At 39.4% G+C, this 72,089-nt stretch overlaps 2 protein-coding genes across 2 annotated transcripts in view; both read right to left on the reverse strand.

The window, feature by feature from the left end:
- Positions 1 to 433: 433 nt before the first annotated feature.
- On the reverse strand, positions 434 to 17,408 carry S100A10 (S100 calcium binding protein A10). The gene is made up of 3 exons (XM_001366870.4): positions 17,028 to 17,408; positions 6,987 to 7,139; positions 434 to 874 (listed from the first exon to the last, which is right to left on the reverse strand). The coding sequence occupies exons 2-3, from the start codon at positions 7,116 to 7,118 to the stop codon at positions 713 to 715; spliced, it is 294 nt and encodes a 97-aa protein (XP_001366907.1). The 5' UTR covers positions 7,119 to 7,139; positions 17,028 to 17,408; the 3' UTR covers positions 434 to 712.
- A 47,307-nt stretch (positions 17,409 to 64,715) lies between these two features.
- Positions 64,716 to 72,089, reverse strand: part of S100A11 (S100 calcium binding protein A11) — an 8,312-nt gene continuing 938 nt past the window's right edge. Inside the window, exons 2-3 of the mRNA XM_001366915.4 lie at positions 67,428 to 67,586; positions 64,716 to 65,044 (exon numbers count right to left, since the gene is read on the reverse strand). Of these exons, the coding sequence (XP_001366952.1) occupies positions 64,886 to 65,044; positions 67,428 to 67,586 (318 nt within the window). The 3' untranslated portion in view covers positions 64,716 to 64,885. The remainder of the gene's footprint in view (positions 65,045 to 67,427; positions 67,587 to 72,089) is intronic.

Raw genomic sequence — 72,089 nt, forward strand, 5'->3', positions numbered from 1 at the left:
ACTTTTTAAACCTAAAAGAGCTACATAGATGTTAGCTACTTATAATATGTGTCAACTTTGAAAGCTAGAAGTACAAGCATCTCTCAGGCATGATTGCAAAAGTGGACTTGACGGGCTTGCTTGTTTTCCCATCTAACTAGGGAAGGCTACATTCATGAACGTAACATTTGGGATCCCCTTGTGTAGGCATGTTCCCATTCCCTGGGTGACTGGTGGGAACAGAGCTGCAGGCCCTGCTCTGGGGCTGAGCATTATTCAGGCAGAATTTGGAATAACAATCCACTCTTCTGTGGAATATGGTGACAGAGCACTGCTCCAGCCAGCTGGTCAGAGGTAGCTGGGAAGTACGCCAAGGGCAAGATGCCTCTCTGAGCTCTGTGCGACCAGGGAGGAAAACAATATTTCTGAAGAAGGAACAAGCTGACTCAGATCAGACATTTAAAAGGATGTTTTCTCTTTTTATTGTGGGGTAGAGGGTGCATATAATATGAAAAAAAAATATCAAAAGCTTCTCTCGCATATATTTATATTTTCTTTCCCTAGCTGTCAAATTGTAAGCCTGGAGTTCATTTGAACATTCTAAGGGCTTCTAAGGGCCTGGGTCTGCTCATGCAACTCCCTCATCCTTGGGGCAGCCATACGGGATATCTTGAACATGACCATTTGGGATACTGCAATGGGTCAGGATTGGGAGGAGTTTCTTAGCTTGGGTTCATTTTTTGCCTTTCTGCTTCATGTGTACGACAAAATAGTCATTACACGCAATGGTCAGCCCAGCGATTAGTGAGAAGAAACTCTGGAAGTTCACTTTTCCGTCTCGGCACTGGTCCAAGTCTTTCATAATCTTGTCCACAGCTAAAGGGTCTTTCTGGTTCTGGAAAAAAGAATCATAAGAAGCACAAACATATGAATCAATTACTGGACTCAAGGACTTAGATGTTAGTTTCATATAACTAACTGGCCACTGAAGAGAAAGTATCTAAATTTTGGATTCTGAATCACCCCACCCCCTGCCCCAGTAATAGTTTATTTTCCCCAAATACATGTAGAATAGTTTATTTTCCCCAAATACATGTAGAAACAGTTTTTGACATTTATTTTTCCCAATCCAAATTATTTTTCTCTCCTATCCTTAATCTGAAAAGGCAAATATGGATTCTGATTTTTTAAAGAACCTTTCAAAGTCAACTAGTTTAGAGGGAAAGAGAAGAAAGGATGGAATGGAAAGAGGGATGGAAAAACAAACTTTGAAAGTTTTAAGAATCCTTAATTAATACAATGACCATTCATGATGCCAGAGGATTAATGATGAAACATGCTATCCAGTATAGAGGGGATGGATTTAGGGGGCAGAATGAGATGTATATTTTCCTATGTGCAGTCAGGAAGACATTTGTTTCGTGTGACTGCAATTTTTTTAACAATAAATTTATTTTTCTTTTCTTTCTCCCCTTATGACTACAATATTCTTTTCTTAAAATAAATTTTTATTTATATCTTTTGTTTTTTATACAGAAAAAGAGAAAAGAGTGCTCAAATTAAACTTGGATTTAATTCGAACTCTGCTATTTTCTGGGTGATCTCAGGCAAATTGTTTCATTTCTCTGGACCTTAGCTTCCTATCTGTAAAAGGAGGAGGTGGGACTATATGATCTCTCTCTCTCTCTCTCTCTCTCTCTCTCTCTCTCTCTCTCTCTCTCTCTCTCTCTCTCTCTCTCTCTCTCTCTCTCTCTCCATATATGTATACCTCTTCCAGAAGAACAATTCTTTTGTCTACTGCAGAGCTATATCCAATGAATCTTGTAAGACTGACTATCTCCGAGAGAAGGTGAAATGATTTTTGTTTCTAGTCTTGTTCTTTGCTCTAGTCTCCATTTTTAGGTAGTTATTCCCGAGAAAAAAATCCAATATTCCTTCTGTCAAAATTCTAGCTCATCCTTTGTTCTGACAAGTTGTCTGGTTCTATTAAGATGACTATAGACTCAATAAGGTGGTCACATCTGGGAAAAGGAGAAGTTCTAGTCACAAAGTTTGCTGGATACTTCTAGGAAGCATTGGGTGTAAGGAGATAGGATTCTAAAAGAGTTTTATGTAGTTTTTTTGTTTTTTTTTTGGGGGGTGGGGAAGTGCACTTCATTATCTTTTGCCATGATATATTATCTTCCCTAGATTCTATGCTCAGGACAAACCTAGAATGTCTTGATTTTTTTTTTTATTTAAAAACTTTTTGAATTTTGAATTCTCCCCTGCCCTTCCTCCACCCATTAAGAGGGCAAGATGTGATCTCAATGATAGATGTGAAATCATGCAAAACATATTTCCATATCAGCCATGTTGGAAAAGGCCAAGAAAAATAAAGTGAAAAAATTATGCTTTGATCTGCACTTAAGAGTCCAACAGTTTTATGTCTTTGGAGATGGATAACATTTTTCATCCCAAGTCCTTTGGAGGTGTCTTGGATCATTGTATTTATCAAAATAGTTCAAGTCATTCACAGTTGATCATCATACAGTCTTGCTGTTATTGTATACAATGTTCTCTGATTCTGCTCACTTCACTTTGCATCAATTCATATGTATCTTCCCAGGTTTTTCTGAAACCATTCTACTTATCATCTCTTACAGCACGCATCCATCAACCACAATTTGCCACCCCCCAATTGATGAGTATCCCTTTAATTTCTAATTCTTTGCCACCACAAAAAGAGCTGCAATAACTATTTTTGTAGGTCTCTTTTCCTTATATCTTTAGGATACAGACCTAGTAAGTGGTGTTACAGGGTCAAAGTTTTGTAGTTCTTTGGGCATAGATCCAAATTGTTCTCCAGAATAGTTGGAGCAGTTCACAACTCCATCAACAAGTGCATTGGTGTCTCAATTTTCCTACATTCCCTTTGAAGTATCTTTTCTGTCATATTAGCCAATCTGATAGGTATGAGATGGTACCTCAGAGTTGTTTTAATTTGCATTTCTCTAATCAATAACAACTTAAAACATTTTTCATATGACTATAGATAGCTTACATTTTTTTATTCTGAAAACTGCCTGTCTATATCCTTTGCCATCAGCTGGGGGATGGAGGGTCTTGATTTGTTGGTGGAGAGGCAGCCAGACCATCTCCTTGGTTTCTGTGCCTTTGTACCCACATTTAACTTTTGGTTAGAGAGGGGGCTCTTTTTGCTTCTTGGTTTCATGGTGGTTTGACTTTTTCTCTGTAGCTGAATATCAGTTAAAAGTTTTAAATGTGTGCATTTTCATGGGGATGAAGAAAGAAGGTTAGTTATGGATCCAGAGGATCTGAGTGTGAATCCTAGTTCAGACACTGACTACTTCTATGATCATGGGTAAATCATTTCAACCTTTTTAGATCTGTTTCCCTATCTGTAAAATAAAGGGATTAGATAGGGATAATGTGGACTGGACTTAAAAGTTAGGACGTTTGAATCTTGCCTTAGATATTTAATAGCTAGGTGGGCAAGCCATTTAAATTGCCGAGTCTCCATTTCCTCACTTATGAAATGAAGGCATTGGATTCGAATGACTTCTAAGGTCTCTTCTAGCTCAAAATCTATGAACCTATGACTCCATAGGAGTTTCATTATTAACAATGGAAGGACCACAGAAGCCTCTGGATCTCAGGCTCTTAATCTGGGGCTCAAGAACTTAAAAAAAAAATTCTGATAATTGTATTTCAATAATGATTTTCTTTGGAATCCAAGCATTTTGTGTTATGAATTTAAAAACACGACTTTGAAAAGGGGTCCACAGGCTTCACGAAAGAAATATGAAAATCCCCTTCTTTAAACCTTCTACAAGAACATAGATGAAATTGTATTGATTTCCACTTCCGTATTTATGGGAACAAATGGTTCCCAACTTTTACTAAAATCCTTAGTTGGTTTGCTGAGCATTTTTGACTTCTACTAAGAAACCCAGAAAGTCAAAGTTGAGATCTTTTTCCCCCTCAAGAGCTTGAATATCAACATTTGAGCAATTAAATGAGACCTTATATCTGCCTCCATCACTCTGAGAAACTGACTGCTTTTGGGGAGAGATTTCTGCAAATTCTGGCCACACTCCCAGCGTTTTGGCTGTGAGCAGACTGGTGGGTGAACTTTGGATGAGGTAAGGAACCCACTTGAAAAAACAAAAGGCTGTGCAGTGCAGTAAGGGGTAAGGGAGATTTAGAACTGGAATCATGACCTCATACCTGGAATAAATCACTCATACATCCTTTTGTGGTACCCATTGCCCCTTCTGGACCTGTCAGCCTTTAGTAGAAAGTGTCTGTGCCTTAGATATCTCTCTTTCTATGTTATGCAGCTTCTATGTTAGCAATGAGTTTATTTTTCAGAATCTAGGAGATGGGACAGCCAGAGGGCCCTTGGCTAGCTGTCTATCATGGGCTGGCTTAGGAAGAGTCAGGAAGCACTGATTGGAAAGCCTCTAGGCTCAAGGAAAACAACAATTTAATAATACAAGATCCAGAAGGAGGTGAAAGACCCTGGGGGAAACTCCTCCCTTTCTCTTTCCTCATTCCCCAAACTACACACAAAGGGCAATCCAGATCTAGCCCATCTCTGGAAATCTGAGTCTGGACTTGAACTGGCCTGGAAGAGATTTGCTTTGGTATTTAGCAGTAGGACAATGCTAGGTCACATTTATAGTGTATTTTAAGGCTTGCAAAACTTGAAGCCAACATTATCGTTTTTGATCCTCATGACTGGCCTATGAGATCAGTGTTATATGACTGTTCCTATTTTATAGATTATGAAATCCAGGTTCAGAGAGGTTATTTGCCTAGCACCTCTTAGCTAGGAAGTAGCTGAGGCAGGATTTGAACCCAAGTTCTCCTAACTCCAAGTCTAGCATCTATCTACTATTCAGGTTTGGTTGCCTATGTTCAGAGAACAGAGTCAAATTTGAAAACTCCCTGAGGATAGGAACAATTTCATTTTTTAATTCTTTCTTATCCCCAGAGCCTGAAAGGCAGCCATGGTATAAGACAGAAGAGTCCTAGGTTCAGGTTGTGTCAGACACATCCTATCTGTTTGATTCTGGACAATTCACTTAACCTCTCTGTGCTATGGGCAACTTTTTATGGAGAAAGGTGGAGGAAGTTCCTTATCTAAGAGTTCCCTATATCAATCAAATCATAAGCCCTGTTCCTTATACTTATTTTATTCCTAGAGTCAGGAATAGTGCCTGAGATTTTTTGTTGTTTATTTTCAGTCATGTCTGATTCTTCAAGACCCCACTGGGGGTTTAGGAGCAAAGATCCTGGAGTTTGTCTTTTCCTTATCTATCTAATTTTACAGATGAGGAAATTGAAGCAAACAGAGTAAAGTGACTTGCCCAGGCTCACACAGCTTAGATACTGGAATGGTTTGTCATTTCCTTCTCCAGTTTATTTTACAGATGAGGAAATGGAGGCAGAATGAAGGGACTTGCCCAGTGTCACATAGCTAGTAAGTGTCTGAGGCCAGATTTGAACCCGGGAAAATGAGTCTTCCTTACTTCAGGCTTGGTTCAGTATACACTATAATGCCATCTAGATGCCTGGCACATAGTAGGTGCTAAATGCTTATCAGCTGATTGATTTAATTGTTTTCTTCATTCCACTGCTAATTTTCACCCGCCTGTCATAATAATCAATAACAGACATAACAATACAATCAATAATACAACCACATTGGTAGTTGTCTCTCAGATCAGAGTATTGTTTCAAACAAAATGGCAGCCATAATTCACTATTTTATTGATGTACCATTTACTGGGGACAAATGGTAAGAGGCAACCACAAGCCTTTTAACTTTATGTCTTTTCATCCTTTAGAAGCTATTAAATGATTCAACATCAAGCATTGTCATTATCTTTTCCAGTGATGATGCAGAGAAGGAAGGGGCCACTTTGGGGTCTAATGTTTCCCAGTGTCTATTTCCATTTGTAGAATAGCCTTATCTCCTGAGATAGGTTGATCCAATCAGTATCTGGAGGACAGAGGCATTCCCCACTCTCACAGTCTCCCCAAGTCAGGTCTAATTGTGCTAAGAGAAGCATTACTGTAGAAATGTAAGGACATGATCTCTAAGGTCCCTTCCAGCTCTAAGTCTTTATGAATCTAAATTATGGCTCTCTGTTCTCATTGCATTTTCAGCTAAAAGAGTCTTCCTTTTTCCATGGAAAAGCCATTCCTTAATTGAATGATGCTTGGATTCCACTAAAGAGACATTCAGCATTTTTACTCTATGGATTAAAGCCTGGGAAAGAAGAAAGATCCTTTCTCCTTAGAGGAACTTAAGAAGGACAATTTAAATTATGGAATGTGGCCAGTGTGTGGGGACTGCAACCCTGATTTTGAGAAGCTGAGTGAATCAGTTCACTCATTTATTATCTTTCAATATAGCAACTCTTCTGTGACTCCATTCCCCTGAATGCTATTTGTTTTGACTATTCTTATGCTATTGGTTGAAGTCTATGTTGCCTTATGGTTATTGGTGGAAAGACTGTTGGATCCCTATCAGAAAAGACCTAGGTTCCTTAGACACTTGCTAGTTGTGTGAACTTGGGCAAGCCAATTTAACCTCTCTCAGCCTCAGTTTCTTCATCTGTAAAATGGGTATCAAAATAATTGCACTTATCTCACAGGCTAGTTTGGAGGATCAAAGCAGAGCATGTGTGTAGAGTATTTTGCAAATCTCAAAACACCGGAATATACTTAGCAATTATTGTTACCTTTATCAGAGTATAAGACCTTTGAAGATAGCAATCGTATCTTGATCTTTGCACAGCCAACCCTCCCTGCCCCACCCCAGTCTCCCCCTGTACACAGCAGATACTCATTGAGGAGTTGTTGAATGAATGGAAATGCCCTTGCCATAGTTCATATTAGAGGGAAGTAATGGAAAAGGAAAAGAAGAAGAAAATGAAGAGTCTAGAGGCTAAGCTATTCTCGTCTGTCCTTTAAAATTTTTTTTTAATACTTACTTCCAAGAATCCAGGGAACTCTTTTTCCATGAGAACTCTTAGATCTTCTTTTTCTAAGTAGCCTTTGTCTCCAGCAAACTTATGAAATGTAAACATCATGGTTTCCATGGCGTGTTCCATTTGAGATGGCATCTTGGTGGTGTCTTCTGAAACCTGTTCAAAGATGCCCCAAACACACAGAGTTCATTTGCAAGTTTAAGCTCAGGAATTATGAGACTATAGCCTGTTTGCTTTCTTAGGATAGGTGTCTCTAGAGCACCAACCTCTGGTTCTAAGGAAATCAGACCTAAATATTTTGTTTTGACAGCTTCAAATTGGGCCATTCTCCCTCCCATCTCAGAAAGAATTCAGCTAGATCTAACTATAATTATTAGGAAAAGCAGGATTTGTGTTTTCTCCATGTCTCCCCAACCTCTCCTTCCCATCCTCTGCTCTCTAAGCTATTTAGTTAACAAAATGATTTATTGAAAGGAAAGATTTCATCGTTCTCCTTGGTGCCTGTTAATTAAGCTTTTATCTGAGACTGAAGACTCCAAACACATACTACATTCTGTTATTGGATATGAAAATTCAACTCTTTAAGCCTGTCTTGGCAATCTGCTTATATCTTACTGTAGATGGGTGGGTGGGGGTGCAGTACTTGGCTGCAAATGACTATAGTTCCATGAAATCCTTGCAATTCCACTGGGTTTTACATGTATCATTGATCACTGCTTGATCATTATTGATCAGAGTCCTTAAGAGAGAACACTACCAATTTTTGGTACCACTAGAAAAATAGCTTCTCTGAGATTTTCATCTGTGTGCATTTTGTAAGTGGGTGTGAGGAGGCTTCTACCTATCAAAAATTATGAGCTATGAAGAATAGGAATAAAGGATGGTACAAAAGGAATGAATGATGAAAAAAATGAGTGGGACATATGCCATGAGTGGGGGATTGGATGCGCCATGTGTTCCAATGGAACCCTAGTGATGCCAAGAGAAGGAAGGAAGGCCCCCAGGTTTTTGGGTGGATATTCTTTCTTGAACTTAGATGGGAGGCATGTACAAAAGTTATAAGGTTGAGCGGGAATAGATGGATTGCAATTTGCATCAGTGAAGGGGATATCTTCATTTATTAAAATTATCAATCTATTGAAATATTTTATTCTTTGAGTACATATTGTTTGCCCTGGAAGAATATAAGCTCCTTGAGGGCAAGGACTACTTTGTTTTTAGACCCCTAGTACTTGCATAATGCTCGACACACAATAGTGAGTCAATAAATGCTTGCTGGGTGAGCTGAATCTGTATGACATGAACATATTTTTAGGAATGTTAACAGTTAAAATACTTGGTTGAAATGATTTTTTAACTAGTTGAGCATAATGAATGGGGAGGAGGAGTCTCAGCAAGACTCAGAAAGAATGTTTTGGCAGAAACAAAGGGGGACCTTGACCAAGGCATTCTTGCCAAGTTAATCTCTAGATATGAAACAGATGGAGAGTTTCACAGAATGACATCAAAAGACCACTTAAAAACCACCAAAAACTTGTGGGTTTTGCTTGACATTAACTAGCTAATAGACACTCAACAATGATAGATTCCTTCTAGTATCTCCTTTACTGAGTTCAAGGTGAAGTTCATGAACAGGAATATTAATTCACTTAAGAAGAATCAGCCCTCTCCTCCCTTTTTATGCTCCAAGATGCAGAAGCTCCTGTGCCATATTGAGTCTTTTGAGCCAGAATAATAAATATAAACCTGAACCAGGAAGATCTAATTAAGAAGGTACTTCACTTGAAAACAACAAGAACTAAAGGGAGATGAAATACTCTGGAGATCCTTCACTCCTCACCATCCCATAGACAAATACAGTTCAGAGCCAGCCCATCTCTGATGACCTGGGTATGGACTTGAGGGGCCAGGAAGGGGTCTGCTTTTGGTGACAGTGGTTCTAACTCCTTAAAAGTCTTGAAAGAGACTTCTCTAGGAAGAATTAAAATGAGGATGAGTCACTGATAAAAGGAGATTCTATTATCCCACCCTAAATCTAAAATCACTAGAATCCCAGCAATGAAATAAGAATAACCGAGATTACAAAAAATTATTCCAAAATCCTAGGATCCCCTGAAACCAGACCCATTGTCTCCTCTCTATTAATTTCTAAAGACCCTATAAAATTTATTGACTGTATAATTCCTCTAATTCTACTTTGTCATAGATAAAGGCAGAATATTCCCAAATAGTTGTTTTTTTTTTAAACAATATTTAGGGAGGTGGTTAAGCAAGAAAGTCTGGTCCTCTTGGAGTTGTATTCAGTTCTGGGCTCCAAAAACACTGATAAACTGGAGACCTTCCAAGGGAGGGTGATGGGAATGGCCAAAGGCCTTGAGATCATGCCACATATGAGTTGGCTAAAATAAATGGAATAAGAGAAAGACCATTGACTCTGGAGTCAGAGGGTTAACATTCCACCTCTGTTGCTTAAACAAAATTAAGAATCCTATATTCAAAAGATGAATTCAAGGGTCACCACCCATTGATTTATGTGAAGTATAACAAAACATGCAGTGTCATTTTCTTTGGAAAATTTCATTGTGTATAAATCAACTCTTTTTTTTTTTTTTGGAAACCCTTACCTTTTATCTTGGAATCAATACCGTGTAAGGCAGAGTAATGAAGTATGCTCTCCACTAGTCAGAATGGCCAAGAGGAACACTGACTTCAGTGGCAAATACTAGATCTTTTTTTTTTTTTAACCCTTACCTTCTGCCTTGGAATCAGTACTGTGTAATACTGTGTATTGGATCCAAGGCAGAAGAGTGGTAAGGGCTAGGCAATGGGGATCAAGTGACTTGCCCAGGGTCACACAGCTGGGAAGTATCTGAGGCCAGATTTGAACCCAGGACCTCCCATCTCTAGGCCTGGCTCTCCATCTACTGAGCTGCCCCCTAAATCAACTTTTTTGCTGGTGTGGGTTTCTGAATCACTATTAATTTATTATATTAATAGTATATGGTATATTATTTAATTATGATATATGGTAGTTATGGATAACTTTAGAAAAAACCACTTAACCTCATTTTCCACATCTATAGAGGGAAGGTTGGAGAAAATGATCTCTGAGATCCCTGTGAGTGCTAGACCTGTGATCCTAAAAACTGGGGATTTTTAGTCTGGAGAGCAGAAGGGGAATAAGTGTTCCAAGAACTATTAGACAAAAGAGGGATTAGACTTGTTCCCTTTGGTCCCAACGGATAGAATCAGGAACAAGGGGCAGGACTTGCATGCAAATTTAAGTCTGATACTGGGAAGGAAAAATCACTTTCTACCAGTCAGAGCTGTTCTAAATTGCCTGAAGAGGTGGTGAGCTCTTTTATTGGAGATCTTCAGGCAGAAACGATGACTACTTGTCATGTGGTAGAAGGGATTTTGGAGGAGTAGAGATTGTATTAATGGTTGTGGTTTTTGATATGATGGGACCCCACCAATGTCTTCTCTAAGGCAGGAGAGATCAGATATTTCCAGAGTCTTTCCAGAGTCAAGCCTGTCGTGACATGAGTGCTCTTGTCTCTTTGATATACTCTCACCATGCTTCACTCAAGATTAGTTTCCTTATATTTATTTATTTTTAAACCTTTACTTTCTTCTGTCCTAGAATTGATATTAAGTCCTGGTTCCAAGGCAGAAGAACAGTAAGAGTTAGGTCATTGGGGTTAAGTAACTTGCCCTAGGATGAGTCAGAGTTCAAATTTGAACTCAGGTCCACCTGACTGTCCAGAGAGCCACAGACTTGCCCCTAGTTTTCTTATTTTTAGAATGAAACAGAAGTGACTTATCCAAGGTAACATGGGCAGTAAGTAGCTGATCCATGATGTGAATCTGATTCTCTGAGGGGTTCTTTCTTTAGACTCTGGGCTCCTTGAGGGGTGGGACTATTTAACTTTTATGGAATCTGAAGTATTTATTAGCACAGGGCCTGACACATAATAGGACTTTAGTTAATGCTAATTTATTGACTGACCCTGACGCCAGACCATTGCATCAGGCTTACAAGAGCATAGATTTATGAGCTAGAAGGGATTTTAAAGGAATCTGAGGAAATAGAGATTAAAATGACTTGTCACCCTTCTATGTAAATATCTAAAGTGGCATTGGACCATTTCCCCTTTTTAATTCACCAAATGGATGGAAAGCCTAGCAATCTGCAGATTGCCTTCCCTCTGCCCTCTTTCACAAGAAAAAGCAGAAAAATGAGACTTATGGTGATAATGAAATAAATAAAGAACTCTTGAAACAAAAGCCTACATTTTGAGTATCATTCACCCTGGCTCTTGTGGGCGTTGGCTAAAGACTACAGTTAGGGAATTGTGTCAAGCAGATGGGGGTTGGCCTGCCCCAAAACCAATAAAGAAGGAGAGGAAAATGTGTGGCTTAAGCTGCCCTTCTGACTAGTGGATGAGTCACCAAAATGTGGCAGTTCTTGCTGGGGACCCCCTGGCTTTCCTCTCTGGCAGCTGCAAAGCCTGAATCAGCTTAGCTGCAACCTCTCTATTTGGGTGGGGCTCAGGCAAAGGGACCCTTTTCCAATTCTGCTTGGAATTTGGTGGCAGCACTTTAGAGGAAATGAGCCTAATATTTCCATTCCTCCAGCTACTCTCCCAGGCTGAGCTATTCCAGATCGAAGATAGGGTGGGGCTCCTCCATCTTCTACTGACAGCCCAATTCCCCCCTAGAAGCTGACTTTAAAGGTATCCTGCAGAAAAAGGGCACAGGGATTGAAGAAGGGACCTTGGCTGGCTGAAAATGTGGAGTCTGAAGCAACTGCAGAGGTCATCCTCTCTCCCTGTCCTTCCCCTTCCCTCCTCCATTTTGCAAATTAGGACACCCAGGCGCCAGAAATGTCCAGTGACTTGTCCAACATCACATGCATAGTAAAGAGCTGAGTCAAGATTCACAATGAGGCTGATTCTTAATTCAGCCTGCTTTTAGTGGTATCAGCCTGGGCTCGTTTCCTTCCGGCGGCTCCTTGTTTTACAGAGGAGGAGATTGAGCCCCAGAAAAATTCAGTGACAAAACAGAAGGGCTAGGATTTGAACCCAGAGCTTTTGGCTTCAAATAGAGAATTCTATTGACCAGGATCTCTTAAGCTGTTACAAGGGGACCCAAGGTTAAGGGGGAGTGTGTTAGCCCCTTGGTCAAGACTGAGAACTGAAGAACACTAGATGGAGCTTAAGAGATCATACCTCAGGTTTGAACCACATGTAACAGAAGGGAGGGGCTGAGAAAGGAAGGGCCCCAGGATGTTGGGCAGAGAAAGCACATTCTAGAAATGAAGGGAAATATGAACCCTGCAAAACAGGTCTGATTAGACCCTCTTTCCTCCTTTTAATCTTGTTTCTCTACTCCCTCAATTTCCCTCCATGTTTCTTTCTCCTTTAGGATTTAAAAAGCCATTACAGGAATCAATATATGATTGACCCTATGGTAGAAAAGTCAAGTCCCTGCTAGTATGAATAATGATGCTCCCACCCCTATGAAATGGTTACATTCAAATTCACAAGGTATTTGCTTTGGGCTGGAACCAATGACCGCAGTTTGTGTGACTATAACTTCAAATATGAAGACCTGAGAATGCCTCAGAGGATTCATTATTTGCACAGATAGGGACCTCTATGGAGCTTTACTGTATTTTAACTACCTCCTGAAACTAACCTGAGGACTATTTCCCAGCTCAAGAAAACAAAAACAAACCCCAAAACATACCCAACACCTCTGGGCTTACACCCTTGTTCAGGATCTAATTTTATTGCCATTTTTCAGCTCACACATTTCATTAACGTTTCTCAGCAAACCCTGTATGTCTGACATCCATTTTGGAGCTGAAGGAGACCTCCTTGGAGGTGATCCAGTGCACCCTCCTCTTCTAACTGGTGAGGAAAGTGAGGCCATGGAAGAAGGGGAGTGACTTGACCAAGGCCACACAGTTAAAAAAAGTAGCCAAGTCAGGATGCCAACTCAGATCCTCTGACACTATACCCCAGCCTTTCCCCTCTCTACATTCAGCTAGCACTTGGACTGGGAACTCCAGGAGGGGGACAATCTGAATTTTTTTTTTAGGTTATCAGTACTCAATTTAACAAATCCTTTCTATGCCACTGAAATGGATGAGTACCTACTTCTTAGAAACTGGGAATAAAAAGGCTTCTTTGGGAAGGTACTTCTGAAGAGCCTCCTGAAACTAACCCGAGGACTATGTCCCAGCTCAAGAAAACCAAAACAAAGCCCAAAACATACACAACACCTCTGGGCTTATGGCCTTGTTCAGGATCTAATTTTATTGCCATTTTTCAGCTCACACCTTTCATTTGTCCCTCTTTTCCTGTAGCCCACCCAGTTCAGCCTGAGGTTGGCAGCATTTCAGCAAAAACTTTCAACAAAAACAAACAGCTATTTAACATGTTTGAGGTTTTCTTGTTTTTGCCATTGTGAAGTCTTAAAGTAATGATTCCAAAGCTGATTCTAGCAGGAATTCTTGAATTTGGTCTCTAACAGGGAGGCCTGTTAGGGGTTCTGAAGAATGGGCCTGCTTCTGATTATAATCTTCCCTGCCCCAATTCACAAATGAGGCTATCAAAGTCTTAAGAAACAGAGGAAAGCATCCTAGATGAAATATAGATGCAGAAATTATAATAAGAGGAACACAAAGGATTTGTTCTATCTAGGAATTCGGATTTGTTCCATTCTCTGATGTTCAATCCTTGTGGACTAGCATGTGGGAGCTACTTCAGAGAGGGATGTTTAGTAGTGGGAAACCTTTATCAAAGGAGAGGCAATAGGATGGAGCCTGGCACACGTCAATAAATGGCCTGGCATTTCACAGAGCTTAAAATGCTAACATATGCTGAATAGCATGGAAACAATGGACTTGTTCACTCTGGATCCAAGTTCACTCTAAGTGGCCAAACTCTAATAGAGCTGCAGTTTTTTTTTTTTTTGAGCCCATCAAGGGCACACCCAATCAGCCCCACCCAACTGAGGTCCCAAGAGAGGAGAGACCATGCAGGAGAGTTGGCTAGAGGTTGCCTCATTCCTTGAAGAATCCTGCAAAGAGTATTTCCCAATAGGACTTCTCTTAATTCAAATATATGAGCTCATTGCAGCTGGCTATCAGGATTAATTTCAGGCTTTCCCCAAAGACTTCTATATACTTCAGACTTATGCAGTAAAAAACCAGCCTCTTGTAAATGGGAGGTATCTATTACATACAAGAGGATGAAAACTGGACAGCAGGCAGCAGGGGTGGGGCTGAGGGAGAAATCTGAAATGAATTTTGAACTCATTCTTCTGCCCTACCCACAGTAGTATATTTCGCAATTTGCTGAAACACGTTAGAGGGAGGCAAAGATCAGATTATTACTGACAGTGTTTCCAGGGACCTAGCCTCACCCCCAAGCCTAGGATAGAAATCCTAGCACTTAATTCAAGCTGGAGGGGGAAAAAATCGGCAGCAACCACCCACCTCTTTTCTAACAAGAAAAAATACCTGCCAGTGTATCTCTCCCATGAGCAGTTATAAATCCAGGATCCTCTGGTTCCCTGAACTTGTATTGTGTTTTCACACACTTCTGCCCTTTGCTCCTGGAATGCTCTCTCCTCAGCATGGGCTGGTTAAGACCTCAGCTTTGCTTTGAGGTAGAACTGCAATCCTTTCTCCTTCACAAAGTCTTCCTTCCCAGGTTCCTCTCAACAGAAAGTTCTCCCTTCTTCTTCTGGACTTCCATAGGTCTTTATTTCTCTCTTACATATTTATTGCATGAGGATCCTAGATTATAGTGTTGAAAAAGACCTTATGGGGAAGTTGAGTGACTTGTCTAAGGGACATTGCACAGGGCTTGATTAATTTCATTTTGGTATGTGCATCTTCCAATAGACCTTGGCTCTTGAGCATGTCTAAAAAAACACTGATAATGGTACTAGGGTAGCCTTTGTTTCTTTCATAAATCTATGTATTTAAAAGCATTGTTCTGAAAAGGAAGTCCAAAGGCTTCACCTCCAAAGGCGACAGGTTTTATAATAGGTTAAATAACCCTAGACTAGATGGAAGTTCCTTGAGGGCAGAAACTGAGTTCTCCTTGGCCTTTAGCACAGTCCCTTATACAGTAGTAACTCACTAATAGAGGCCAAATGAATGAATGAATGGAGTGATAACTTAGCAGCCCTGCCATTATCTCTCTATCAATTTTATAACTGTCCTACAGAGCCCTCACTCAAGCAAACTAGTCTTCTTTTAAATCACAGTTCAAACTTGGCATTGACTGACTTCCTCTTAGGGAATGCCCTCCAAAATGCACAGCTTCCCTTTTCATTTAGGGGTAGTTCTGCCTAAAGTATCAGAGAAACCAGTGGGGATCTGGGACCACACCCACAGTCTTGGCTGCTGAATCATCCAGTCTTCCATCCACCACTAGGTGAATCCAGGAACAGAGTGTGCTTGAAATATGGCCCTGGAAGCCATTAGGTCCAGAATGAAGGATGAGGTAGGTGGTGGGTGCCACCCATTCAAAAACACCCCAAATCTAGCCCTTCCCCTTCTCTTTTTCCCAGTTTTCCCCCAAAGTTTTCCAAACAGATCCATTATTCCTTCTACTTCCTTACCCTAAACCATGGACTAACTCCCCCAGCTGCAGAATTAAAGTTCAGATAGTGCAGTAATAGGGTCTAGCATTATCAGCTCCCTATTTCTTAAGTTATTATAATTAATGATAACCAGATGACTCAGTAAAGTTGAGTATCAGAGTCGAATTGCCTCCTTCCCACTGGGCAAAATTAACCAGAGACTTAGGGACTTAAGCGATTTCTCCTTGCCTTCCTCTCCACATTTAGTTTTCTAAATTGAAAGGGGTGAAATTAGTTGAAGCTTCTTCTTCCCCTACTACCAAACTAAATAGCTGTGAGGGTAGTTTTAAGATGGTTTTTGATTCCCTCCCCCAGATCCCTCTCCTGTCCTCCAGTCTTTCTGCTTTTTCTAGTGCCCCCTCCTCCCCTCTGGGTAAGGACTAGGCAGCCACCTTCTAGTCTAGAGGACAAACAACAGGAAACCCAGCCCAAAGCATCTGGGAGACAGAAAACGCCTCGGGAGTGTAAATGAGAGCGGGAAGCCAGGCAGCAACCCAAATAGCAGTAGTCTAGTGCCCCAGGGAGTGCCCTCCATTAAACTCAGCCAAATATCCAACCATCTCTGCCCGAATGGGTAGTCAAAGGTCATGGCTGTCTATTCCCGAAAGAATTCCCAAGGCAGCCCCACTTGGCGCTTTGTGGGGAATAAATGTTGCAGGAACATCTGGCCAGAGTTTGGCCAGCTCTGACTGAAGGCTGCCTGCCAGAAAGATGGCTCCCAGTGTCAAGAGGATCAGCAGAGTAAGGGGGTGAGCGACTGGAGAATGGAAGTAGAGAGGAAGACAATAAACGCAGAGAAGGAGAGGAGAGGAAAAAGAAGGCAGTTCAAGCTGTCGCCTTTGTTTCTCCAATGTTCTTGGAGGAACTACAACTAGGATACTTGCGGGCATGGTCTCAGCATTCTAGCTCCCGGGCGTCCCAGGTGCCCTGGCACCTTCCCTTCCCGCGCCCCACCTCCTGGTCTGCCTAGGCTCGCTTCTGGGTGTGGTCCCAGTCATTCTGGAACAGCGGATTCTCCAGCGAACAGCTCCCTCCAGCAAGGGGCTTAGGGCGCCTCCTGTTCAAGACACCCCTCAGACCCTAACTTTTTTTTTTTTTTGTTTAGCAGCCCGATTCGGGGAGCTGGGATCTCGGGGCCAGTCTGGAGCAACCAAGTCCCAGATGGGCGGGAGTTCCAGGCCGTTGGAGCAGCAAGCGGGTGCTCTCTTGGCCGGGGGGTGGGGTGGGGAAGGGGTCCTAGAGTCGCGCAGCCGGTTCTGCTGCTCCTCCCAGAAGTGCCTGGATTTGGCTTCTGCCTTCCTGCATCAGCGCTTCAGTGGGAGGAAGCGACAAAGCAGCCAAAATAATCACAGAGATAAGAGACCCAAGAGAGGAACTCACCTTGCCTCAGCGAGAAACAGCAGCTGAGCGGAGATGCACACACACAGTGAGAAGCCTGTAGCGAGCACTTTTAGCCTAAGAGTTTCCTGGGGGTGGGTGGGAGAGAGGGAGGAACGTGGGGCTGGGCAGGGGAGAGTGGGGTAGCCTTTGATTGCACAGTGCCTCCTCTTGTCCCTCCCTCCCTTTTCTGCCCGCCCTCCCACCTCTAGTATGCCCAGGTTCTAACTCTTTCCAGTCCCCTCCCTCCTCCGGTTGTGTACGCGCGCGCCTGTGTTCTCTTCTGGCCAGACTGGTGCTTCCCCGTGGAAGGCTTCTGGGCATCCCGGAACAAAGACCGACTACTTCCCACTTGATTTACTTTTAGAATGTAGGCTGTGTGTGGAAGTGGCGGGGAGGCAGGGCGTGTGTGCTCCCTCTCTCCTGTGTGTTGTCCATGGTGGAAACAATAGCACCCAGCAATCCTTGGGCAGGGCCATTTGGCGCAGAACCAATTTTAACAGGCAGTCTGGTATTATCCTGGTCTAGGAATTGCTTTCTCCAAGACTTATCTTCCTAGCTGCTTCTGCTGGGGGCACGCGGAACCGCCGGAGAGCTAGGAGATTGTAAAGATTTGGGCTGTGCCAAGAATATACACTAAAAGAACCCTGAAGCAAGTCAAGGCTCTTCCCGGTCTGGGGTCTCATTACGCTTAGGGAGAGGAAGAAGGAATGTACCCCGCCTTCTTTTACTTCCTTAACCTCCCGAAATAACCCAAGGGGCGAGGAAGGAGATTCTGAGCTAGACAAAAGTGACTCGAGGCTGTAGCGGGAGAATGTAAGCTTCTGGAAGTCCAGAACTGCTTTTATTTTGTCTTTACTGTATATCCCCAGGCTCAGCACATTGTAATTGTAGTTGTTTTTGTTTCGTCCAGTGCGATTCTTCGGGACCCTGTGGACCCTAGCTATCCAAGGTGTTCAACACTTTACATCCCCTAGTAGAGAGTCTTCCTGAAGGAGTTCTCTTTTTCTTGGTCTCTCCAGTGTCTAAACAAAGAAGGATAATAATAGCTAGCATTAAAAAAACAAACCACACCTGACCTTTTGTCTTAATATCAGTTTTAAAACAGAAGAATGGCAAGGGGTAGGCAATTGGGGTTAAGTGACTTACCCAGGGTCACACAGCTAGGCTGGTCAGATATGAACCCAGATCCTCTTGACTCCAGGCTTGGCTTTCTATCTATTGCGTCACCTCTAATTAGCATTTTTATAGAACTTTAAGGTCTATGAAGTAGATCTTTTCCTTACAACAATCCTTTTAGTAAGACTTGATTTCATTACTGTGGGGAGTTCCTATTAATGAACTTCTGCTACCAATGCACACTTGCAATTTCTCTTCAACTTGGACAACGAAGTAATCCAGTGGACAGAGGAATAGTGGCCACTTAAACCAGAAGACCCTCACCAAGATTTGGCATCAACAAATTGGACACGAGACAGTAGAGGAGAATGTGTCATATTTATCCTATGATTATTTATACAAAGACTACATTTATTAAACACCTACTGTATAGATTATTAGAGCATGCTGTGTTGGGTGCAATACAAAGTTTAGAAAACATACAGACCCTGCTCTCTCAGGCAGTAATGAAGAGTTTACCATCTAGAAACCAAATGAAGCTATTTATAGCGGCTAGGTGGCATAATGGATAATGCCAGGCCTGGAGTCAGGAAGACCTGAGTTCAAATCCAGCCTTAGACACTTTCGAGCTGTGTGACCCAGGGCAAGTCATTTAACCTTGTTTGATGCAGTTTCCCCATTTGTATAATGAACTGGAGAAGGAAATGGCAAACTACTGCAGTATCTTTGCCAAGAAAATCCCAAACGGGGTCATGAAGAATCAAATATGACTGAAACAACTGAACAACAAGTGGTCTGGGGACACTGAGAGGTTGTGACTATTAGTTGTCATCAGTAAGCCTGGAACCCCCAGGTCTTCCTGACTCTGAGGCCAGCTCTCCATGCTCTCAATGCAAATGTTTTTATCTTCATTTTCCAGATCTTTTGATTCCCAGTCTAGGACATGTTCCACTCTGCCAGATAGCCTCTACCACTGCCTTGTATATAGTGAGTACTTCACATTTTTAAACAATTAAAATGTATTTATTTGTTACATTAAAATACCCAGGTAACTTCTTCCCTCCCTTCTTCCTCCCTCCATTAGGGAAGGCATCATTTGACAAAAAGGTCCATTTGGTTGATTCTAATTCCTTTTTATTTGTAGTCAGGAGCTCATAAGTTCATAGTTTTAAGTTTAAAGATCATGAAGACCAATTTTGTTTGTTTTACAAATGGGGAAACTGTGGCCTGGTGATTTTAAGTGACTCACCTTAACAGCAATTCTTATTCTTTCTTTTATCTCAAATACTTTCAGTAGTAAATTCCAGAGTCTCATTGCCTTGACATGCAGGAAATTTTGGTGTCAGTACTCATGAGTAACAGCATTGCTGGTGATTGTGGCAACAAAAGTTCTCTGTCATGGTTGCGCCATATTAGATCAAAGTGCACTGATTTTGTTGTCAGTAATTGGTAGCATGGGGCCTTTTTAAGGACTTGACAGGTGGCACCGAGGCTTTTTAAAGTCTGCTGCCTCCATTTACTCCTGGGGTACATCTGTGGCTCATATGGAATTGCCACCATCATACCTCCTAGTGCCAATGGTTTCAGATAAAGGCACTACAGACTTTAAGTAAGCCATTAGATGGTTTGAAATTTTTTAAAAAATTTGTTTAGGACTGTTTGAAGGGGGATTGACAAGAGACTTTTGGGAATGTTAATTTCTCCTTAACATTGCCTCTTCTGAGATAGATCTAGTCAATTGGAATAATGAAAAGGATAAACCAGGCACAGAGGAATATTTTCTGATGTGTTCCTCTGTTTCAGGAAGACTTTATTCCCAGGCTACATTCTCCAAGCTCATTTTCCCTGGGACCATGAGTTCATGCACCCTAGATTAGACATTTTTTGAGAACAGAAGCTGTGTCTTTTTTGGGTGATCACTTATCTGAGACATCACAGACATTTCTTTTTCAGATAGAGGTTGAATGAGAGGACCTCTGAGATTCCCTTCCGACCCTGACATTTGGGAGATCAGTACACAGTGCAATGCCTTACATTTAGCAGTGGCTAAATAGTTCTTGATGGAAGATAAGTTGCATAAATATAGACTATTACTTGATTTCCTCTGCAATCTTCCCCAGTTCATTACCATTCCCTGCTGAACCTAATTCAATATCACAGGCATTCATTAAGTGAAGGTTGTAGGCAGAACACTGTACTGCCAGTTTAACTAAGACCTATGCTCCTAACTTGATGGAGTTTTCAGTCTCATAGAGAGATCTGACACCCAAATGACTCCAATGACCTGACAGTTTCCTCAAACATAATGCTGTATCTTTGGTCTCTGGATATTTTCCCTGGCTGTGCCCCACTCCTGGAAGGCCATGCCCTCTCACCTGTCTCCCTTAGTTTCCCTGGATTTCTTCAACATTTAGTATCAAGTCCAACTTCTTCAGGAAGTCTCTCCCCATCCCTGTATTAGCCAATGACTTCTTACAGATTACATCTATTCTACATGGTATATATCTTGTATGTACCTATTTATGCTGTCCCACCTATTAGAATATATGCTCTTGATGGATAGGGACTGTAATTTTGCTTTTTTTTTTTTTAATACCACATCTTAGCACAGTGCCTAGAACACGGTGAGTACCCAACAAATGCTTGTTGAATAATTGACTAATTAACACAGTAAGACATGAAAGTGGAAGCAAAGTGAGCTTTTGGGGGGAGTAAATCAGGGAAAAATTTATAAAGATAGCATGATATAATTGAAACAACCCTAGACCGGATGGCATAAGAACTGAATCAAATTCTGATCCTGCTTTTTATTTTTAAGTTTATCTGATTTTTGTTTATTTTCCAAACTCTTACTTTTTGTCCTAGTAACATTCTAAGAAGGGTAAGGGCTAGCTAGGCAAATAGGGTTAAGCGACTTGCCCAGGATCACACAGCTAGAAAGTATGCTGAGGCTAGTTGAACCCAGGTCCTCATGGTTCCAGTCCTAGCTTTCTATCTACTGTGCCACCTCGTTGCTCCTATCTGACTTTATTGCCATCTTTTGCTTTTACATAATGTTTATTTCTGAATATATTCCCCTGCACACTGATCTAGCAGCTACCCTTTGGAATAAATATTAGCAAGGAAAGGAAAAAAAACAATTCAGCAAAATTAGCCAACATATTAATTGGGTCTGGCTGTACATGCAATATCACACCCCTATTATGTGGCAAAATTGGGACATTAATGAATTGCTGGTGGAGTCCTGATCTAACTGTTCTGGAAGGTAATTTGGAATTATGTCCAAAGTGCTTTAAAAGACTGTCTGCCCTTTGATCCAGCCATAGCACTGCTGGGTTTATAACCCAAAGAGATAATAAGGAACAATATGTGTACAAAATATTCATAACCACACTCTTTGTGGTAGCAAAAAAAAAAAAGAAAATGAGGGGATGCTCTTTGATTGGGGAATGGCTGAACAAATTGTGATATCTGATGGTTATGGAATACTATTGTGCTGAAAGGAATAATGAACTGGAGGAATTCCATGTGAACTGGAATGACCTCCAGGAATTGATGCAGAGTGAAAGGAGCAGAACCAGGAGAATCTTATACACAGAGACCGATACATTGTGGCACTATCAAATGTAATAGACTTTTCTGCCAGCAGCAATGCAATGATACAGGAAAATCCAGAGGGATTTATGAAAAAGAATGCTATTCACATCCAGAGAAAGAACTGTGGGAACAGAAACATAGAAGAAAAACATATGATCAATCACATGATTCAAAGGGGATGTGATTGGGGATGTTGACTTTGAATGATCACTCTATTGCAAATATTGATAATATGGAAATAGGTCTTGATCAATGATACATGTAAAACCCAGTGGAATTGCTCATTGGTTACGGGAGGGGGGAGGAAGGGGGTGAGGGAAAGAACATGAATCATGTAACCATGGAAAAATATTCTAAATCAATTAATTAAATAAATTTTAAAAAAAGAAAGGAAAAAAAGATTAAGAAACAAAAAAAAATATTGCATTCATATTGCTTACATCCCTGCAATGCAGAGAGGGACACACATTTTCTCAGTTTTTCCCTGGGACTAAATTTGGTTGTTACAATTTCTAGTTACTCAATTTCTTTTTGTTTGTGTTCTTTATATATACCTATATTGTTATGTTCATTGGGTGCTCTTTTCCTCTTCATCAGTTCATATACACCTTCCTGTGAATCTCTGAAGTCATCCCTTTCATTGTTTCTTAAAGTTTCTTATATTACATCCCCATGCCACAATATTTTCAGTCATTCCTCAACTGATGTTTATTTTTAGTATTTTTCTAACATAAAAAGTGTTGGAGTGAATGTGAGACTTTCTTTCTTCAAAGCTGCTACTTATTACCCAAATGCTTTGCCTCAGTCTCTTCATCTGTACATCATAAAGTTGGATTAATAGATCTTGAAGGCCCTTCTAGCTCTAAATCCCATGATCCTATTAATTAAAGGGGAATTTCAAATAAGCTTTAAACAGGGGCAGACTGGAGCCAGTTTGAACACCCTGGAAAGAGCTGGTTGTTAATTTTTTTTAGTGTGAGCATTTTTTACCTTAGAAATGAGAAAATCCTACATATTAGGGCTTGATTTATTGCTTTGCTGATTATCTAGACTTAAGAAAGTGTTGAAGAAAACATTTAAACTTAAAAGTGTGCCCTTCATACAAACATTTTTTGATGGAGAGCTAGATGTTAAACATTTACCATCATACCACTGGTTTTCAAGCATGAGTTGCAACATGGGTCTGATGGAAGGAGGTAATAAGGAGAGAAGATATATGGAACAATACAAGTAAAGCAGAAACAGGAGAATATCGGCATATGGAAGGAGTAGCAAGTAGCTGAGTTTGGCTACAGAATAGTCTGTGGAGGGGAGTCTTATGGCACAAGACTGGGGAGGTAGATTGGAAGTTGCATTTAAAGAACTCATGATGTGGGGGGAAAAGAATTGGATTTGGAGTCTGAAAACCTGGGTTTAAATCCACTTATTATCTCTGTGACCTTGATCCAGGCATTTTTAGCTTACCAGGGCCTCAATTTCTTCCACTGTAAAATCTTGTTCAGTCGTTTTGAGTAGTGTCTGACTTTTTGTGACCCCATTTGTTGTTTTCTTTCCAAAGATACTGGAGTGGTTTGCCATTTCCTTCTCCAGCACATTTTACAAATGAGGAACTGAGTCAAACAGGGCTAAGTGACTTGCCCAGGGTCACACAGCTAGAAAGTATATGAGGTTGGATTTGAACTCATGAAAAGGCCTTCCTGATTCCAGGTCCAGTTCTCTATCTATTGCACCTACTACATGGTACTCTTGTTTTTGTTCAGACTTTTTGTAAACCTTTTTAAAGTTTTCTTGGCAAAGATCCTAGAATGATTTTCCATTTCCTTCTCTATCTTATTTGATAGATGAGGAAACTGAGACAAACAGGGTTAAGTGATTTGCCCATGTTCACACAGCTATTAAGTATCTGAGACTAGATCTGAACTTAGATCTTCCTGAATCCAGGCCCAGTGCTCTGTCTACTGTTCCACCCAGTTGCCCCATCCCTGAAAAATCAAATGAGATATTTGTTAAAAAGCACTTAGCAGAGTGCCTTGCACATAGTAGGTGCTTTATACATGCCTATCCCCTAAAATGAGGGAATTTTTTTTGGGAGGGTGTACATGTGTCATTGATCAAGACCCATTTCCATCTTATTAATATTTGCACTAGGGTGATTGGTTAGTCTACATGCCCAATCATATCCCCATCGAAGCATGTGATCAAGCAAATATTGTTCTTCTATGTTTCTATTCCCACAGTTCTTTTTCTGGATGTGGATAGCATTTTCTCATAAGTCTCTCAGAATTGTCCTGGATCATTGTATTGCTGCTAGTAGAGAAGTCTGCTACATTTGATTGTACCACAATGTATCAGTCTCTGTGTACAATGTTCTCCTGGTTCTGCTCCTCTCACTCTGCATCAGTTCCTGTAGGTTGTTCCAGTTCATATGGAATTCCTCCAGTTCATTATTCCTTTGAGCACAATAGTATTCCATCACCAACATATACCACAATTTGTTCAGTCATTCCCCAATCAAAGGGTATCCCCTTAAAATGAGGGGATTGATTGGACTAGATGGCCTCTAAGGTCTCCTCTAGCTCTACATATAAACTCTTTGATCTAGTTCCAATCTCTGATTTTACAGGGGAAGAAACTTTAGCTTAGAGCAGTAAAATGATTTGTCTTTAGATCACAAGGTAGTAATAAGCAGCAGGAATGAGATTGTGGAGTATTTGAATGCCAGACTAAGTTTGGACGTGATCCTATAGGCAATAGCCACCTTTAAAGGACTCTGAGCAGTGACTGGAATGACATGACATGATAATCCAAGAACTGAGAACTCTGGCCCTTTTGCTCCTTAGTACAAAGGAGCTCAGGCAGACATCATTTAAGTTGTGCTTCAGGAATCTTTGGAAATTGCAGGCAAATATGGGTGGAAAATGGACCAGCACTAATTCCTGGGGCTTTCTTTCCAACATATTTCTCTCCTCAGGGGACATCCCAAAGAAATGAATAACCAGAAAGGAATGAACAGACTCAGGGAATATCCTAGAAGGATCATCATGTGATTAATCTTGACAGTTGCCAGAAGAATTTCACTTGGATTTTTGCACTCCCTTTACTTCGCTCTATGCAGCAATGATGCTGATTTCACTCCTAAGGACTCCTCTTTGAAAACTGACTGCTTATGATTCTTTTCTTTGCTTCAAATATTTCTTTAAGATTAGTTCTATGTTATATTAGAAAGGAAAGGAGACTGAGGAGACAGTTCTCATTGACATCCTGCTTAGCTCTTGGAAGAGACTACGACAGGGCAAGAGTCTTAGGTTAACCTAGATGTTTCTGTCTTTACTAGCAATGTCCTATGCCAGGAGGATGTTAATTATCCTGTGACATCATGTTTTATAGTTATTTATGGTTGTGGCTTAGCCCCCTGGGCAACTAGGTGGTACAATGGATAGAATGCCAGGACTAGAGTTAGAAAGTCTCATTTATTTTCCTGAATTCAAATTTGGTCCCAGAGACTTAGTAGTTGTTTGACTCTGGTCAGGTCACTTAAACCAGTTTACCTCAGTTTCTTCATCTGTAAAAATGACCTAGAGAAGGAAATGGCAAACCATTCCAGTAACTTTTTCAAGAAAACCCCAAATGGAATCATGAAGAGTCACACATGGAAGAGAAATGACTCAACAACAACAACAACAACAACAACAACATATCTCCTTACTAGACCATATACTCCATCAAGGCAGGGGTTAGGGCTTATCTAAACTTTCCATATTTTAATACGTCGTATAAAAGCTCTGCATCTGGTAGGTGATTAGTAAATGTTGAATTGAAATAAATTGAATTGTGCCAGCCATACACAATCAACCTTATGGATTGGGTATGAACTATAAAGACACTTAACCTTAAAGGAGAGGTTGTACATTGGAATTAATAACAACCACCACAACAACTAAATATAACACCCACCATAAAAAATTTCAGAATGATACTTCTCTTTTGGAATCAACACTGTATATTGGTTCCAAGGCAGAAGAGTGGTAAGGGTTAGGCAATGGGGGTTAAATGACTTACCCATGGTCACATAGCTAGGAAGTATCTGAGGCCAAATTTGAACCCAGGACTTCTAGTCTCTAGGCCTGGTTCTCAGTTCACTGAGCTACCTAGCTGTACCACCCCACAACAATATTTTGAATAGATGTGGTGCTACTAGATACTAATAATGTCCAAGCTATATGGAATGAAAAGCTTTTCAAACTGTAGAGACCTAGTAGAAGAAATCAATCCCTTGTGGGAACAGGATTAAGTACATCACCCTTTGTGCTACAGGAATTGTACGAAGATCGGGGGCAATGCTTTTAAGTTAGCCTAGAAAAGGTGAGCTTACATCCCATTACTTTTCATAAAAAGCAGTTATCTTGACTACTCCCTCAATAGCCTATAAAACATTAAAAACAGATAAACACTGGTGATGCAAATACTGACAAGTAAGACAGACGCTGCCCTTAAAGAGATTCTATTCTAATGGAGGAAGACAAAATATTAAAGGGAGCTGGAAAGACATAGGGGAGGGGAGTATCAGTAGGCTGGGGAGGCCCAGCATGGTGATGGCCAGAAAGAAAGTGCTGTGAAAGGCTTGATGCAGCTGTGTAATGAATTTCTGTACCCTAGAACTACAATTCCCAGCATTCCACTCTCCTCACATTATGTGCTGAGGTAGACAGGATATAAACTTGGTGTAGCCCCGCCTCTAACTCTCTCTGTGTTAGCAAGCTGTAGAGGTGAAGAGAGACTAGAGGCAGGAGAACTTCCTCACATGGTTTTAATTTTGTTAGATAATTAGGTTTTTTACTTCTATTTCCTTTTTATTCCATCTACTTCAAGTGATTATTAATAAACTCTATAAAATATAATTCTTGGAGTGTTGGACATTAATGTAAATCCTACACAGCCAAGAGAAGGCCGGAGGTGGTCAATGCTACCAACAATAGAGGGCAGCTCTTCTAAGGAATCTGGATGCATAGATCAATGAAAATTACGTAAGGCAACAGTAGAAATTATGCAATGTATCAGTAGAGGCTACAAAATTTAGCCCCTACTGAATAACTAGAAAGAAATTATCAAATAGTCAGAATTATATACCAGCAGCTTCATGTTCTTTATAAACTTAAAGACAACAAATTCAGACTTCCAAACTCTCCCTAAGAATTCAACTGTCCTGGAACTATGATATTAACAAAGATAAAATTGTCACCCATAATTGCCCAAACAGAAATTAATCTATAAGAATTTGAGAATGTTTTTGTTAGATGTTACCATATCGAAGAACCCTAATCTTCCAGCCATATGGAATTAAAAGGTTCCAATAAGTTAGTCAATAAGCACTTATTAATCTTCTTTTATATGTCAGGCATTGGACTAAATGCTGGGGATACAAAGAAATGCAAAAGACAGTCTCTACCCTCAAGGACTTCACCATCTAATGCAGGAAACAACACAAACAATGACATAAAGACTATGGACAGGATAAATTAGAAATAATCAATAAAAGATTTCACTAGAATTAAGAGGGATTTGAAAAGGTTTCCTATAGCAAGTGAGATTTGAAGGAAGTCAGGAAGTAGAAATGAGAGAATTCCAGGCATAGGGCACAGTTAGAGAAAGGGCTTGGAGTAGCAAGATGGAATGTCTTGTTTGAGGAACGGGAAAGAAGGCTGGTGCCCCAGGATAGTAAAGTACCTGGGAGAACTGGTGGTGTAATGTATAAGAAGACTGGAAAAGTGGAAGTTGGGGCTTTGAGTGCCAAACAGAAGATTTTATATTTTATTCTGCAGGTGATAGGGTACCACTGGAATTTATTGATTAAAGGTAATATAGTTAGACCTCTCCTTTAGGAAGATCACTTTGATAGTTGATTGGAGGATAGATTTAAGTAGGGAGAGACTTGTGGCAGTGAGATCAACCAGCAGGCAATTGCCAGGAATAAGATGAGGACCTGCATCAGGGTGTTGGCAGTATCAGAGGTAAAATAGATCTTTGAAACATATTGGATACGATCAATGAATTGGGCTTTCAACTTAAAAAATTAGAGAAAGAACAAATTAAAAATCCCCAGATAAAAATGAAATTGGAAATCCTAAAAACTAAAGGAAACACACTGGATATGGTGAGGGAGGGGTGAGAGAGAATGAGGAGACAAGGATGACACCTAGGTTGGGAGCTTGGGTGCCTGGGAGTATGGTGGTACCTTATGAGTAATAAGGAAGTTAAAGAGGGGAGGGTTTTGATGAAAAGATAGTGAGTTCTGTTTTGGACATTTTGAGTTTAATAATCAAGTTCAAGACTTGCTATAGACAATTATGCATGTACCTAGAGGTCAGCAGAGAGATTAGGGATAGATAAGTAGACTTGAGTATCATCAATATTTTGATGATCATTGGATCCATGGGAGCTGACAAGATCACCAAAATATATGGGATAGAAAAAGAAGAGGGGCCAAGACAAAACTCTGTGGGGCATTCATAGGTTAGCAGGGATGACCTGGGTGAGGAAGATTCAGCAAATGAAACTAAGGAGGGACTATTTAGGTAGGAGGGGAACCATAAAAAAGAGAAGTGTCACTAAAACAGGGAGAGAAGAAAGAATCAAGGAGAAGAGGATGATCAAAGGTGTCAAAGGCTTTGGTAGGATCAAGAAAGATGAGGACTGAGGAAAGATCTTTCGATTTTACAATTAAGAAGTCGTTATTAACTTTGGAGAGAGCAGTTTTAGTTAAATGATGAGGTCAGTAGTAAGATTGTATAGGGTTAAGAAGTGAGATTAAAGGAAATGGAGGCATCTATTGTAGGTGGCCTTCTCAAGTTTAGCCACAAAAAGGGAGGACAGATATAGGACAATAGCTAATGGGGATAGATGGATAGTGAGGGTGTTTTGAGGAGGAGAGAGTTATGGGCATATTTATAGGCAGTTAGGGAATCAGGGAAAAATTGAAGATAAATGACAGAGTGTAGATGATAGCAGGGACAATCTGCTGGAGAGAACAGGTTGGAATGAGATCACTTGTGATAGAGAGGTTTGCCTTGGCAAGGAGAAGGGCTATGTCATTTTATTAGATAGTGATAATGAAGAAGAGGGTAATAGAAGGCATCTGGGTGACAAGAGATGAGAAGGGGAGAAGAGGTAGCTCTTAACAAATGACCTCAATTTTTTCAGTAAAATATGAGGCAAGGGTCTTAGTTGGAAGGGCGGAAGGAGAAGGATTCTTTGGAAATTTGAGGAGGAATGAAAAGGTTTAAAAGAGTTTCTGTAATAAGTGGGACAGTAAGCTAGTTAGGGAGATTTAAAAGATTTAAAAGGATTATCTCACAGCATGAGAGACCACTTGTGGTTATCTAAAATAAATTTGTGGTGGACCCAGACAATACAGTTTCATGATTTTCTCCAGCTTTGTCAGAAGTATGTGATGGGAATGATGGCAATGGATGAGTGGAATAATCCGAATTGGCTCAGGTTTAGCAAAACAAGATTAAATTGTATGATAAGGGGACTAGAGGCTTAAGAAAAGAGGACAATGTTGTTGTTTGTCATTTGTTTATTTATTTATTTTTAGTTAAAAAAAACCCCATACCTTCCATCTTGGAATCAATACTATATATTGGTTCTAAGGCGGAAGACTGGTAAAGAATAGGCAAGGGGGGGGGGGGGTCAAGTGACTTGCCCAGGGTTGCACAGCTAGGAATTATCTGAGGCCAGATTTGAATCTAGGACTTCCCATCTCTAGGTCTGGCTCTCAATCCACTGAACCACCTGGCTGCCCCCTTGAAGAGAACCAAATGATATTTATGGGAGTGATGTCTTGACTTGCCAGTGATTTGGACTTAAGTGAGACTGAGTTGTGAAAAGTCATCAGCCTCACTCTCTCTTCCAGAGTCATTTAATTCCAGTAACTGTACAAAAGTCAAGATGCCTGGTGATGGTCCAGGATGCAGTCAATAACCTTGATATGTTTAATGTCTGACCAAGATCTAAACATTCCATAGCATATATGATAGTGATGGAATACTATAGTGCTATAAGGAATGATGAAATGCTTGGTTTTATATGAACTGTAAAGGCCTACATGAACTGATGCAGAGTGAAATAAGCAGAACCAGGAGAAGAACATCATGCACAGCAACTGAAATATTGTGGAACTATCAAAGGTAATTGACTTTGTTACTAATAGCAGTGCAATGATCCAGGTCATCCTTGAGGGACTTATGAGAAAGAATGCTATCCATATCGAGAAAAAGAACCATGGGAGTAGAAATGCAGAAGAAAAGCATATGATTTATCACTTGTTTATATGGGTATATGGTTTTAAAAGATTACTCTATTACAAAAATAAATAATATGGAAATAAGTATCAAGTGATAGCATATGTATAACCCAGTACAATTGCTTGTTAGCTTTGGAAGAGGGGAAGGAAGAGGAGAGGAAGAAAAAAATGAATCGTGTAACCATGGAAAAATATTTAAAAATAAAATAAGCAAACAAAAAGAAACAGAACCTGAAAAAAAGTGATAAAAATGAAGTCAGTGAGCTAGATGACATCTCATGTCCCTTGAAATTCTGAATATGAAATGCTAATGAATATTTATTGAATTAAATCATACAAAATAAAAATGCCTTTATAAACTGGCTACCATCACACACACACACACACACACACACACACACACACACACACACACATTTCTCAGCTACTGCTTCTGCTATCTTCATGGATGTTGAAATGAATTGTTCTTATCCATTCTCACCCATCCATCCATTCCACTGGGAGAAGTCTTCACATGCTTGGGGTAGATGTCCCCTCTATCTCAATAACAAGATTGAGGCCTGGAAGTGACCCTCAATTTGGTTTAACCTGGTTTTATCAGAGAGAGGTTGCTGTACATGCTACAGCTTCTTGGAGCTACAGGTGAGAATTGAAAGCTAGACACCAAAGGAGGATGACTAGTCCGGAAAAGGACTTGGCAAGCCAGTATACCAGAAGTGCTGGTCGAGGAGAATGTAAAATTGAACCAGTTCACCAAAGGTCAAGATGGAGAAAAGAAAAGAGTGCTAGTACAGGGGTGATTGCCTGGGAGAGAACTGAGGGATTAGAAATCATGATGTGGATGAATAACAGATTTTAGAGTTGTAAAACAGAGGGTAAGGTGGAGTGACAATAGATTGTGAACAGATAAGGGAATTTCAGAGTTCATGAACATGTAAATAGTACATTTGAGAATGTCAATAAAATCAAGGACACATTCCATTATCTTTGTATGTGGCTGAGGTGGAGGAGGAGGAAGTTATGGAAAGTGAGTAGGTTGAGGAAGTGGGAGATTAGGAGTGCTAAGGGAATATCAATAAATAAGCTGAAATCCTCTAGTATAAGAGCAAGAATTGAAGAGGAGAGAAAAACTCAACGGAGGGAAGAAGGGGAATGTTTTGGAATTCTCAATGATCAGATTTAATTTTCATGGTAGATATGGATTGAATCAACCTTAAAGGAAGAGAGGTTTACTGACTAATGATGGTAGAGGGAGAATCTGGGAGTGGCAATGGGGAGCAGTGAGGATTCCAACTTTTCTAATCTTTACTAATGAATCAGAGGAATGAGTAAAAGTATGACCACTGTTGGAAATGGAGACTAGGGAGATTGTGTAATGAGGATGGAGCCAGATCTCAGTGAGAGCCAAATGTTGAATGGAGTGGGAAAGGAAAAGATTTATGATAAAGGCACACTTGTTTTTTTCTGGAGCAGGTATTCTAGAGTGCAGAGTGGAAGGAGAGGGTAGTTTTAGAGTGGGACATTGATGGGATTGGGTTGTTGGATTGGGAATAAGGGATTAGGGAGTGAGGAACAGGCAATGAGGGTTAAATGATAAAAGCTGAGTGCTCAAAATTCCTGGAATGGGGACTATATAATGGGAGACTTGGTCAATTTTTGAAGAATGAGTACAGGTAGGTTTTAAAATGCCCATAGATATTTGGCTTTAGATTGATGTTTTCCCTGGGTTGTAGCCAAACAAGTTCTGTGAGTTGAAGGAATGATGTTATTCCCCTTCTCCCAAGAAAGGAGAAGAAGAAAGGCCTTTTTCTTCTTCCTTGAAAGAGAAGAATCTATCATCTGTTATAATATAAATAGAATTATTTTCATGTAACTGGGAAATCAATCTTAATCTTATAAATTTGAATCAATTTATTATATCTCTTAGAAATAAAAATTTTATCAGAGAAACTTGCTTCAAGTTGGTTGAAGTATTCTGGAAAGCAATTTGTAATTATATTCTCTAAGTTACTAAAAAGTACTCGCCCTTCAACCTAGTATACTACTGTTAGCCCTGAACCTTAAGGAAATCAAAGAAAGAGCAAAAGGTCCTAAGAAGTATGAAAATATTTTAACATCTCTTTTCTATAGTGGCATAAATAACTGGAAGGGAATACCCATCAATTGGAAAATTCCTAAACAAATTGTAGTAAATGGATATGATAGAATACAGTACTATTGTACTGAAAGAAATGAAGAAAAAAGTTTCAAGAGACCTGGGAAGACTTATTTGAAATTATGTAAAGGGCAATGACCAGAAGCAGAACAATTTATACTATGGCAAGTTTATAAAAACGAACAATTCTCAGATCTAAAAACTTTAATCAACTAAGTGACAAAGGTTGCCTTGTGACAGACAGATTTTGAACTAATATATAAAATAAGAAACACATTTTTGGATTTAGCTGTCATGTTGCTTGACTATGTTTATATAATACCTAGATTTTACTCATTCTCTTTTTTTCTCCCTCTTTCCCTCCCTTCTTTTCTCTCTCCATCTTTTTGTTTCTTTGTTTCTTTGTTTCTTTGTTTCTTTGTTTCTTTGTTTCTTTGTTTCTTTGTTTCTTTGTTTCTTTGTTTCTTTGTTTCTTTGTTTCTTTGTTTCTTTGTTTCTTTGTTTCTTTCTTTCTTTCTTTCTCTCTCTCTCTCTCTCTCTCTCTCTCTCTCTCTCTCTCTCTCTCTCTCTCTCTCTCTCTCTCTCTCTCTCTCCTCCCCTCCCCTCCCCTCCCCTCCCCTCCCCTCCCCTTCCCTTCCCTTCCCTCCCCTCCCCTTCCCTTCCCTTCTCTTCCCTCCCCTTCCCTTCTCTCCCCTCCCCTTCCCTTCCCTCCCCTCCCTTTCCCTCCCCTCCCCTTCCCTTTCCGTGGAGGGAGGTGACAGGAGAAAAACAAATTAACCAAAAGTGAAAAAAGAAAAAGATCAGAAAGGTCAAAAAGAATCACAGACAGAACAATTTTGACAGTTGCATGTTGAATTTATTGTACATGTAAAAGAAAAGCAAACTATATAACGGAGAACCACAATTTTATATATGAGTATCTTCTTCTATTATATTCTGTTTATAGAAATGCCCCCCCCCCTTTTTTGGTTGTTAAGTTTGGAATTTTAAAAAGGAAAAAAAAAAGTCACATCTTGGCATACCTTCCCAAAAGAACTGGAGTCTGTATTGTATCTTAAAGTTGATGAAACTATACATAGATTATATTCTCATGACAACCCTGTAGAGTAGATTCTCTTGGTATCCCCTTTTAATAGATGAGGAAACCAAGGTTCAGGAAGTTTGAATGACCAAAAGCTCTGGATCAGCATCCAGAGGTTCAAATTCTAACTCAAGCTACTGACTGCTTATTCAGCCTTGGATCAGTCCTCTCACCTTTGTGTGTGTGTGTGTGTGTGTGTGTGTGTGTGTGTGTGTGTGTGAGTTTCCTTTTCTATAGTACCTAACACAAAGCAGGTGCTTAATAAATGCTTGTGGATGACTCGATGATCTCTGAGGTTCCTTATTGCTTTAAATATATAAAGCCATGAACTGATTTCTTTTGGTCATTAAAGGTCATGGTTTTGTGCAATTTGTGTATTTACCAATAAAGAAAAGGCCCACATACTGTATTTATGCAAGCTTGTCTTTGAGATGGGTTGCTAGGACATGTTGGAGTTGAGGTAGTTAGGTTGCATAGTGGGTAGAGAGCTAGGCCTGGAGTCACAAAAACCTGAGTTCAAAAGTGGCCTTAGGGATGCAACTAGGTGGTTCAGTGGGCAGAGAACCAGGCATGGAGAAGGGATGCCCTGGGTTCAAATCTAGATTCAGAAACTTCCTAGCTGGGTGACTCTGGGCAAGCCACTTACCCCCCATTGCCTAGCCCTTACCACTCTTCTGCCTTGGAACCAATACACAGTATTATTTTCAAGATGGAAGATAAGGGTTAAAAAAAAAAAGCTCAAACAGACCTATAACATGACATAACCCCCTTCTTTCCTTTCTTGACTATATATCACTTTCCCTATTGAATAAACTCCAGTGACTACCTATTACCTTCTTTTTTCCAGTCTTCTTATACCTTATATTCCCTTCCCTCCCCATGTATCCTTTGATCCAGTTATAGTGTATTCCTTGCTGTTATTTAAACAAGACACTCCATGTCCTGACTATGGCTTTCCATCCCTCATGCCTAGAATTCTCTTCCTCACCATTTCCTGGCTTCTGTCAAGTGCTAGCTAAATCCTTTCTCTAATGAAAAGCCTTTCCTCTTCCATTTAATTTTTCTCTTTCTTCCATTGATGATCTCCAGTTTAATCCATATTTAGTTTGATTGTACATAATTGTTTATGTGTTTTTACCTCCCCATTAGATTATGAATTCTTTGAGGGAAAGGCCTTTCTTTAACTTCTTAATTTTAATTTTTAATTTTAGTTTTTAGTTTTGAATTCTCTTCCTTTTCCAACCCCTTCCCCTACTCATCAAGAAAACAAGAAATACAATACTTATGAAGTCATGCAAAACACATTTCCACATTAGCCATGTTGTGAAGGAAAAAAAAGAAGCAAGAAAAATAGAGAAAGTAAAAGAAAATATGTTTTAATCTGCACTCAGAGTCCATCAGTTCTCTATCTGGAGGTAGGTAGAATTTTCCATCATGAGTCCTTTGGGTTCTGCAACTGTCTTTTTCCTTTCTTTGTATACCCAAGTCGTAGCATAGATTTTTAAAAAAAACTTTGACGCTGTTTATTTTTAATGGAGTTTATTCATTGGAGGAGGTAACAGTCAGAGAGGAAGGGGTTGGGCTAGGTTATCTTAAAGGTCCATTTCTGCTCTAAAATCTAATGATCTTGACTCCAACTCAAGTATTCTTTCTAATAATAGCTGAGAATTTGTAAGTTATTATCTGTAAAGTTTGTTAGTTATCTGAGCCTTTCAATGATCCTAAAAGGCAGATACTTGGGGTATCAGTTACCCCATTTTAAAGAGAAATATTTATTGATTGCTTAAGATGGAATTGACATTTTTGGGACACACACCACCTTTCACAAAATATTTGAAAAACAAATTCATGGACCCCAGGTGAAGAACCCCTTAACTAGACAGTCTCAAAAGCCCTGAATCCCAATCTTAGATGCCTGGGAGAGCACAGTTGTGAGGTAAGACAATGGTCTTTATAGAACCCTGGAGGAGGATTACTGTAGGATTCTTTTCTATGACTTGACTCAAAAAGTAAACATCGAGGGGAGAGAGATATAAGGAAGACTGACTGCTACTGGGTGTTTGTGTGACCAACAAGGAATAACCTGTGTATTTCCTCACTCCTCTTGTCTTTCTAGCCAACATGTAAACATGGTGGTATAATAGGAAGACTGCTGAATTTGGAGTCAGGATAAGGATCTGGGTTGGAATCTTGGCTCTGGCTCTTACTACTTATGTCACCAAATTACTTAATCTTTCTGGGCCTCAGATTCCTCAACTGTAAAATGGAAGGGCATCAATGAGCTGCTTATAAAAGGGCTGTCCAATTCTGAATCTTTGCTCCTATAAGCCTTTGTTTTCTCTTGCAAAAATGGGATACTCTAGCTCCCCAAACCCTTCTTTTTTTCACCTACTACCCTTCCAAATCATCCCCTCATCCTCTTCCATCCTAGGTTAGAGGAAAAATTCCAGCATCTTAATAACTAGAGAGATTAGCCTTTGGGCCTTTGCTTAAGCTATTCCAGCAGCCAGGACCATCTTCCCTCTCTGTCAAATTCTTACATATTCTTTCCAGTCTGTTTAACCTGGAATCCCCCCTTTAGGAATGGTCTAGCTCTTGACTAAGGCCATTTAGATGACACTCTTTAATTCAATAAACATTTATTAAGCATCTTCTATGTATCAGGCACTGTGCTGAACACTGGCAAAGTCTAGTGGAAAGAGCACAAGCTTTGGAATGGGAGGACCTGCCTACCACTCATAGTTTGGGTGACCTTGGGCAAGTCACTCAATTTTTCTTGGCTGTGGTTTCATTATCTATAAAATGAGGAAGTGGGATCAGATGACCTTTAGGTCCTTTCCTGTTCTAAATATATCGAAGATTCATATGGTATCACCTGTCCAAAGATCCGTCTTCTTCCTTAAAGTTCCATATCAAGCAACAGTATCGTCTTTCCTAGCAGAAGTAGGGCCATTTTCCTCGCCAAAACCCAAGGGAACCCTCCTTCCCCCCTCCTGGCAGGGGAGGCTGGAATGCTTTAGGTTAGGACGGGACGCTGACCCACAGGAATGCGCCCACAAGGTGGGGACAGCCCAAGCCCCAGCTGAGATGCTGCTTGTTTATTCATGGGCTTAGGGCTTCTTGAGAAGTCAGCAAGCGCTAAGAACCGGCATGTCCAGGCAGTTTGGCAAGCTGGGAACTGGGGGAGACTGTTGTGAATGTGTGGACGCTGGCAATTTCATCTGTGGGAAGAGGGCGTGGCTCTCTCGTCTGGCTAATGCTTTGGGAGCCTCTGGTGGCCGCACAAGGAGTTGCCATGGAGTGGAATTTCCATTTCTCTTCTGGGCTGTTCTCTCTGAAGAAGAAACCAGAGTCCTGAATTGAGGTGCAGCAAAGCATGATCTTGGGCATGGTCCAGAGTAAAAATAAACACTCTCTCTGTTCTCTCCCCAGGACGGTAATTTAGTCTGGCACCCACTCTCATTAGCTCATGCCTCTCAGCCTTTTGTTTGCATTTCTTAGCTCTTAGATGGTGGGAACAATATCGTGCCCAGAAAGCTAACACAATAGGGTTTACACCTCGAAAAACTCGGGCCAAATGATTTTTTGGTCTCGTGTAGGTTTACAAACCCCGCGACTATATCCTGCAATTCAACGAGCTCTGCTTATGCTGGCTTGTGAGCAAGAGGCAGATCGGTATATTAGTCAATCAATTAACGAAGTTATTTTGGAACTGTCTCCTTTGCGCTAGGCGATGTGAAGAGGGCAAGACAAAACAAAGCAGATCCCAGCCTTAAGGAACTTAATGCTCAACTTTGAACCACCTCTAAGCATTACTAGCTGCCAACGTGTGAATTCTTTTTTTTTTCATTTTATAATACTTTATATTGAGTAATAATAATAATATCACATTTATATAACATTTTAACTATATGCTCTCTTCCCCAATTAAATATGAGCTCCCTGCGAGTAATGACTTGTTATCTAGTTTGATTTGTCCTCTTGGGGCTTGGCACATAGTAAGCATTTAATAAATTATTTTTCATTCATACATTCACTTATTTTTAAAACAATATTTTATTTGGTTATTTCCAAACATTATTCATTGGAGACAAAGATCATTTTCTTTTCCTCCCCCCCTCCCATAGCTGACGCATGATTCCACTGGGTTTCACATGTGTTTTTGATTCGAACCCATTTCCATGTTGTTGGTATTTGCATTAGAGTGTTCATTTAGAGTCTCTCCTCAGACATGTCCCCTCAACCCCTGTAGTCAAGCAGTTGCTTTTCCTCGGTGTTTTTACCAACATGTGAATTCTTAAACCTCTCCTAGTTTTTGTTTCTGGATGTCTTGTGGTCAGGATGATCCAAGTACCAATCTTACCTCAGACCCTAGCTGTGTGACCCTGGACAAATCCCTTAATTATCATTTGCCTCAGTTTCCTCTTCTATAAAATGTGATAATATCACCTCCTTCTCAGGGTTGTTGTGAAGATCAAATGAGATAATTTGTGCAAAGTGCTTTTTAAACCCCAAAGTGCTATATACGTGTCACTATAATAAATAGAGATAATGATAACCTCACAGGGTGCTTGTGAGGAACCACTGGGATTTTTTTGGTGAAAACTTAAGTAATAATAATCACTAGCATTTATATAGTACTTAAAGGTTTGAAAAACATTTTGTAAATATTAATGCCATTTGGTCTTCATGACAACACTGTGAAATAGATACAATTATAATTCTCACTTTAGAGATGAGGAACCAGGGGTAAACAGGTTTAAAGTGATTTCCCCGGGTCTCATAGCTATGATGTATCTGGGTGTGATTTGAATTCAGGTCTTCTTGACTCCAAAATCATTACTTTATCTATTGTGCCACCTAGCTGCCATAGATGTCATAGGTTGATAGAATTAGAGCCAGAAGGGACTTTAGGAGGTTCCTAGTCCAATATCATCCCTCACCCCTTACCTCCACCCATTTTACAGATGAGGAAATGAGACCTAGGTAGGTCAAGTGATTTGGTATCCAGGTAGCAAGTGTCAAATGGAGATCCAAACCCAGGTCCCCAACCCAGAAGTCCTTCAGTTGTATCATGTAGGCATTCTAGTCACTCTTTAAAAAAAAAATTAAATGTACTTCTGTTTGAACTAAGAGCCTCTGAAATTAGAAAGCATAATGGCTGGCAATAGTAGGCATGTTATTGTTGGGCATGGTGGATGGAGATGAGCTTCGATTCTTAATTTGTTTAAGTATTATTATAGGGAGGGAGGTAGTAATGTATAGCTACCATTGAGAATCAGTGATATTATTCTAGTCGACTCTCATATCAACTTAAGTAGGACAGATATTGCTTAATTAAATCAGAGTTATTTATTATTAAAATTATTTATTAAGTATCTTCTATATATTATTTATTGCACATATATTAATATTAGTAATATTATCAACATTGTTAACAACAATTTATTAAATATCTTCTACATATAAGACAGTGTGCATGGTCCTGGGGATACACAGATAAAATGAAACAATGCCTGCCCTCCAGGAGTTTACATTCCACTTGGCATTATATACAAGGCATTATAAAAATAAGAGAATGCTCATAAAGGGGGTGGATCTAGATAGAACTCATGTTGTTGATAACACCTTAGTTTTTCCTTAAATGAAGTAAGGGATTCTGGGAAGTAGAGATAAGGAGGGAATGCATTCTAGTCCCTTTATGATCTAGTGGGGAAAAAAAGCACAGAATTTGGAGGCAGAAGAAATGGGTTTAAATCCTGCCATTCTTTCTACTTGTGATCAAGTCACCTCTCTGGGCCCCAATTCCTTCATTTTTTTTAAACCCTTACCTTCCATCTTGGAGTCAATACGGTGTATTGGCTCCAAGGCAGAAGAGTGGTAAGGGCTAGGCAATGGGGGTCAAGTGACTTGCCCAGGGTCACACAGCTGGGAAGTGGCTGAGGCCAGATTTGAACCTAGGACCTCCCGTCTCTAGGCCTGGTTCTCAATCCACTGAGCTACCCAGCTGCCCCCCCCCCCAATTCCTTCATTAAAAACAAAACAAAACAAAACATGGGGACTGGACTAGATTTCTTCCCGCTTCAAACTATGATGCATATGTTGTTGGCATATAGTAGGATTGCTTGCTAAATTGATGCCAATGTTTTAAGACTCTCAAGTTCTTTATCAATTAATAAATAATTCTATTCAACAAATATATATTAAGTATCTACTACATCTGAGGCTCTTGGGATACAATGTTGAATGGCACCAGCTTTCAAGGAAGTCAACTAACTAGCATAAGTTCGAATATGCTACATGTGTAGCACATAAATAAATTGTTAGGATAGGCTCAAAAAAGGAGAGATACTAGAGGAAAGGGAATTGGTTTTTAAGAAAGTTTCCTGGAAGAACAGAAGCCTTGAAAAACAGAAATGATTTTAAAATGATATGGGTGGGAGAAGGTTGAATGAATGGGAATGATGGTGAAGAAAGGTTGTGCATTTTGAAGGCTAGTAAGAGCAAAGGCAAGAGATGGGAGAGGAGAAGAGCAGCTAATTCAATTTGGCTTGAGAATAGAGTACATGAAAGAGATCAATTGGAACCATAATTCGATTAAATAATAAACATTAGTAAATACCTCCTTTGTGGCAGGTGCTATGTTGGTGGGGATTAAAAATCATTAATGAAATTAAATTATTAATGTTGTTATTAAATCAATAATATACTAACTAATTATTAATAAGATTGAAAGTGATATAGTTTCTGTCTTCAAGTGGCTTTAATATAGTACATGCAGATATAATAAGTATCAAATGATGTCAGGAGAGAGACAGCACCAACAACTCAAGAGAATATCTTCTTCACATTGAAGGGGTAGTTGAGCACCTCAAGAAGACAATAAGGTGGAGAATTAGCCATGTGGTCTATGATATAAGTTAAAAATTGACTTTTAAAAAAGGTTTTTATCAAAGTTTTTTTTAACATCATCATAGTTTTCTTTAATATTCCTCCTCCTAGAGAGCTAAGTAACAAAACTAATAGTATTTTTTTTAAAGATGAAAAAAAGTAGAGGAAAAAAGCAGCACAATTGATCAATATATTGAATAACTTCTATTTAAGTAGTATTTTAATTTTTATCTTTCTGAGTTTTTATAAAGAAATCTCTTAATTGTTCCTTTGTTATTTTGCTGTTTCTGTTGTTCTTGTTTTAACTTGGTACATTTTTTTTCTCTTTTTAGTTTTCCCTTTTTAATAGTTTCTAAAGATGGGGTAATTTGTTTTGTTGCCTTCACTTTCCTTGGTTGCTATATTTATTTACTTTTCTTATGTTGTCAAGAATTTGTGCAAAGTGAATAATCTCATGGTTTTTTTTTTTGGTAGAGATGCTTCATTTGCCTTTATTTTATTGAATATATTCATGTTTTTACTGATTAGATTCAGGTTTGTGGAGTATACCACCTTAGGTTGCATCTCATCTTGAACTCCTCTGCTCTTTTGGATCCATTATTCCATTCCTTCCTATAGTTTCTGAATAGCCTTGTGTTATTCAGATTTCATTTCTAGGTCTTTTTTCACAGTTGCTTGCAGATTTTTTTTTTATGGTTGGAATAATTAAATTTAAGTACCACGTGTCTTGGAATTTGCAGTGTAGGTTTTTTTTTCCTGGATGCAAACTGTAGATTCTTTCAAATGGCACTTTTTTTTTCTATGTTCAGGAGTTCTAGGCAGTTTTTTTATTTCTTGTATTATGACTTTTAGGCCCTTTAAACTTGTGTTCTTTTAGAAACTCTATGATCTTAGATTTTTCTATGCATCCTGTCTTAGAGATCATATTTCATTGTATAGAGATTATATATTCTCATTTTGATTTCCTTCCTCTAGATTGCCTTTTACATCAGTACATTTGCTTTCTATATCCATTGTTTTCTCCTTTGTTTCTTTGGGGAGACATCATCAGGGATTCAAGTTTCTCCATTCTGCCAAATATTTTTCTTTTCATAATAAATCCTTCTTTCAGGATTTTTATTTCTTTCTTTAATCATTTGGGATAATCTTGATGTGGTTCCATGTTCTCTTGGGCCCTCTATATTATTGGCTATTGGCTCAATTTCCTTTGTCTTGCAATATTTATTTATTTATTTATTTTTATTTGAGCATTTCCAAACATATTCACTGGAGACAAAGATCATTTTCTTTTCTTCCCCCCCTCCACCTCTCCCATAGCTGATGTGTGATTCCACTGGGTATCACATGTGTTCTTGATTCGAACCCATTTCCATGTTGTTGGTATTTGCATTAGAGTGTTCATTAAGAGTCTCTCCTCAGACATGTCCCCTCAACCCCTATAATCAAGCAGTTGCTTTTCCTTGGTGTTTTTACTCCCATAGTTTGTCCTCTGTAGGTGGATAGTGTTTTTTCTCCTAGATCCCTCCAAGTTGTTCAGGATCACTGCATTGCCACTAATGGAGAAGTCCATTACGTTTGATTGTACCACAGTGTATCAGTCTTTGTGTACAGTGTTTTCCTGGTTCTGCTCCTTCCAGTCTCCATGGAATCCCTCCACTTTATTATTCCTTTGAGCACAATAGTATTCCATCACCAACATATACCACAATTTGTTCAGCCATTCCCCAATTGAAGGGCATCCCCTCATTTTCCAATTTTTGCCACCACAAAGAGTGCAGCTATGAATATTCTTGTACAAGTCTTTTTCCTTATTATCTCTTTGAGGTTGCAATATTTATTTTAAAAAATTTGGATTTATTTAGATTTCTTGGTGACTACCTTCCCTTCTGTTTTTAAAAATGTCCTTGTCAACTTTTCCATGTGTGCTCAAGGTTTTAGTTTTCTTCCTCCTAGGATTTTATATAACTTAGTTTCCCCCCCTTAATATTTTCCTATTGCTTATTTTCTGAATTCTTCCCCTCCCCCTGAGGGCTGGATCTCAAAGTTATTTTAATCTCTTCTTGTGACAGATAATTTCCTTTTTGCCAGTCTTAGGCATTGTCCCATATAACTTTTAGGGAGTAAGCTGAACTGGCTCTAGCTGAATACAAGTCCTCTTTGCTTTAGTTCTGTCTGGTTCATCTTTCTATACATGCTAGCATCCTTCTCCTGTTCACCCTTTTCTTTAGTTTTCAGGTTGAGTGAGAGCTGCAGTATTCTGTTTTCCTAGGCAGAGAATATTTCTACTTTCTAAAACCTCTCCTCCCCTGGAATAGATGCACAGAGTTGAATTCTTCTGCTTGTTGTCACATAATGGTGACAGAGGGCAGGATCAGTGTCTAAAGCATGAAATTGTTGAATGCATCTCAGAGCATGGGGTGATGGGTCAGAATGTTCTGGCCATTCAGGGTTTGGGGACTGATGAGAAAGCTTTCTTTGCTGTTAACGTTATCACTTTACTTCTTGTATAAAATTCTTATTTGGGGGAGATTTGTGAGTTCATGAGGACTAGAGAAAAATACCCAGTCCTCCATCTTGTTGGTTAGGTGACCTGGAAATCTCTGAACTGTAATGAAGAGGAATCAGAAGACCTGGACTTACATCCTAGCTTTCCTACTTATGGCATATGTATTTTTGGATAAGCCATTTTCCTTTTCCAGGCCTTAGTTTCCTCATTTGTAAAATAAAGAGGTTAAACTTTCAATTTTAATATTCTATGATTCAAAGAGATTCCTATAGCAAATTCTGAAACTGGAACCACAACTCATAGCCCTCCTTGTCCTATCTAGTTCTTTCTTAGGTTCTATTCTGGCCTTTAAGGCCTTTTTCCTGTAAATTCTAAGAATTTCCTTTTAGTTTTGGCTCCTCTGGAACAATATAATTTTTAGAATATATTAGAAATTCAGAATTGAATAAGATTTTAGACCCCCTTCTTCAAACTCCTAATTTTACAAGTGAGGAAACCCAGTCCTAGAGAAGTTAAGCTACCTATCTAAGGTCACATAGTAAGTTAAGGGATGAGTAAGGTCTAGAACCTAGATCTTCTGATTCCCTTTCTTACTGACTTTTACCTTAATTAATTATATAGAATAATTGGAATTTGGACCTTAGAGGTCACATTCTTTAACCCTTTATGTTACAAAATCTTCGTCATGACAGTTTTTCCAAGTTGTAATCTAAACTTTTTCTCAAATACTTCCAGTGACAGAGAATTCACTACCTCAAAGAAAGCCCATTGGATTCTTGTTTAGAAGATCTGAATGGATAAAATACTGTTTGTTCAAGTCTAGGTTCTGGAGTCTGTTAGCTCACTTAGAACAATTGTTTTTGTACCTTTTCTGTGTCTTTGGCCCCTTTGGCAGCCTAGTGAAGGGAATGGACAACTTCTTTTTTTAAATTATTTTTTTATTTTTTAAAGCCTTACCTTCCATCTTGGAGTCAATACTGTGTATTGGCTCCAAGGCAGAAGAGCAGTAAGGGCTAGGCAATGGTGGTTAAGTGACTTGCCCAGGGTTACACAGTTAGAAAGTGTCTGAGGTCAGATTTGAACCTAGGACCTCCTGTCTCTAGGTCTGACTCTCAATCCACTGAACCACCCAGCTGCCCCCTGGACAACTTCTCGGAATGTTTTTGAATGCACAAAATAAAATATATAATATTATAAAGGAAACCAATTATGTTGAAATACAGTAATGTATCTGCATCTATCTATCTATCTATCTATCTATCTATCTATCTATCTATCTATCTATCTATCTATCTATCTATCTAATCTATTTATCTAAATAAATTCATGGACCTCAGATTAGGAACCCAGGACCTAGAAGCTGATTTCACAGGAAGTGACTCTCGAATTTAAAGAAAAGAGGAGCTTTGTTTCTCCCCACAGAGGAGAATCTGTGGGCAGGGCTCTTTGGGTGTGTTCAGAGAATTTAGGGGTGGGGAGAAAGGAGAGCCAGGATCAGTGCTGAAGAAAGGGCCAGGTAAAAGGAAGTGATGATAGATAAGGAGGGCTATAAATTATAGTTTCAGAGTTGGCAAATAGAATCTCTTTGAATTGGAGAATACCAGAGTCAAAAGGAAAATCAATTTCATTCTCAGTGGGGGTGGTCCATTCCAACCCAAACATGAAGCAGGAACCCATTTTACAGCAATTCTGATAAACTGTTGGCCAGATTTACTTGCAGAGAATTACTCATTTCCTGAGATTGCTTAATTGTTTTTTTCCCTATAGAATTCACCACCTTTTATTTAGTTGAACAAGAATTTTTGACAACCATTTTATTTTTCAATTAAAAAATTTTAAATACTGATTGATATACTTTCTAACAGATATCCACATTACCTTCTCCCATCCACATTCTCTGGAAAGAGTTAATTGATTGTGAACAGAAAGATGGTATGTATCCTTTAACTGACTGTGGTACTAATATTCACTGTTCTACATTATACGCTGGCAAAAAAAGGAAAGCAAATGAGGATTCCAGCAGCATGGTACATTGGAAAGATTTCTGCTTATGCAGTCAGAAGCTCTGGATTAAAACATGAACTCAGCCACTTTCTATGGGTGTTGTAGAGCCCGATAAGCGGGTCTACAAGGAGGGGGTTGTCTTTTGTGGTAGGGACCCGAGGAGAAGTAGGGAATCGGCGAACCAGGGTGAAGAATGGCAGACACGGACAAGTCAGTGTTTAAATAGGGAAGGCAACCCCTATGATTTTCCCCATGGAAGGAAAATATGAGGATCAATGGAACACGAGGTAAAGGAGAAGATGAAGGTAGAGAATGTAAGCCGACAAGGGCCATAGCCTCGGGAGAGACTTGAGAGAGAGAGAGACAGAGAGACTGCTAGAGAAGATTGAAGATCCAAGAGAAAAATTCATAGTAGCCGCCTCTATATTTATTGCCTAAATCTGTTTAGGGAAGTATTCCCAAGCACGTAGTAACCACGTTACAAAGCATGGACAATGAGGATTGGATGGTGAGGTGAGATTAACACCTTTTTGGGCGTGTAGATTACAAACTGCGCTTTCCCCGCTTTCCGGGGCAATTGTGGCTCCGATCATGTTAATGAGTCTGCCCTAGGCAAGGGCCGCATGGCCATTTCAAGGTTACATTCACAAACCTTATTGGTAAAACCTTGTGCTTGGAGACACAGTAGCCATACAGTCATTTATGATTCATAGATGTCAATATGCTTGGGATGCTACAGGTGTGATCTGGGGCAAGTCAGTTTATCTCTCTGGGTCTCAGTTTCCTTATATGTAAGATTGGAATTTTTAAAATTCTATTTTACTATCTGTCTTCGAATCACCACTAAATATTGGTGCAAGACAGAAGAGCAATCAGGACTAGGCAATTCGGGTAGTGATTTGCCCAAGGTCACCCAGCAAGGAAGTATCTGAGGCCAAATTTGAACACAAGATCTTCTGACTCTAGGCCTGGCTCTCTATCCACTGAGTCTCCCAAGTATCCCAAGGTCAAGGTTCTTAACTTGGGTTCCATGAACTTGTTTAAAAAAATTTTTTTATAACTTTCAATATGTTTGTTTTTCTTTGTAAACTTATGTATTTTATGAATCTAAAAACATTTTTTTTCTAGAAGGGGTCCACAAATGTTACTAAACTGCCAAAGAGATTCATGACACACAAAAAATGTAATAACTTTTGACCTAGGTGATCTCTGAAGATCCATTTAGCTCTTAATTTATAATTCTTTGACAACTCTTAAGACACAAGTCTGACCTAGATACTCTTCTGCTCAAGAGTTTTCATTGGTTCCCAATTATCTACAAATTGAAATACAAACTCCTCAGCCTGGCATTTAAAACCTTCTACAATCTAGTTCCAACATATTTTGCCAGATTATTTCCTAATACTTTGCTTCAAACACTCTATTATATACCAGCCATATTGACCTGCCAGCCATTTTTCAAACTGTGAGAGATGAAGTTCAGAAAGATGGTGCACTCCTCTCAATGAGTGACTAAGATGGGGTCAGGGAGCTTTTCCATCAAAACAAGTTAAGTTTCATGTTTCCAACCTAAACCCCATTTCAGATAGAGAGGATTGAAATAGTCCTTGTTTTGATTGGTTAAAAAGGCTATATAGGAAATGTAGATAGATAAGATTGAAACACTCCTTGTGTTGATTGGTTAAAACCCACTTAAATTATTAGGATAATTGGTTATATAAATCTGCCCATTCTGATTAGCTAGATTAACTAATTTCCCAGATGAGATTGTAACTCTCAAGTAACCAACCAATGGTAAATTATGGGAGGGACCATCTTTGCATCAGGGACGAGGATAAAAGACGGCTGCCTGCTCCCATGCTCTTTCTTGCTGGCAGTAACACTGGCTTGTGAGTATCCATTTTCAGGGGAAAAGAACCTTAGACAGGCAGTGATGTCTAGGTCATGTTACAAACTCAGCATCTTACCTCTCTGCCTTGCTTTTGCATAAACTATCCTTTGAATGTACCCTTACCTTACTCTATACTCAAGAATCTTTATTTTCCTTCAAAACTCAGCTCAGATACTCAGATTTTCTACCCAAAGTCTTTCCCAATCTCTGTTTTTGTCACATCTGATTTTCCTCAAATATTCTAATATTTACTCTGTAGACATGTTTTATCCTTCTACTACAAAGTAAGGTACCTTGCTATAGGCCAGTTTTACAGACTTAGGGTAGATTGAGGAAAGTATAGGCTGGTATTTCAGAGATAGAGAAGCAGACACTGTTGTCCAGGGCTATTATGTAGAAGTCTGTCTCATTTGAAAGTGTAACTAACTGGTGGTTATTGTAATGCAGGGATTTGGAGAAGGGAGAAGGATGATAGAGAGAAAGGGGGAATGGGGTTGAGAGAGTGAAGAGATCCTCCTTCTCCTCCCTCCTTCTGGAGGGAGATAGTCAAATCCTGTCTCCTTGAAAGGGAAGTATGTCTCCCCAGAGAATGTTTCCTGGGAGATGGAGGACAGGAGACCAGAGAGGGAATGCCTCAGTGAGATAACAAGATGCCCCCCTGAGGTCCAATCTATCCTTGAGAGGCAAGATGAATTCTTATGCCTCTGCTTCCTCTAGGGCAGTGATGGGCAACTTTTTGAGCTTGAAGTGTCAAAATTTGCCAAAAAACTGAGCATAACTCAGGTGGTGTGTCACTTTGAGAAAAAAACCCCCACAATTTCATGATATTTATAGTTTAAATAACAAAAATGTATAATTGTAATATATAACTATATTTAATAAACCAAAAACTAATTATTTAACTTACCTGCTTAGTGATTTCTTTGCTCATCTGTCAGTTGGTTTCTTTTGTTGGTCTTGATATTATTTAACTTGTGAGGGATGCCATTGTAACAGTTAAAAATTTATGGGAGACTTAGGCAAGATAGAAATTAGTTTCTCTCTGCAAGGAGTATTATATTTTTATGAGTTTTATTAAAGGTTAAGGATTAAAGAAAATACAGAATAAGAAAGCACATGTCTAGGCCAGAGAGGCCTAGACAAGATAACCTCACATCATGAAAGAGATGCGTCTGCTCCAAAACGGAAGTCCAAAAGAGCCTGAGCCTATTCACAGCCAGGTTTAAATACCCCATCTCACTCTTGGCCCAGGTGAGAATTCAATGAGATTAGAGGGCATTCTGGGGAAGTGGAGCAAGGATTTCTGGGGATTGAAGTCCTGGATTCGAGTCTATTTTTACATGGTGAACTAAGATAAGTGGGGAGGGGGAATTCTTTAACTAACCTGCCTATTAGTGACTTTTTTGTTGCTGAATTTCATTGGCTAAATCTTCAATTGAAGGTTGGTATTTTGTACACTTCAAGCCCAAGCAAGAGATACTACTTCATCTGTCAATCTGTTTCTTTTGCTGGTTTTGATATTACTTAACTGCCTGCTCATGCTCCTCCTCCCTGCCCACACAGGATCCCCACAAGCCCCAGGCCCCCCCTTTTTCCCCCATCCCTTCCCTCCCCCACTTGCCCCTGCCCCTGCTCCCAGTGTGCGGAGCAGCCCTCACCATGGCCAGGGCTGCGGGTGCACAGCAGCTCCCAGTCCCCAATGCATGCTGAGCCCGCAGGTGGCTGGGTGCCATTGAAAATGGGTATGCATGTCAGTGCTGACACATGTGTCATAGGTTCACCATCACAGTCCTAGGGTCATCAACTGTCAGTCCCTTTCAGGATCTTGGGACTATTCCACTGCCAAGGAGAGATGTCAATTCCTTGGGTCAGGCAATCTTGAATCCCTGAGACCTAGGAGTCAATACCCTTTTGGGGAGAGGTGTGACCCTCCCCAAATCTTCAGTCCCCTTAAGTATGTTGGTTATAGACTGGCCCAGATCTAAATCTTGAATAACAGATGATTTATTGGGGTTCAATCAGGGAAGGGATGGCAAGGATATCAAGCAGGAAAGTGGGTAAACAGGGAAGCCCTATGATTATCCCCTCTAGCAGATTGGTCCTCCAAAGTCTGGGGGTTCAAGGCTTTTTAGCCTTGATCCTTCTTTCTTGCCAACTGCCTGTTAGTCCCTACTCTTAAACTAACTAAACTTGAATATAGGAGTCCAGGGACAGGTAAGGGAGAGAGAGACAGAGAGGGAAATCTTTAGAAAGGATCTGTGGATGGCTCTCTTCAAAAAGTCCCAATCCAAAGTCCCACTGAGGACTGTAGACTAATGTCATGAAGAGTTTGATTAGAGGTATTCAGGAGTTCAGAAGGGACAGTAGACCTCTAAAGAAAACAGGTTTCTCTCTAGCTTTAGGGAATCCACCTCTCTCCTCTCCTTCCCCAAGCCAGAAGTGACTGGTCAGTTGGATCTCTAAGCCTCTGTTCCTTCCTTGGAACTCTCAGTTTTTTCTTTCCCTTCCCCCACTCTTCCTTCTGCAGATCTCTTCAAGAGATGATCTTTTGTAAAAAGGTAAAAATCTATCTTCTCTTCTCTTACACTATTTAAGTCTAGTAGTGGTTGGGTGGTGCTCTACTGATCTAGGAAAGCAGCCAGAGATGTCATTTACTTTTATTGGTCCCCACCTTTCTGTGGGTTGGACTATTCCTCTCCTTGGGCATAACTTCTCCAGTCACTTCCTGGGTGCCTCCTCTCTGAAACTGACTTTCCACGGAAGGCAAGCTTGGGAAAGTGTGGGTAAGATCCTATGGCAGTAACAGGTAGTTACAATACCAGACGTTGCTGACTCATCCATTTGCCCTGGGGGAACCCTAGCTTAAATATTCTCTCTCTTTCCAGAGAAGGTGTAAAATGAATCAACTCTTTTTTTTTTTTTAATAGCTCTGAGTCCCCAGCCAGATATTGAATTCTGGCAAGATTCCACTTTTAAGTTAATCTCTCTCTCCCTCTCTTCAAGAGGTTTTCTCCAAAATTCATTCCTCTATACTGCTTTGGAATTATTACATGCAGATCAGCAAATGTCAGTGGCTAATAACTGATCTCAATTACTGGCTTAAGGAACAAAATCGACATTTAAAGAAAGGTAAAATAAAGTCTTTATGAAGCATTCCTCTCCTTCTTTCCTAACTCCTGGGCACTGTAGGCTCTCATCTTCTCTCTTCCCTCCCACTGCACTAATGCCTCATGCTCATACCCTCTAGTTTCCTACTCCTGAGGTTTCTAGAGGCTCCTCAGCTTCTCTTCCACATAAATCCAAAGTTGGAGCAAGGTTGGTTTATCAGTCAAAATCAGGCTACTCATTAGTCCCAAGGTTGGAGCAGAACTCTTTGGGAAGGGGTCAAGGAAGTGGATTTTGGTAATTTTGATCTTAGAGATGCTAAGACAGAACTATATAGAACAGGATGGGGGAGCAAGGTAGTTCTTGTCAAGAATTTGAAAAGTTGTCTAGTGGAAGAATGAGAAGACCTGTTCATCTTTTTTTTTTTTAACCTTATCTTCCATGTTAGAATCAATACTGTGTATTGGTTTCAAGGCAGAAAAGCAGTAAGGCTTGGCAGTAGGAGTTGAATGATTTACCCAAGGTCACACAGCTAGAAAGTGTCCGAGGACAGATTTGAAACTAGAATCTCTTGTCTCTAGGCCAGGCTCTCAATCCACTGAGCCACCTAGCTATCCCCAAAACCTGTTTCTCTTGGCATCAGAGAACAGAACTAGAATTATTGATCTAGAAGTTTCACCAGTGGCTATTGAACTAAACCACTTTGAGATTAAATTACAAGCTTAAGATTAAACAGCTAATATGTGTTGCAGGTATGATTCAAACTGAAGTTTTCCTGAATCAAAGTCTAGAACCATATCCATTATACCACTCTGTAAAGCGAAGTTGCAAAGAGGCCAGTTTAGTTTTGTTGTCAGAAAAAAAAAACAACTTCCTAATATTGGAATTATCTAAAAGTAGAATGTATTGCCTTCATGCATTTCTTCTCACAAGGGTACTTCAGGCAAAAGCTGAATAACTACTTCTTCCCTTGTCAACCTGTGAAAACTGGCTTGACTGGTATAGTAGCCTCAGCCCCCTAGGATGCAAGTATGCAAAGACCCTAGGGCCTCTCATCCTTTACATACATGGTACATAGTAAACCTTCCCCTCTCCTCAGGCTGTCCATTGGGGCTTGGAGGCCACACACTGAGACTCTCCTTGTCACATTTTCCTTCCCTTGAGAGTGGCAATAAAGTCTGCTAAAGCTATCTCTATGTGGATCACCATTCTTCATCCAGACTTCCTTGCGATTTAATCTGGTAGCAGCACCAGGAGATGAACAGGGCTATCTGGCTAGCTTTTTTGGAGAAAGGGAGGGATTTGGAAAAAGGTTGTGAGCAGATGGAATGGGAAAGTTCATTGAGGAGGACTCAAGAGCCAGACTCTTAGGAGACTGGATGCAAAGGCATTCCATGGTTAAGAGAGCTTCTGTCTCATATTCCCCAGGATCTCAAGGCTGGGTTGCTCAGGGCCTATATATTAATCTCAAGGGAGCCAGGTGTTTTATCCCTTTGCTTCTCTTTGGAGTGATAGAAGTTTTTAACTTAGAGGGAGTTGCAGAAGCACCCTTGTGTTTATGAACAACACAGACAACATGATGAACAACAAAATCTGCTGCTAACTGCCACTACCCAGTTCCAAAATGGCAGCTACATCCAGAGGTGAGGGGACGATATAGGAAAGGGAGTTTACTAGCATTTAACACTAGCACTAGTAAAATCCCAAGAATATTTAGAAGCCTGAATCTTTCAAATTATTGATAGAGACACCCCCTTTGTGGAAGATGAGTAAATTGCCTTAGGGCCCTTAACCATTGATTCCCTCCTCTCCCACCTTGACTAATAAAATAGCTAGCTAGTGAGTGGAGCAGGGACAACAAGGTTTTCTGTAAGTCTAGCTTTACTCAGCCATTAAACAAGCACATCCCCCTAGGTAGATTTCCCAATTATTCTAGACAGTCTTTGGTCCACCCCCACAGAAGCAATTTCTATCCTGAGGCAGTCACTCTGTGGCTTTATGATAACTCAAATGAATATGCTTCCTTTGATGATATGTTTACAAGGTGGTACAAGGTTGATGCATTAATAGCTAAAGGGTCATCTAAATGGGTAACCTCACTTAGATTCCTTTTATACTCAGCAACTACTTTATAGCAGAGAACCTAGGAAACTTCCTTCCCCAAGTGACTAGGGAAAGAGAATGAATGGGAGACAATTAGCAATTTTTCTAATACCCACTGGGCTAGATGAAAGATCAATGGAATAAGAAATCTGGATCCTTTAAGAGAAAACCCAAACTTATGAGAAAGGATGCTATTCACATCCAGAGAAAGAACTGTGGGAGTAGAAACACAGAAGAAAAACAACTGCTGATCACATGGGTTGATGGGGATATGATTGGGGATGTAGACTCTAAGCAATCATCCTAGTGCAAATATCAATAATATGGAAATAGATCTTGATCAATGACACATGTAAAACCCAGTGGAATTGCACATTAGCTATGGGAGGGGTGTGAGAGGAGGGGAGGAAAAGAACATGATTCATGTAACCATGGAAAAATATTCTAAATTAATTAATTGAATAAAAGCTTTCAAACCCCTCAAAAAGAAGAAATAGAAAATAAAAATAAAAAAAAGAAAACCCTGGAAATCCCACATGATAAATAGTGATCTCCATCCATAAAGTGAGACCAGGGAGAAAGTGCTAGAACCTGGTTGGTTGTGCTTAGGGAGAAGCAGCAAGTCTCAGCCACCAGGGGGACAGTAAAATGAAGTTTTCAAGAATAGAGAGAGAAGTGGTGGATAAGACTGCAGAATTATAGCCAGAACAACAGTTGTCTGTTCTGGATCTTGCCCTTCAGTCTAATCTTCTTCTTGTGTGCTCTATAGGCAACCAATTAGCCCAATAAGCAGGAAACTGAGACAGTTAGTGGAAAAGCAATGACTTTGAGAGCTGGCAAGACCCAGAGAAGTCATATGTGTTATGGAGGACTTAGCAGTTTAGTCCAGAGTCTTTTGAGTTATAGTAATAATTAGAATTTATGACTGCCCAAATAAATATACTTCCCTTGAAGATATTATTATAACTCAGTACATGGTTGATGCAGTAATATCTATGGGGTCACCTAAATGGGTGATTGCACTTAGTGTCTTTTAATACTCAGGAACTATTGTATTTTCCTGGAACTCCTGTGTTTAAGATCTTTAAGCCTCAGTATTAGACATCTGATTGGCTTTAGTTCTGCTATACCTCAGAACTCTTGAGCTCAAGAGATCCACCAGTCTCAGTCTTCCCCAGGCATGTACCACCATGCCCAACCTAAAATCTAATTGTTGAAAGCTTTTTCTTCCCCATGATCTGTCAAGACTAATATTATGAAGTACTTCAGTTTTCATATTTGCCTTCTTTTCTCTAACTTAAATCTAAACACCTTGAAAATAAGACTTGTAACTGAAATCTATTCTCTACAGAACTTTGTGTTGCTTCTGGAATCCAATTGGTTCAATAAATTTTTCCCCTTTCTTTTTCTTTTTGAGTTACCATTTATTTTTATATATGACACACTATGTAACATAGCAATAATACAATGCATATGATTTGTTATAAATATGTATTAAATTATAATAAATATACTTATCCAAGAGAAACAAATTCTCATATTAGCTATGTTCCAAAACCCATGTCTCTTTTTTCCCTCCATCCCACCACTCTCCCCTCCCCAACATGGCAGGTAATATGGTATAGATTGCACATGTATTATCATGTAATATATTTCCCCATTTGTCATTTTGTGAAACAAGACACATATTGCTTCCATTAGAGAAAAAATAGTAGAGGAAATAAAGGGAAGAATGGTATGTTTCAATCTGCATTCAAACTCTGTTCCTTCCAAGGCAGTGGATATTCTTTCTTGTCATGAGTCCTTTGGAATTCTCCTGGATCCTTGGATTGCTGATAATTGTTAAGTCATTCGTAGTTGATGACTGTACATAATTGTAGTTGCTGTGTACTGTGATATCCTGGTCCTGCTCACTTCACTTTGCATCACTTTATAGAAGTCTTTCCAGGTTTTTTGGTGATCATCTTGTTTGTCATTTCTTATGGAATGATGGTATTCTATTATAATCATAATTTTTAATGATGATAATATTGATGGATCATTAATAAAATATTCTGTAAGAGAGAAATAATAGGATCCTCTGTTGTCATCCTAGGCTGTATCTCTAATAGTTTCTCACCAGGAAGAGGTGGAGCATGTGAAACCAGGCAACATGTCACCCCAAGGATTGGTTCTTCTCGGTTCTCCTTGTTGACTCTTCACGCTGGGGCTAAATCACTCCACAGTTCAAATTCTTAGCAAGTGAAGACTTGTTATTCCCTTCCCAGCTCTTTCTTACTTGTTTTCTTTTTAACAAGGTGAAAAGGTTAATGGGAGAGTTGGGAAAGATTAGGGGCCTAAAGAGCCCCAAAATGTCAATCTTTTCCCTTATTGCATAGGTGTGGTTCTCTGGTTTCACTTTGCCTGAACTCTCAACACATTTTTCTTCATTTTGATGGGCTGTACAATGGAGCTTATTGTATGGTGGGCTGGGTAAGGTGAGTCATGGGAACTTCTGACTGTGCTGCAGTGACAGCTCCTTTCCTACCCTGGTGGCTTTGGAAAGAGAAGGTCCACAGAATAGAAAAGAATTATTAAATCTTAGAACTTGACAGAACATTAGGAATCATCTAGTCCCAAACCCTCATTTTGAGGCATAACGAGTTCATATCGGGTTTGCTCTAGATCATTATTAGGGGTTATTTTAAAATTAGAGACCGCTTTTTCTAAATTTTAGTCAATTTTTTTCTTTTATATATATATATATATATATATATATATATATATATATATATATTTAAATCATGGCTCAAGTTAGGAATGGCTATCCAAAGTAGCTGACGTTCCCTATCTCTAATTTGGAGAAATGAATCATGGTTGATATTTTTCCTCCTTCCCATGTGGTTCAGAATCTTTTTTTTTTTTTTTGCTTCTCTCAGATGCAAAGTAGGGTGCAACTACCTGACAGGTCTTTACTCCTCTTGTCCTTCCTACTCTTCCAAGTTGGTATTGTACTTTGCAGTTCTTGTACTTTTCTTTTGAGGTTTAGTGAATCACCTCATAACTCCTAGTTTTCTGTAAGGCTCTCTTCAAGTGTTAACTTCTGCAGAAGGCTTTTGCTGACAGCTCCCCAATGTCCACCTTTCCAAGCTGGTAGATCAAATGAAATAATGTTAGTAAAGTATATGGCAAATCTTAAAATGCAATATACATGCTAGTAGCCATTATTAATATTTTTATTATTTTTAAACCCTCACGTTCCATCTTAGAATCCATACTGTGTCTTGGTTCCAAGGCAGAAGAGTGGTAAGGGCTAAGACAATGGGGGGTAAGTGACTTGCCCAGGGTCACACAACTAGGAAGTATCTGAGGTCAGATTTGAACCTGGACCTTCCATCTCTAGGCCTGGTTCTCCATCCACAGAACCACCCAGCTGCCCCCTAGCCATTATTATTATTATCATCATTATCATTATTGTTAACATTATAATCATTATTATTATTAGTGGTAGTAGAAAGAGAGGGAGAGGAGGGAAAAGAAAAGGAGGAAGAAAGGGGAAAATGGAAGAGGGAGAAGAGGAGGCATAGTGCCTTTCCCCTCCCTCTGAATCATCTTGTAGGGGAAGTTAAGTGTCACAGTCCTGGAGACGGGAAAACTGGAGTTCAAATTCAGCCCCAGACACTTCTAGCTGAGTGACTTCTCAAAGTAGTTGTGAGGTATGTATAAAGCTCTTTGCCTCATTAAAGTGATATATAAATGCTACTTTTTGTTATTGTATACATTTTGGATATATTTTGAAATGTGCTTGTTATCTTTCCCCTCTATCTTTGCTCTCCTCCTAGAATACAAGTTTCTTAAAGGCAGGGAATGTCTTTTGCATCCTCAGCTCTTAAGCCTGGTGCCTGGTATCTAGCAAGTACTTAATAAATGTTAATTAATTAATTGAGTTTTCCAAGTACTTTGGGGTCAGTGGGAGCACTCAGAGCTCTTGTGAGCTCTCTCTATTGCCATTTTCACTGCTTTTCAATAGGGCACATGATCACTGGTGGATTGTCTGAATTAGAGGTAAAAATCTAATCTTCTTTTTAAAACCCTTACCTCCCATCTTAGAATCAATGCTGTGTATTGGTTCCAAGGCAGAAGTGTGGTAAGGGCTAGGCAATGGGGGTCAAGTGATTTGCCCAGGATCACATAGCTGGGAAGTATCTGAGGTCAGATTTGAACCCAGGACCTCCCATATCTGGGCCTGAAAACCTAATCTTTTTTTTGAAAGTTGTTATGTTTTACTGGAACAAATGAAAGGCACTGAGAGAGTGTGCCTGTACTCAGTCATGCTGGAGATGGAAGATGTGCCCAAGGATTGTTCTGCCCTTGTCGTATCCAGCCTATCACTATCTCCAGTTTCAGCCATCCTGGGAGGGCAGGACTCTTACTAAGCACAGTAATCCCTCACTATTCTAGGTTTATGCTTGGCCTCTTCTGCCTTCTGGATGACAAAGTTAGCCTTGAGAGAATTTTAGGTTACATCAAAGCCAGATGAATTAAGACCTCGCATGGAGGATTTTCAAAATGGGTTGTACCCTTAGGATGTTGCCTTAAAATAAGATCTAGCATTTTCCAGCTGGATTAGAGACATGTTCAATTACCTTAGAGATGCCCAAGCAGCATCATTTTATTCCTTATGTGTTTTGAAATAAAGGTACCTTGTTTTCACGCATGGCTCACCTCTATGTATCTCAGGAGGTGACTCACTGAATAGTGTCATTTTCTAAGTTGTTAAAACATAAAAAGGAAAATTTGCTGTGTATATATGTATAAGAGACAGCCACAATTCCTAGAAAAATTCTGGGCTTTCGTGTTCCATAATGGTTTGCAAAAACAAAATAAAAAATTGACAATGATACAAGTTCTCAGAGCCCCCTACCTTGAAATGTGATCTTTTCCTTGGGCGTTCTGTCTTTTGCTGAATCATGAAATTAGAGAGGGAGAAGGGACTTTTCTGGATGCACCCCACAAGTGGTCATCTAGCCTTTGCTTGAAGACTCCAATGTGGGAGAACCCAACTCTTGCCAATGAAATCCATTTGACTTTTGAGTAGCTCTAATTGATAGAAAGTTTTTTTCTGACACTAAGCCACAACTTTGCCTCATTATAAACTTTATGTTTGTCCTTTGCTTCAACTCATTTAGGGAGGATTATGGAGATAATGCTATAATTTGAGATTTTAAGTAAGAGACATATATGTTTATATAAACATACCATTAAAACTATGAATTATTCACATAAGTATTATCCACTTTATTATTTTTAATCACAAGTTGACTTTTCCCATTTTGCTTCTGGGCTTTCTCTTCCTGCTGCTTAGTTGATGTGGCCTCAGGGTCAATTTTAACAATATCTTAAGTGAAATATAATTAATAAGGTAAACTAATGGCCCCTAAATAAATTTCTTTGGGGTTATCTGCTTTTTTGGATTATCCATATTTCTGTTTCCCTCCCTCCCTTTGTTTGGATAATTAAAAGTTAATTCTGTGTTTTGGAGCATGTAAGAGTAGGAAGCATTTAAAAAATAATCATTTAATTTATTTTTCAATTATCCATAGAAACAACTTTCGACAATTGATTTCTGACCTTTTAGGATTCAGAATTTTTTCCCTCCCTCCTTCTCCTCTGTGAAAAGGGAATTCTTATTCTCTTTGTCTATTCTTAGTTTATACTTGTAAAAGGGAATCCTTTATTCCCTTTGTCTATTTTGAGTTAATACTTAGTTAACAATAACTTAAGTACCCCTACATAGTACCTCACCAGATTGTGAAGATAGGATTAACTCTCTTTTGTCTACTTCTGAATTGAATCAACAAAATCTAGAACACCCTTCTTAGCACTAGCTGGAGGAGCTTGCAAGCCACTTAGAAAACTCTACCCTTTCAACTCAATCATCCAGGAAATGAGAATTTATACCCTTAGAAACTCAATCAGCCAGGAATCTATGAATCCTTTTGATAAGAATTTATACCTCCAGAGGGCAAGAAGTGGATCTCACAGACACTGCCCTATGGGCAGTGCTAGACAATTTGGAAACCGTGATTGGCCTCTGTGAAGAGTGGATGGGACAAGAGGTCGCCATAAAAAGCTATGGAATCCTTTGGCTGGCAGCTGTTCTTGTGGAAGCTGGTCTTGTGGAGGCAGTCTGGTGGAGACAGTCTTGTGGAGATTGTCTTCTGGGGATTGTCTTCTGAAGAGAGCCTCACTGGAGAGACTTCAGCTTGGTTCTCAGCTTAAACTTTGTTCAGATTCCTGGACTACTTCTTGGGTGAGTTGAAAGGGCTGACTCCTTTCCTAATTTCTGGAGAGACTAGTTTCCATCTAGGAGGAGGCTACAGTGATTACTCACCACCAGTCCTCCTGGCTGAGGACCAATATAGGTGTTTTTCTCTAACCTTCTTCACATTTCTCTACTTTATTGTTTTCCCTCTATTTTGATAAATAAACTGCTGACTTGAGATATAATAATTTCAGTGACCACATTATTTCATATAAATTTAAGTCTAAGCATTAGATTTAAGCTTTACATCTCCCTTCTCCCTGTCCCTCTTCCCAGCAGTAAATAGTCTGATATAAGTTATACCATGCTTTCATTTAATACATATTTTCATACTGCTCATTCTGTGTCAGAAGACACAGATCATATGCATTTTGTCCTTTTGCTCACTTCATTCTGCATCAGTTAATATGTCTTCCCAGGTTTTTCTGAACTCATTCTGTTTATCATTTCTTATGGCACGATAGTATTCCATTTCAACCATATACCACAACTTGTTCATCCTTTCCCCAAACGTGATAGATGTAACCAACAAAATGTGGTTGCCAAGACTGTAAATGTTAAAAACTGTAAATGCCAAACTCTGTAAAGGTTTTGGCCAAACTGTAAAGGATAGTTTTTAATGTCTTGACTTAAAATCTAAAAATAAGTGGTTGCCATGGGAAAATTCTCAAATATGAAAATACCCAAGTCAGCTGGGTTTTATGGAGATTTTAATTAATATAAATGAAGGAATTAAGGGAAGAAGAGAAGAGAGAGAGAGAGAGAGAGAGAGAGAGAGAGAGAGAGAGAGAGAGAGAGAGAGAGAGAGAGAGAGAGAGAGAGAGAGAGAGAGAGAGAGAGAGAATAGTCAAGCAGTAGAAAAGGGCCTAGGCCAAAAATGGCCTAGGCCTGAGTCTAAGGGAGAGTGAGTTAGTGTTTATCATTCACCACAAGATCATCTCTAAGCAAGCTCCAGTCCTCACTTCAACTCTGAACTCCAACTAACTCTAACTCCAACTAACTCAATTTCAAACTCCTCTTCCTTTTAAAGAAATTTTCTCTTATTGTCACCTCCCCTAAATTTTCACATCTACCAATCACAGTAGACACTTTTCCCCAGGACTGCCCATTCTTAGTTCTCATCTTCTTTTGTTCTCACCTTCTCTGGTTAGATAAAATCTACTGAGTACTTCACACCTCTTTTGTTAAGCTTGCCTTTTGTAAGTTGCTTGACCTTTTAGTGATTAATTTAACCTTTATAGGTACTTAGCACCCTTTTGTATTAGATCTAAAAATAGACCTAGATTAAGGTTCTAGCTTTACTATAAGTATGAGTTGGGGACTTTTCATTGTTCAATCAGGAGTTTGCAACTTTATCTTCCCCTAAGGCACTGTCTGAGCAGGGTGGAGTAATTTTAAAAGTTCTCAATACATTCCTGATCAAGTACCTCCATTGTTAAAAATGGGGAATAGCTAGACAAAACCTTCTACAGTACAGTCTGAGTAGTTTTAAGATTCACATAGACAACTTCCCAGTTTCCAATTCTTTGTCACTACAAAACGAATGGCTCAAAATGTTTTTGTTCAGTTGGTCCTTTCCCCCTTATTTCTGATCTCTTGGGATACAAATCTAGTAATGGTGTTTTTGCGTCAAAGGGTATGCATAATTTTATGGCCCTTTGAACCTGATTCTATATTGCTCTTCAGACTGGTTGTATCAGTCCACAGTTCCACCAATAGTGCATTAGTACCCCATTTCCCCCTTACATCCCCTCCAATATTTATAATTTTCCTTTTTGGTCATGTTAGTCAATCTGATAAGTATGAGGTGGTATCCTCAGAGATGTTTTAATTTGCATTTCTTTAATTAATAGTGATTTGGAGTATTTTTAATATAACTATGGATAGTTTTAATTTCTTCATCTGAGAACTGCCTTTTTATATCCTTTAACTATTTTTCAGTTTCAAAGTGGAATGCTTTATTTTCTTATAAATTTGACTCAGTTCTCTTCATATTTGAGAAATGAGGCATTCATCAAAATATTTGCTATAAAATTTTTATCCCAAATTTTTTTCTCTTCAAATCTTTGTTGTATTGGATTTGTTATTATCTCATATATATATATATATATATATATATATATATATATATATATATATATATATATATATAATTCGCAAATCAGATTGAGAGAACTCCATGAATCTGGAGCAGGTCTTATAGACTTCTTGCTCCATGACCTACACCCAGGAGACAAGGTATATATACAGAACCTCTAGCACACTGGAGGAACTCAGCCTGCCTGGGAAGGTCCATTCCAAGTCCTGTTAAATACTCCAGCAGCTATCAAAATTGGAGGAAAGGACTCTTGGATTCATTGCTCTCATGTAAAGAGAGTACCTTCTACTGACACTGAGCGACTTTATCCTGTCACACTTACTATATTTGCTAATTGTTTGTTTTAAGATTTTATTTTTTTTAGTTTACATATTGTTCTAATCTAATATATTCTATTACATTATGTCATTTTCAGCTACTGTGTTTTGGACAATGTCAAACGCAGGATTTCCCTGTGCCATATTCAGACAAAGTACCTCAATTTGGCTGTAATTTTGGCTCTCCTAACACTGTAAGGGTAGGTAAAATCAGACCAGGGAATGATATTTCTCTTCTGCTTCAAAATATAATCTTTTTTCTTTCTCCTTTGTAATGTGGCAATTTTCTAATTGCTAATTGGGTAAGTACATATTGCTGCAATGGTCCTACAGGATTGTGGGACAAAAATCACTTTATCGGGCCCTGATTCTAGGACCTGTTATTGACTTATTGTTGCTTACTCAGAATTTTTACATACTATTTAATTTTGATTTTTTTCTTCTATTTTTTTATGTTTTTGACTTCCTTTTAACAATTGATTCACATACCTCATAACTCAGCCATGTATCCTGGGGTGATCTGTGTGTTGGGCAACACCCTCCTCAGGGGAAATTGAATTATTGTTATAAAATTCTGGATTTATAAAAAATTTTTTTCTTGTTTGAAAGTAATTTTAGGATAAGAAACTTGCTAAATCTCTGAATTGAGAAAGTGAACTGTTCGGAGAAGGCACCATGGAGAAACTTGCAGAAACCACACATTGTACCAAAAGATCCAGAATGAATTTTGGGATGTAGTGAAATTGAACTGTGAGGAGGATGAATGCATTTATTTTGAATGTAAACTTATGCCAAAGGGAACTGCCCCCTAATTGTTTTTTTTGTCAATGTGCTTAGCAATCATTGGTTCTGTTCTTTTTCTCTTTTATTTCCCTTTTATCCTTACATTATTGTAATTTCCCCTTAGAAAGTACAATATTATATGTACCTCTAGTTCAAGATCTTTAGAGATATAAATTGGTTATGTGTACTGATTCATTAGGGAAACTAGGCATGTAAATCTGGGAGATTTCTACATGCTCATTTCCCAATGGAATCACAGGGGGGGTTGTGTGATTAGGATTCGCTCCCCAGAACTCTAAATCCCAGCTTCCCATGTTTCCTCTCACGTTACATGCTAATGTAGGGAGGATAGAAGTTTTGAGTAGCTCCGCCCCTCTCTCTTTTTTTTTTTCCCCTGATTGAGCTAGGAAAGTGGGCTTTATGTCAGGCAGGAGAATCTACACATGTGGGTTTACTTTTTGTTAGATAATTAGGTTTGAACTATTTCTTTTAGTTTATTTTCTTTCTGCTTCAAATAATTATTAATAAACTTTATAAAATATAATGCTTGGAGTTATTGGATATTAATTTAAATCTTATACCCTGCTTAATTTAATTTAATCAAACTTATCCATTTCATTTTTCATAATGTTCTATATGTCTTGTTTGATCATAATTTTCCCCCTTATCTGTAAGTCTGACAGGTAAACCTTTCCATATTTCCCTAATTTATTTATGGTGTCACTATTTATTTCTAGCTCAAGTATCCATTTTGACTTTCTTCTTCTCTGTGGTGTAAGATGTTGGTCTATGCCTAGTTTCTTAGTTGTCCCAGAAGTTTTGGTCAAACAGTGAATTATTTTTACAAAAGCTTGGATCTTTGGGTTTATCTAACACTAAGTTGCCATGAACATTAACTATTGTGTTACAAACTATTTGATTACTTAACCTATTACATTGATCCATTACTCTATTTCTTAGCCAGTACTAGATTGTTTTGATGATTACTATTTTCTAGTATAGTTTGAAATCTGAAATGGGTAGACCTCCTTTCTAAATTTGTGTGAAGAACATTTTGTATTTATGTTCACATAATGCTGGGTTTGTTTTGGTAGGTATACCCCTAGGTACTTTGTATTGCTTAGCATTATTTTGAATGAAATTTCCTTTTCCCTTGCTAGGTGTTGGACTTTGTTGGTTGTAAATAGAAATGCTGATTATTTATGTGGGTTTATTTTGTATCCTGCAATTTTGCTGACATTGTTAATTATTCTGTTAGTTTTTGGTTAATTTTTCTAGGATTCTCTAGGTATATTATCATGTTATTTGCAAAGAGTGATAACTTTGTTTCCTCGTTGTCCTGTTTTGCCTCAATTGCCTCAATTTCTTTTTCTCCTCTTATTGATATAGCTAACATTTCTAGTACAATATTAAACAGTAGTGGTAATAATGGGTATTCTTGCTTCACCCCTGCTCTTATTGGAAACAGGCTTGCTAATGGTTTTAGATAGATGCCATTTATCACTTTAAGTAAAAGATTTATTCCAATGTTTTTTAAAAAAAATAAGGAATGGATGTATTTTATGAAAAGTGTTTTCTTCATCTATTGATATTATCATATGTTTTTATTAGTTTTGTTATTGATATGGTTGATCATGCTGATGGTTTTCCCAATATTGAAACTTCCTTGCTTCTTGGTATAAAACCCATCTGATCATGAGGTTGTGGTCCTTGTGATATAAGGCTGCAATCTTCTTGCTAATATTTTATTAAACATGTTGTATCAATGTTCATTAGGGAGATTGGTCTATAGTTTTCTTTCTCTGTTTTAGCTCTTCCTGATTTAGGTACTAGTACTATATTTGTGTCATAAAAAGAGTTTGGAAAGATTCCTTTTGTTCCTATTTTTCCAAATAGTTTATGAGATATTGGACTTGGACATTCTTTGAATATTTGGTAGAATATTTGTGATTTCTGGGGCTTTTTTCCTTGGGAATTCTTTGATGATTTGTTCAATTTCTTATATATTTGTATATCCGTATACATGGCATGTTGTCTCCTTATTATAATTTGCTTTCATGAAATGGTTGATTGTTTCTATGACGTGTTCTTTTACCCATTCATTCTATTAGGATAAGATTATTTAGTTTAGGAAGCATTTTTCACAAGTGTAGGCAGCTAGATAGTGCTGTGGATGGAGTGCTGAACATGGGGTCAGGAACAGGGGTCATTTTCCTGAGTTCAAATCCAGCCGCAGACACTTATTAGCTGTGTGGCCCTGGGCAAGTCATTTACCTGTTCCTCAGTTTCCTCATCATAAGTAAATACAAGATAATTTGAAGAGGGGAAAAACATTGACAACTAGAGTGATCAAAGAAGGCTTCAGGGAGGGGATGATGGTAGAACTAAGCCTTGAAGGATGCTAAGGATTCTAAGAAATAGAGATGAAGAAGGAATGAATTCCAGGCTGGGAGATGGTTTGCATGAATGCAGATTCATTCATTCATTTGATAAATGTTAATTAACCACCTATTATGTGCCAGGCACTGTGCTAAGTTCTTGGGATAGAAAAAGGATCAAAAGACAGTCCCTGTTCTCTAGGAGCACACAATCTAATGGTGAAGATGGAGAGAGGGAATGTGGAGCTGGGGTGTGGGGGAACTGCTAATAAATCTGGCAGTTTGGTTTGAATATAGATTATGGGGAGGGGGTAAGTAATAAGGAAGAATGTGAAATGAGGTTGTTCCAGATTATGGAGGACTTTAGCCACTGAGATCAGGGAGGAGGAGAAGGAGGAGAAAAGGAAGAGGAAGAAGGAGGAGGAAGAGGAAAGAGGAAGGAGAAGGAAGAAAAGGAGGAGGAGGAGGAGAAAGCAAAGATTTTTTTAATATTAGTGAAAGAACATGGAAGAGGAGACAGAAGATAGGCTCACTTGGACCTAGAGAAAGGCCCACAGACTATTTGTGTAGCCCCAAAGGGAAGAAGGCTCAACACATCAAATGCAGCCCATAATGAATAATATAATACAGACCTAGCTTTTTGCCAATACACTGAATCATGTGGACGGGATATATCCAAAGGGAAATTGGGATCCAACTGAAGGGATTTCTTACAAAAAAGGGAAGAATTTTTCTTATTGCTGAAGAGCTCATTTATGAAGTTCCCCTAGATCTTTTATTAAAATCTTTCCCATATCTGATGTCCTATTGGCTTCAGAGCTTGTGGGAGTACCAACAGTCCTTAGAGAGAGATTAACTAGACCAATGAAATTCTTATCAGGGAATCTGGGTAGGACAACATGAACCATAGAGATTATTATTGAGATAAGCTTTTCAGATAAACCCAATCCATCCTTTGCAGGGTCCAGCTCCTAATTAACTCATAGGTTATATTTCTATTAGTTATGATTTACCTAAAGCTTCTTCTACCCTCTTTTCCATACAGTCACATAGACTATTTCTCAAATTGGTGTTTATTTTTTAAAAATCACATTTTATTACTACAAAGTGAATGGCTCTGTAATGTAGCCTTAGCTGCTTAGGGTTCAGTGTATGACTATAAGGAATGGATGCCCACTTGCTGGCTTGGTGGAAGGACGTATCTGGAAAATTGATTGGGAGGCCCATTCATTTATTCTTGATGTTCTGGGAATCTGTGAAGGATTTATGACAAGCCTGTGCCAAACCTCCAATTAGATTAAGGAATTCTTGAAAATCCAACTGCCCATCACAGTTGAGATCCAGTTTCTTCATCATTCGGTCCAGGACACCAGGATCGTTTTGGTTCTGCAGAAATGATAAGAGGAATTTTACATGCTGTGGTATATTTAACACTTTTTAAAAAGCCTTTTCTTCCTTACTAGACTAAGGATCACATTACTCTTTAGTATATATGTACTAGGCAATTATCATATTTGAGTCTTGAAAATGTCACACTTAAAGAAAACATGAAGAAAGGGATATTTGACAGAGGTAAGCCAGACAATAGATTGTTGAGGATGGTAAATAAAGAACAGAGCCAGGAAAAGTGGATGAAATATAGTGATTACCATATTGGAAAATATTACTTTTATTTTCTTATGTCCTCCATGTGACTAGTATCCTGTCTTCTCTTCCTATTTCCTATATATGAAATTGAACAGGGATAAATGTAAAATTTTACTCTTAGGTTCAAAGGATCAATTTCCTAAGTATAGGGTTGGTGGAGGCATGGTGATAGAGTAGTTCTATTGAAGTCCTTGAAGTTTTAGTGAATTGTAAACTTAATGTGAATCAGTAGTGTGATGTGCCAAAAGAAAAAAAAAATCTAACATGTTCTTGGGCTACATTATGAGAAACATTGGTTCAAGAAATAAGGAAGTAGTAATCCCCTTGTAGGGCAGCTAGGTGGCATAATGGATTGAATGCCAGGCCTGGAGTCAGGAAGACTCATTTTCCTGAGTTCAAATCTGGCCTTGGACACTTAACTGTGTGCCCTGGGCAAGTCACTTAATCCTGTTGGCCTCAGCTTCCTTATCTGTAGAATGACCTGAAGAAGGAAATGGCAAACCACTCCAGTATCTTTGCCAAGTAAATGGGTCACTCAGAATCAAACATGCCTGAAACAAATGGATAACAATAGTCCCCTTGTACTCTGCCTTGGTCAGGCCATACCAGGAGTATGCTGTTCAGTTTAAAGGACACTGATAAATTGGAGGGTGTCTAGAGGAGTCCAAATAGGATGATAAAGGACCTTAAGTCTATTTCATATAAGCATTAGTTGAGAGAAAAAGACATATTTAGTTCAGAGGAGAGAAGATTTGGGGCTGGGTGTGGCCGTGAGAGTATTTGAAGGGCTGTGATGTGGAAGAAGGATTAGATTTGTACAGTTTGCCTCATAGAAATAATGGGTTGAAGTAGCAAAGAGGCAGAGTTGGGCTTGACAGAAACCTCCTAACAATTTTGTTGTTATTGAGTTGTTTCAGTTGTGTCTGACTCTTTGTGATCCCATTTGAGATTTTCTTGACAAAGGTGCTGGAGTGGCTTGCCATTTCCTTCTCCAGCTCATTTTGCAAATGAGGAAACTGAGGCAAACAAGGTGGCATTACTAATCCAAGGTCACATAACTAGTATCTGAGGCCAGATTTGAACTCAGGATGATGAATCTTCCTGACTTCAGGTGTGGCACTCTATCTATTGCAATTAGAGCCATTTGAAAGTGAAATATAATACCTTGTGAGAAGGTAGGGGGTCCTCTTTACTGGAAGTTTCTAAGCAGAGCTGGTTAACAACTTATCAGATATTTTATAGTGAGTATTCCTTTTGGGTATGGACTGGACCGAATGGCCATTGAGATACCTTTCAACTATAAAATTCTGTGATCCTATCATTCCTCCACAAAATATGATAGAATCGCAGATGTTCAGAGTTGGAAGGGACTTCAGAGGTCAGTTACTCACATCCTTTGGAAATCATTAACTCCATCTCCAATAGGGACTAGAATTGGGATTTCATTGGGACTCTGTGATTTCATTTGGGGTTTTCATGGCAGAGATACTGGAGTGGTTTGCCAATTCCCTTCTCTAGCTCATTTGACAAATAAAGAAACTAAGGTAAACAGGGTTAAGTGACTTGTTCTGGGTTACACAGCTAATAAGGGTCTGAGACAGGATTTGAACTCAAGAAGAGGAATCTCTCCGACTCCAGCCCTGATGCCCCTCTATCCACTGTGCCAACTAGCTGTTCCAAAGCCTTTCATAATTCTTTGTTCTGGTTCTGGGCTTAAATTTTTTTTAATGAAGCTTAAGAATCTATTAGCCATTTCAGCCACCACCCTACCCTGTAGACTCATATTCGGTCAGTCTACTAAATTTCTTAAGGCTTTTTCACATAACCTGCCTTCTAGCTATGTCTCTCTTCTGCCATCTCATACTTGTGCAATTGGTTGCTTGAACCCAAGTGTAGAGACTTTATATTGCCCTCCATTAAGTTTCTTCCTGTTAGCTTCAGCCTACCATTTGGGTTTGGGGGGGATCTTTTGGGGCCCTGATTTTGTCAGGCAAACTTTTTGTCTCACCATGCTTGGTGAGTAGCTTGGCCACTGGAGGAAGTCTTCCATTACCCATCTGCTGTGTTCATTCAGTGCCCAGTACTGTAGATAGAGGGTTAGAGGCTGTTGTTCAATACCTACCTGTGTGAAGGAAGCCAGCTCTGTATTCATGAAGCGCAGGAACTCAGTCTTGGAGAGGGTGGTTGAGGAATTGGTTTTTTCCTGGCCAGCATACCTCTGGAAAACAGCTATCAGGGACTCAATGCATCTCTCTATCTCAGTGGGGTAGACTTTTTTGGCCTTTGGAGAAGAAAGAAGAGGTAGAGGTCACAATCAGTAAGACCAAAGTCTGGGAACGGGAACATATAACTGACAGTCTCAACTTTTCAACTGGGAGTGAGGAAGCCATTTTGGCATAAAAGGGTAGAATAGTTTCCCTATGGATAGGGCTTTCCCTGGGAACCTTTGGGTCAAACCAAATCAGACCAGGTATATCCCCTGTCCTAGTCTGCTGTCATACATAGTTCACCTTTAAAAAGTGCTTTAAGGTAGGTACCATTAGATAAGTAGTACAAGTACTATTATCCCCATTTTATAGATGAAAAAACCAAGTGTCAGAGAGCTTGTGACTTGTCCAGGATCACATAGATAATAAATGTCTTAGTCCATTATTTGGAGGACTCTTCCATGGAAGAGGATTTAGGCTTATTCTATTTTGTCTTAGAGGACAGAGCAAATTACAATCAGTAGACGTTGCAAAGAGACATGGCAGCTAGGTGGCTCAGTGGATAGAGAGCCAGGTGTAGAGACTCAGACAATTCCTGGGCAAGTCACTTAACACCAATTTCCTAGCTCTTCTGCCTTGGAATCAATATTTAGTATTGATTCTAAGACAGAAGGCAAGGGTTTAAAAAAAAAAGGAATTTATAAAGAGGCTATTTTGTGTTCCTAATGATTAGAGCTATCCAAAGTAGAATGCTTTTCTTAGGAGAACTCCCTCTCTCCTGGGTGCCTAACCTCTTATTTTTATGTATAGCTTTTGTTGTTTGGTCATTTTAGATGCTTTGTGACTGCATTTGGGGTCTTCTTGGCAAGGTTACTGGACCGATTGGCCATTTCCTTCTCATTTTACAGATGATGAGGAATGGAGACAGGCAGGGTTAATTGACTTTCCCAGGATCACACAGTTGTCCTGAGATCAGATTAGAATTCAGGTCTTCCCAATTCCAGACCACATGCTCTATTCACAGGGCCACCTTGCCACCCACTATGCATAGCTTACCATGGATAGACAGTAAGAGAGGTGAAAGGTCTGAGTGATATCTTTACTAATTGAAGAAGTTGGACTGCATCTAATGGCTGTGGAAGCACAAGAAAGAATATTTTATTTAGGTTCAGAGGACCTCCTAACTAATGTCCATATTCTCACACTTATTAACTCTGTAACTTTGAGTAAGTCTCTGTGCCTCAGTTTCCTACTTTGTAATGTAGAAAACTTTGCAACAAAGGAGACAAAACTTTGTAAATGAGGATAACACGTGTACTCTCTGTTTCACAGCATTTTTGTGGAGGTAGCCTAGTGGCCTTGGAGTCAAATGATTCGAGTTTAAAACCTACTTCTGTTGCTATCTGTGTGGCCTTGGACAAGTAACTTAAGATCTCTGACTCTCAGATTCCTCATCTGTAAAATGTGTACTGTATGGCCTCTGAGGTCCTTTACAGTTTTATGTCTATGATCCTAAGATTATAAGAGTTTAAGCAATCATAGAATACTTGAAGAATCAATAGCCACTATTATTATTATTACTCTCAAGTGGAGCTTGGGCATTTCTCATTATAGAATTCTTCAAAGATTTCTGGTGGGAGGAGAAGAAACCCTAAGGAGTGAGGAGGACCTGGTTGGGCTTCCCCCTCTGGTGGACAAAGAGAATAATGTTCATTAAATGTCCATTTAAAGGGACAACTTAAGAAAACCTTAAGGTTTAAGCCTTAGTGCCCACAAACAATCCATTGTTAATAATAATGGCAACTGTGACTGTTACTTTAGTGACTCAAGGACTGCCTCCGCTAGCACCAGAATACTTTTATATATTCACTCAATTTCAGGCTCAGAGAAGCCTTTCTTCATCTCCTCCTTGGGTTTTGTGCTTGCTCCACTTCCTATCTCCAAGTTCCTTTGTAATTGCTTCTCTGTGTATGTGTCAACATCTCCCTTCCTTCCTCCCTTCCCCTAACAGAATCTAATGTCCTCAAGGGTTTCTTCACAGTGTTTAACACAGGTGTCTTGTCCACAGTAGGCACTTAGTGTGGGGTTTGTTGAATTAAACTGAAGAGGGAACAACCTCAAGTGGAAGAAAGTGGGTCAGCAGTTGTTGGTTATGTTGTTCTGTTGTTAGCAGGTAAGAATACCTGGTTTGGTTCCAGTGATATGTATGAATCCTGACTTTGGTACTTAGTCCCTGGGCCATCTTGGTAAAGTCTGTTCTCCTCTTTGGGTCCAAATGAGGCTACTCCTGGGCTTGGAGTTGGAAGTGACCTTAGATATCATCTAGTCTACTCCCTTTATCAGAAAGATGAGGAACCCAAAGCTTAGTGACCTGCTTGGGTCACACAAGAGGAAATAGCTGATTATTAGAAGGTAGATCCTGGAATTTTAAATGGTGCATCCTTTCCATCAGACTGTACTTTTTGAGTCAATGATCTCTATTCCTCCCTTTTCTTTACTTTCACTTCCATATGATCTAAGTTTTAATAGTCTCTATTAAGGTCCTGACCTGAGGTGACCACAGATTGGGTCCCCCTTTGCTCTTGTGGCACAGGTATTGGATGAATCCCTTTTTCCATTTAGTTGAGACAAGATAAGATTGAAATTCTTTCTAAAGCTACTTTCTCTAAAAACAGTAAAGAGAAAATAAAATAATTCCCTGACACAGAAGCAGACAAGGTTAATTATGGAACTCGATTTTCATACCTTAAATTACCAGAGCCATTCTCTTTTCATCCTGACTAGCAGAATGAAGGAAATATGTGGCCCAGGGAGGGGCTCTGGAGGCCATGGTGAGTCACTGTTAGACTAGCTTTAAGGAGAAAGGCCCCTGGACAACTTTTTCATTCCCATAGCTGCCTCCTCTTTTTTTTTTTCAGCTGTCTTGCCAGATTCCAAAGTGCTTCTCCCACTTTACTTCCTGCTTACTCCCAACCCCCATTAGCTTTATATTGGAATGTTATAATTTAAGGAATTTTCCCTTGAAAGGCATTGTGTTTCTGGTGGAGATAAGTATAACCCTTGTGCTCACTTTGCCCCTTAAGCAAAAGTTTCCAAAGAAAAAGATTGAGAAAGAAGAAATGGGGAGGTGGGGAAAAGGAGACATTTATATAAGCCTAGCAAGAACAGTAGATTCAGTGCCAGGGGACCTAGTTTTAAATCCTGGCTCTTCTCTCTGCATGGCTATAAGCAAGTCACTTATCTTTTATGGACCTCCTCTATATTCTCATCTCTCTATGAGAGGAACTCTGGTTGTTGTTCAGTTGTGCCAAACGATTCATGATCCCAATTTGGGGTTTTCTTGGCAAAGATCCTGGAGTGGTTTGCCATTTCCATCTCCAGCTCATTTTACAGAATGGAAACTGAGGCAAATACAATGACTTGCCAGGGTCACACCGCTAGTAAGTGTCTGTGTGAATTTCAACTCTAAATGTATGATTTTGATGTAGATAGAATCACTTGTGTGCTTGTGACAAGGAGATGGAGAAGAGAAGAATCATTTGTTCTCACTAAACAAGGTTTGAAAATAGCTTCCCATTTGAATTCTAGAAGGGCTCACTACAGGCTTTCAGCTTCTCGCACATGTGATAGCTTGTTACTAGATAATATCTGTGAGTGATGGGGAGTGGATTCTTTGGCATTATATATATTTATAAAAAGTAATTTTATAGGAAGTATGCTCTGGGGAATGAAAGTGATATGTAGCAAAAGGTATCAATACATTTTGTAAAAGAGAAAAAAAGTAAGGTAATGTTGAAAAGGTTTCCCAAAAGAATGTCCCTAGCGGTGTCTGCCTTTGTGCCACACCCTGTATGGCTGTCTACATTTCCAGCTGCCTGGTCTAGACTCTGAAAATGAGAGGTGAATGCTATCCAGGCGAAAGAGAAATTCCATTAAAAGTGGGGTGGTAGCCCAGAGGTAGCATACTGAGAAACTACCCCAAGAAAACCAAACTACCCTCAGATATCATGGATCAATATTCTCACTCTTCCTTGGCGGTGGATTCCCAAAGGTTCATCCCCCTTGATTTTACTATCACTGTGAACTGTGAAAACACACCATTAGGAGGTCGAGATTTCAAGGGCTACTAACTTCTTTTTATAAGGAATAGAGAAAAGAAGAACAGAATGGCATTGAAGAGAGAAGCCAGAAAGGAAATGGATTTTGTAGATGAATAAAAGGCAGGACGGAGGAGAAAGAAAGGAGAGTAAATCTAGGAAAGAGAGCAATGGCAGAGGGTTTGGGAAGAGAGGTTTGGGTTAGGGCAAAGAGTAGGTCTAGATCTGAGATTCCCAATGTGGGGTCTGTAACCCCAAGGGAGAGGAGAGGCTCATCAAGGGAAGGCAATGAATATTTGATCAATATTGAAATTAATTAACCTGCTTTATTTCTTATGCCCTTATACCCTATGCATGGTAAATGCTGGAATTTATTTTCTTTCATAGTGAATAGGAGTATAAGAAGGCTTATCGAAAGCCGAAACACACAAGGATAAAAAAAAAAAGATGGAAACCCTTGGCCTGGATTCAAGGCAAGAA

The sequence above is a fragment of the Monodelphis domestica genome, chromosome 2 (assembly GCF_027887165.1).
Source record: "Monodelphis domestica isolate mMonDom1 chromosome 2, mMonDom1.pri, whole genome shotgun sequence".
Taxonomy (NCBI): domain Eukaryota; kingdom Metazoa; phylum Chordata; class Mammalia; order Didelphimorphia; family Didelphidae; genus Monodelphis; species Monodelphis domestica.

What these genes read in the sequence shown, in the direction of transcription:
- S100A10 (XM_001366870.4), bottom strand. Translation starts at nt 7,118, where the DNA reads ATGCCATCTCAAATGGAACACGCCATGGAAACCATGATGTTTACATTT. An exon ending in AGTTCCCTGGATTCTTGGAA is followed by an intron (nt 875 to 6,986) that starts GTAAGTATTAAA and finishes TCTTTTTTCCAG; the next exon opens with AACCAGAAAGACCCTTTAGC.